Below are 72089 nucleotides of genomic sequence, written 5' to 3'. Positions count from 1 at the left end.
GGTATACTTAACAAATTAAAAATTGCATACATTTAAGTTGTACAGTGTTATGTTTTGATAGAACTATACCTAATGATAAGTTTACCACAATCAAGCTAGCTAACGAAGCCCCATGTACATTGTTACTGATCTCTAAACATCTTCCTCTTACTTGATGTACGTGAGGAATATTATATATCTTATATAGCCACATCCTATATAGCTACATCCTTAGGAACATCAACATGTAGTGCCATTCAGCTTTTGAATTTTTGCCAGTCCAACAAGGATAAAGTGCTGTCTCAATATGGAATTTATTTCCCTTATATAGAGGTTAGTGTTTTGAGTTTTTTCCCCAAGGTTTTCAGTTTTGTTTTTTTTTTTTAATCATTTATCTTGTATTCAATTCCTGACAACGGACATAGATTAATCACTGGGTTCATCATGAAAAAGCAAAATTTGTGATACCTTAAATTGAAGGATTTTATGATTTAATGATATTTCCAAGTATTTTAGGAAACTTAGAAAATGTCTTGTAAGATGGAAGTGCTTCTCTGTTTTCCTCTCAAAAGAGAGATCCTAACCTTTAAATGGCAAGGTTTCAGCTGTCAAAATATATGCTGAGATGTCGGTTCCACATTAACCTGGAATGAAAATAATTGCCATTGATTCAAGAGCAACAGCAGAAAGTGTAGGCTGCCCTTCTAGAACCTTTGACTTTCTACAGAAAAAAAAAAGGCTTTGAGGAGCTTAAATGTGAAAATGACGATGTTATTGACACTTCACTTTTGAAAGAAATAGAAAAAAGCTTTAAAAATATATTCATAAAATGTTTTTAAAACTTTTAAACAATCTGTTCCTTTATTATTTTTATCTCATAATAAAAAGTATTAGCATTTAATTATTATTTCCTAAAAATAATAAGCTGGTAAGCTAATATTTCAGACATTGTATATGCAACATAGAGAATGAACTTCACTTTTAACTTTTACAGGTTATATGCATACATTTTGACTCATCAACACAGCTCACTGTTGATTAGCATAACAAATTTTATATTTTCTGTGGCTTTATTATGAAATAGTATATGAATAAAAAGTCTATAAATACTTTTAATAATTCATATCCTATTTAAATAATAGTAAGTTAGTGAATTAAGCAACTTGGTCATGTAGATTTAAATACATCAGTGATTTGAAAACACTAATGTCAACTCCCTTTTTTGTGGCCAATAATAACTTTGTTATGTTTAGATGGCATGATTAGTTTTCTATACAAAACTTCTTAAAAGTTTCAAATTATAAACAGTGCTGCGATGAACATTGGGGTGCATGTGTCTCTTTCAGATCTGGTTTCCTCAGTGTGTATGCCCAGAAGTGGGATTGCTGGGTCATATGGCAGTTCTATTTCCAGTTTTTTAAGAAATCTCCACACTGTTTTCCATAGTGGCTGTACTAGTTTGCATTCCCACCAACAGTGTAAGAGGGTTCCCTTTTCTCCACAGCCTCTCCAGCATTTATTGCTTGTAGACTTTTGGATAGCAGCCATCCTGACTGGCGTGTAATGGTACCTCATTGTGGTTTTGATTTGCATTTCTCTAATAATGAGTGATGTTGAGCATCTTTTCATGTGTTTGTTAGCCATCTGTATGTCTTCTTTGGAGAAATGTCTAAAAAGAATTCATTTGAATCAGTCCTAATGAGATGGATGAAACTGGAGCCCATTATACAGAGTGAAGTAAGCCAGAAAGATAAAGAACATTACAGCATACTAACACATATATATGGAATTTAGAAAGATGGTAACGATAACCCTATATGCAAAACAGAAAAAGAGACACACAAATACAGAACAGACTTTTGAACTCTGTGGGAGAAGGTAAGGGTGGGATGTTTCAAAAGAACAGCATCTATACTATCTATGGTGAAACAGATCACCAGCCCAGGTGGGATGCATAAGACAAGTGCTCGGGCCTGGTGCACTGGGAAGACCCAGAGGGGTCGGGTAGAGAGGGAGGTGGGAGGGGGGATCGGGATGGGGAATACGTGTAAATCTATGGCTGATTCATATCAATGTATGACAAAACCCACTGAAATGTTGTGAAGTAATTAGCCTCCAACTAATAAAAAAAAAATAGAGAAAATAAATAAATAAATAAATGTAGATTAAAAAAAAAGTTTCAAATTATGCCTGATTAATAGCATGGTTATTGAACTTTAATAATTATAATTTAATTTTAATAATCTTTGTGCAAAATTGAAGAATCTGGTAAATATAAAAGTACAAAACCTTAGAGTATTTTTTCCATAATTATCCTCTACTTGAATACAAGTTTATTTTCACAAAGCTATTGGCAGAGAGAACATATATGATTTTATATTTCTGGTACCTAGGATAATTCCTAAGACTAATAGATGTTAAATAAATAGTTGTTACAGTAATGAAAAATATAAAGGCACATGGGAAAATGTTTTGATTCATTTATAATGTAATTATATACTAAAAGTTTTAAAAATTCTAGCAGTGAAGAACAGTAATAAATAAAATGGAGAATAGAACACAACAGAGAAATCAGTTATACCAAAAGTTGACTATTTGCACAGATCAACAGTGCTGCAAACCTCTTGCTACACTGATTAAAAAAAAAAAAAAAAGAATATTTTAAAAATTCAGATATGGAAAATAGGCCATCATTACTAACTTTACAAAAGTGAGAGAAAACGTATAAAGGACAATATTAACAACTGAATGCCACCAAATTCAATAACCTTGTGAAATGGACAAATACTAAAAAGACAGAAACTTCCCAAATTGACAGTACAACAAATAGAAAATCTGAACAGACCTATATGTAGAGAAACTGAACTCAAAATAACAACTTATTTTATAAAATAACAACTCCTATGAAGAACTCCTATGAAGAACAATCTAGTCCCTAATGACTTCACTTGTGAATTCTGCCAATTATGTAATATCAAATGAACAATTCACAAACTCTACCAAACAAAGAGAAGCAAAGGAGACACTTCTCAATACATTAGATAAGGCCAATATTATCCTAATATCAAACTAGAAGCATCATAAAAGAAAAAGATACAAACTAATAAATCTTATGAATATATATGTAGAAATCCTCAACATAATTCCAAAAAGCCAAATTCAGGAGCATCAAAAAAAGAATTGTACACAATGTCCAGGTGGGATTTATTCAAAGTATACTCTTTAGGTTAGTACCTAAGACTAATTAATGTAATATACCATATCAATGGTAAAATAAAATCTAAAAGCATGTGATTATCTTAACAAAAACAGAAAAAGCATCTGACAAACTTGGTTGCCCTCTTATAATAAAAATCTTTCAACAAAATAGAACTGAACTTTCTTAACATGATAAACTTAATTTTATAAGTTTATAAACTTTATAAACTTTACCTTCTTAACCTGATATTTTAAAAAATGTACAATTAACATTGTACTTAATGGTGAAATACTGAATGCTTTCCACATAGTATTGGGAACAAGAAAATACAGATGTTATCACCTCTATTCAATATATACTATATGGCAAGTCAAGGTACAGAAGTAAAAGAAGACAGAAAAGTATATCAGTGTGGTAAAAAGTAAATTTATATTTATTTGAAGATGGCATAATATTTTATGTATAAAAATCTAGGCAACCCCACCTAAATCTATGGAGAACTCAAAAAGTCAAGGGGAGCAAAGTTGCAGGATATAGTTCAGTTCAGTTCAGTCACTCAGTCACTCAGTCGTGTCCGACTCTTTGTGACCCCATGGATGGTAGCACGCCAGGCCTTCCTGTCCATCTCCAACTCCTGGAATTTACTCAAACTCATGTCTATTGAGTCAGTGATGCCATCCAACCATCTCATCCTCTGTCGTCCCCTTCTCTTCCCACCTTCAATCTTTCTCAGCATCAGGGTCTTTTCAAATGAGTCAGTTCTTCATATCAGGTGGCCCAAAGTAATGGAGCTTCAGCTTCAGCTCCAGTCCTTCCAATGAATATTCAGGACTGATTTCCTTTAGGATTGACTGGTTTGTTCTCCTTGCCTCCAAGGGACTCAAGAGTCTTCTCCAACATCACAGTTCAAAAGCATCAATTCTGTGCTCAGCTTTCTTTATATCCCAACTCTTACATCCATACCTGACTACTGGAAACACCATAGCTTTGACTAGATGGACTTTTGTTGGCAAAGAAATGTCTCTGCTTTTTAATATGCTGTCTAGGTTTGTCATAACATTCCTTCCAAGGAGTAAGCATCTTTTAGTTTCATGGCTGCAGTCACCATCTGCAGGATACAAGATCAGTATCAAAGAATATGTATTTCTACATGTTAGGAATGAACAATCTAAAAGAGAATGAAGTGTAAATGAAAATGTAATTTCATTTATAATACATAAATATAAGATAATTAGAAATAATTTAAATAATTGAAAGAGTTCTACATTGAACACTACAAAACTTTATTCAAAGAAACTTTTAAAGATCTAAAAAAAAAAAGGTAAGACAGTCTGTGTTCATGGATCTTCCACTCTTCATGAAAGTTAACTCAAAACCATTCATAGGCCTAAATGTAAAAATGCAAAACTATAAGACTGCTAAAGATATTACAGGAGAAAACCTCGACAATCTTAGTTTTTTATAAGAATTTTTTAGATGCGATAGTAAAGCCACGATCTATGAAAGAAATGATTAGTGAGCTGACTTTCATTACAACTAAAAATGTTCTGTGAAACACATGGATGAAAAAATGAGGTGATAAGCCACAGACAGAGAAATCTTTACAAAAGACATCTAACTAAGGGCTGTTATCCAATAAATGGTTCCCAAATGGCACTAGTTTAAAGAATCCACCTGCCAATGCAAGAGATAGGTATTTGATCCCTGGATCAGGAAGATCCCCTGAAGGAGGAAATGGCAACACCCTCCGGTATTCTTGCCAGGAGAATCTCAATGGACAGAGGAACCAGGTAGGCTATAGTCAGGCCACAAAGAGTGGGGTCAAAAAGAGTCAGCCATGACTGAGCATACACACAAATACATCCAATATATAAAAGAATTCAAAAAATCCAACAATAAGAAAATGAAAACAAGCTGATCAAAATGTGGACAGAAAATGAAAACAGACACCTTACCAAAGAAGAAACACATCTGGCAAATAAGCATAGAGAAAGATGTTACAATCATATGTCATCAGATAAATTAAAACAATGAGATCCTACTACAGACCTATTAGAATGGCCAAAATCCAGAACACAGGCAACACCAAATGTGGGCAAGAATGTGGATCAACAGAAACTCTTGGTTGTTGCTGATAGGAAGCCAAAATAGTATGGCCACTTTGGAAGAGAGTTTGGAGGTTTCTTTAAAACAGGAAACATATTCTCACCACAGCCAGTAATTATATACTTTGATATTTACCAACAGGTATTTATTATTTATTTTCTTGGGCTCCAAAATCACTGCAGATGGTAACTGCAGCCATGAAATTAAAAGACACTTGCTCCTTGGAAAAAAGCTATGACAAACCTAGACAGCATATTAAAAAGCAGAGACACAACTTTGCCGACAAAGATCCATCTACTCAAAGCTTTGGTTTTTCCAGTAGTCCTGTATGGATGTGAGAGTTGGACCATAAAAAAGGCTGAGTGCTGAAGAAGTGATGCTTTTGAACTGTGGTGTTAGAGAAGACATTTGAGAGTCCCTTGGACTGCAAGGAGATCAAACAAATCCATCCTAAAGGAAATCAATCCTCAACATTCATTGGAAGGACTGATGCTGAACCTGAAGCTCCAAAACTTTGGCAACACTATGCAAAAAGCTGGCTCATTAGAAAAGATCTTGATGCCCGGAAAGATTGAATGCAGGAAGGGAAGGAGATGACAGAGGATGAGATGGTTGGATGGCATCACTGACACGATGGACATGAATTTGAGTAGACTCCGGGAGTTGGTGATGGACAGGGAAGCCTGGCGTGCTGCAGTCCATGGGGTTGCAAGGAGTTGGACATGACTGAGCAACTGAACTGACTGAAACATAAAGACAAATTAAATGAGTCATTTCATGTTCAATGATTGGAAGACTGAAAATTTTTAAATTGGCAAATATCCTTAAATTGCTATACAGAATCCTAGAGATTCAAAGCAACCCTAGTCATCTTCACAGCAGGTATATTGTGGTGTGTGTGTGTGTGTGTGTGTGTGTGTTGCAAAGTGGCAAAGAAAATTGAAGATGCAGTTGAAAATGAGAACAAAGATAGAAGTTTATATTAGCCATTTCTAAGACTTATTTCACAACCAAAATTATTAGCAGACTAGCAGAATATTGGTAGGATAGCTAAATTGACTTATGGAAAATAATTTAGTGCAGAAACAGACCCACCTATGTATATTGTCACCCAATTTGTGAAAATGAACCACTGCAACACAGTGAAAAATAATATTCTTTCCAGTTAAAGTTATTGGCTTTTCACAGGCAAAGATGAAAAAAATGAGTCCCATTATCTAGATTCCTACCTTACACTACATACAGAAATCAATTCCAGAGGGCCTGCAGACTTAACGTGAAAGGTAAGTTAACAAATCTCCTACAATACAGGGAAAATATCTTCCTGAACTTTGCATACACCAAAGACTAACTCTTAATTAAAAATTTATGAATTTTACTTTATTGAAATCATCAGATATTATTAAGAGGGGAAAAGGGAAAGCCAGAGAATGGGAGATGATAATCCCATTGCATCAAATGACATAGACTTGTGTCCACAATATATAATGAAAGAGTAAAATCTGGACTGTGGCTAAAAGACTGAAAACTAACTTGTATTGAAAAAAGAGAAAAAGCAACCCTGCCATTAATCACAATGGGAGGAGGACAGGCACAGATAAAGCCAGCTACAAAATTAACTGAAGGGTTTGTTTTTCCCAAGGTCATGTGGCAACTGTGAAATCCCATAATAATTTCTATTTTTAATGATTATTACTTTTCTATAGAACCACTTTTCCACTTCCATATTTTACTGGTGTTCAGTTCAGTCCTCAGTCGTGTCCGACTTTGCGACCCCATGAATCACGCCAGGCCTCCCTGTCCATCACCAACTCCTGGAGTTTACTCAAACCCATGTCCATTGAGTCGGTGATACCATCCAACCATCTCATCCTCTGTCGTCCCCTTCTCCTCCTGCCCCCAATCTGTCCCAGCATCAGGGTCTTTTCCAATGAGTCAACTCTTCGCATGAGGTGGCCAAAGTATTGGAGTTTCAGCTTCAGCATCAGTCCTTCCAGTGAACACCCAGGACTGATCTCCTTTAAGATGGACTGGTTGGATCTCCTTGTAGTCCAAGCGACTCTCAAGAGTCTTCTCCAACACTGGTGTTACCTAATCCCTAAACTGCGCTGGCCTTGTGGCAAGACTCCTGCTCCTCTTAGATTCTCCTAAGACTTGTTTGGTGACAAGCCAGACCTCCAACAAGATGATTCCCTAATCTCTCTCGTGAAGTGGCATTTTCTGGTTCTCTTGGAGTTCTCCCCCTTGCTTGCATCAGGTCAGTAAATCTGACTTTGTCAGCCTTCAGCTTTTTTTTTTTTTTTTCCTGATGAGCCTTTGCATTTTTCAGGCTTTAGAATATTGTAGCCTCTAATAATCATAATCATAAGGAAGACTTCCCTGATGGTCCAGTGGTGTCCCATGAACCAAATGGGGCACAGGTTCGACCCCTGGTAGGGGAATTATGGCATGCCATGCAAGGCCAAATGAGCTTCCCTGGTGGCTCAGATGGTAAAAAATCTGCCTGCAATGCAGGAGACGTGGGTTCGGTCCCTTGTTCGGGAAGATCCCCTGGAGAAGGGAATGGCTACCCACTCCAGTATTCTTGCCTGGAGAATTTCACTGATAGAGGAGCCTGGCGGGCTACAGTTAATGGGATCACAAAAGAAATGGACATGATTGAGAGCTTTACATGCACATAATCATAGGAGGAGGATTAGGAGAAAGATGAAGAAGGAGAGAATAAGGAGAAAGAGAAGTTATAATGAAGCAAATGGACATAAGAAAGTATAAATTAATTCCACAGTAAGATATAGTATACCGTTCCTAGAATAGTTGTCTAAAAAGTGAAAAGTACCAAAAGCTGAAGAATATATGGAACCACTAGGTCTTCTATACTCTGTTGATTTGAATGTAAATTCTTACAACCATTTTGGAAAGTTTATTAGCAGTGTCTATCAAAGCAGAAGACAGGTTACGCTATGACCAAACAATTCTATTCCATAGTATACACCTAAAAGGACTCTATATGTGTGTGTAAAACACATACATGTAAAATGTTTTTTTCTGACAGCATTATTCATAAAAGCCTCAAACTGGAACAAGCAAAATATCCTTCAACAGATTTGATAAGTACACTTTAAAATAGTCACATAATGGGAAACTGTAGAGCAAAATATGAATGAACTCACACTACTTGCAACATTATTAATGGATCTCCCTAATATTTTACTGGATAAGAAAGAACAGAAATAAAGGAAAATTCAATGTGTATTTTCATTTATATAAAGATTGATAACAGATTAAGCATTGTATGATGATGAGAATTTGATAGAGTGATTGTGAGTGGCAAGCACAACGTAGGTTTCTGACAATAACCCATAATTTGATTATAATGTTATCATAATGATGTGTTTATTTGCATGGTGACAACTCTTCTAAGCTATATATTTAATATTTCTGCATTTCAAAATAGTTTTCCTGCATTTTATAACTAAAAATAAAACTCAAGATTTAAAAGTTGTTAAATGGCAACCATATTTGAATAAATAATTGAAATACTTTAAAGTTTCATAAATGTGGGCAATTTTGTTGTTTTCTTGTCATTCTAAAGTTTCACTCTAATAGCCACTGCACTATGGTAGCTATTAACATTGGTAATCATAATGCAGAAAAAACAGAGGCCAGCATGAATTTTTCGTAACTTTCATCCACAAAGCAAGTGAATAGTATTTATTTTGGGGGGCTTTCCACATGCCTCAGTAGTCAAAGAATATACCTGCCAAGGCAGGAGTTGCCCAAGACCTGGGTTCGGTGCAGAAGATCCCCTGGAGGAGCAAACAACAACCCACTTCACTATTCTTGCCTGGAGAATCCCACGCACAGAGGAGCCTAGCAGGTGGGTTACGGTTCATAGGGTCGCAGAGGTAGACAAGACTTAGCACACAGGCACCACATAGTCAATTACCTAACAGTGTAAGAGGAGATTACATATATAGTGAATTGCTATAACCCACTGCATCTGGAAATTATAGGCAGAATTAAAAAAAAAAAAAAAAAAGCTTCAAACCTTATCACTATAGCCATTAAATGTTTGTGTATCTGAAATTCAAATTTAAAAATAATAAAATGTGTGCCTGTATTTCAGTTCAGTTCAGTCACTCAGTCGTGTCTGACTCTTTGTGACCCCATAGACTGCACCATACCAGTCTTCCCTGTCTATTACCAACTCCTGGCGCCTGCTCAGACTCATGTCCATCGAGTTGGTGATGCCATCCAACCATCTCGTCCTCTGTCATCCCCTTCTCACTGCCTTCAATCTTTCCTAGCATCATGGTCTTTTCTAATGAGCTGACTCTGCATAGGGTGGTCAAAGTGTTGGAGTTTCAACTTCAGCATCAGTCCTTCTAATGAATATTCGGACTGATTTCCTTTAGGATGAACTGGTTGGATCTCCTTGCAGTCCAAGGGACTCAAGAGTCTTCTCCAACACCACAGTTCAAAAGCATCAAGTCTTCGGTGCTCAGCTTTCTTTATGGTCCGACTATCACATCCACACATAACTACTGGAAAAACCATAGCTTTGACTATACCTTTGTCAGTAATCTATTTAGTTTTATTTAAATGACAGTAAATAATAGAATGAGAAAAAGTGACTTCTAACTTATAAAATTAAGGTATTAAAATAACTGCAATGTTTCAGCAAACTTTTTTTGGTGGTGATATGAAAATAAATTTATTTTTATAGTTTACAATACTGAAAAATAATCCAGATGTGTTTTTCTCTTTATTCTTAATAAAAACAAAGCTTTTATACCAGCCAACATTTCCTGGAGTAACATATTCAATATCAAAATTTTTTCTTTAAGAACATTTATATTGATCACTTTATTCAAATAAACCATCAGTCCAACAAGTGTATATTCTTATTTTTCCAGTTTTACAGATGAAAAATATGAAGCCTTGTAAAGTAATGACATTTTACCAGATCCTACTTCTGTAATGTTGGATCCTGGATTTCTACCTGAGCAGTATAATCTCAGAATCTGTGCATTTAATTTCCAGATGTAGTTGCCTTTTTTCCTGAAATCTGTAATATTCCAAATTTACTGTAATTAAGTCAGAGGAAAGTAATATATTTATTTTTTTTAAATCCCATCTAAGAAATATCATCTACTACAATATCCTTTACTACATAGTAAGAAATAATGATTTATGGTTCTCATGACATTTAGTTCATTATCAAATAAAACTGAACAATACTAAGCATTGCTTTAGGCAAGTGATGTTCTTTTTCTTTATGCTGATAATAACATTAAACCCAATTTTTCAACATCATTGCTCAAGATTCTTTTTGAAAAATCTACTTTTAAATTTTAGTATAAGCTAATTGTGATAGAAACTTTACATATTGTATATATAAAATATTTAAAAATATAAAAGCAAATTACATTGGAAAAAAGTAATGGCTGTCAATTAGGTAAATTTTCTGTATGGTCAGTTTACATTGAACATTTCTACTTTTCATATATATAGTAGACAATTAGAGTTATTGTTCAAGTCATCATTAAGTTTTGTGTGGACAATTCACCTATTCTTTTTGAGCCTCAGTTTCTTCATTTGTTTATTTAAAATAATATTTTTGTATATATCATTTATATATTCTAATACTTATAATGGAATATGTATATGCATTAATATTTTAAGCATACAATTTGAATTTTATGTATATTAACATAGGCGTATTACTGTATTTAATTATCATAAGCAGCTGAGAGAATTAAGTCTTCCAAGGCCATATATAATCTTATTGATAGGTAAATTTTGAATTGTTCAAGATCAAGAAATGCCTATCATCCTAGAAAAGGCACTGGCATTCTCTAAGGCTCAATGGAAATCAGCTACAGTTTGATGCTTAAAATGATAATTTCTGGCCAAACTGTAGGGATCGGTCAAGTTCAAGGCTTAGAGCCCATCACTTCTCCAACTTTTGATCATGCCAAGGTGTATCTAAGAATTTCAGAGTGGCCATTTCTGCCTAAAAACTTCTGATGAATAAAGATGCATTTGCAAAGCTTGTACCCCCAAACTGTGGTTATGTATGGGAAGGGCCTCTTTAATCAGCTACATAACAGACTAAGCTGGTACCTAGGAGTAAAAGCTAGCGCTTCCCTAATCATGCAGCATATGTACCTATCAATCCAAGAGTCAATGTTCTATCTAGATCCAGAAGAGGAGAACAAAGTATGAGATGTTTGGGATTTTATTAACAATTTGGAAAGAATAACCAAGAGACAGAGAAGACTCTTGAGAATACCTTGGACTTCAAGGAGATTAAACCAGTCAGTCCTAAAGGAAATCAACCCTGAATATTCATTGGAAGGACTGATGCTGAAGCTGAAGCTCCAATACTTTGGCCACCTGATGGCAAGAGCTGGTTCACTATAAAAGACCCTGATGCTGGGAAAGATTAAAAGCAGGAGGAGAAGGGGACAACAGAGGACAAGATGGCTGAATGGCATCACTGACTCAATGGACATGAGTTTGAGCAAACTCTGAGAGATAGTGAAGAACAGGGAAGCCTGGTGTGCTGCAGTCCATGGGGTCACAAAAAGTTAGACACGACTTAGCAACTGGACAACAACAACCAAGAGATACATACCATGGAAAGAGGGGAGTGATGAACCTATTTCCTGATATAATTTTGAGGCAAAAAGACAGCCTGGGCTTCTCTCCTTTAGCACAACTGAAAGATTTGCCCCATCATTCTGATGTCTTAATTATAAAAATTGGGTGAACAATAGGAGGGGGCACAGATGAACCACAGGAGGAGAATAAGGGGAACCCTAACATTTTACTTCTTGGAGTGGATAGAATGGTTAGAATAACTGAAGGGCTAGCAGAGGAACACTTGACCTCTTTGAACATTTCCCTGAAATCACAGCATAAACTGGTGATTCAGATAGGATATTAATAATTCATCCAACCTGACACTGGAATATTCTTCACAGTTCAGGAATCAACGCCAGGCTCTTCTATACATGATATGATGGGAATCCAAAGTTTTGTTTATTTCTAGGAATATATTTTCCTAATAATCTCTGATTTTGTTTATTACTCCATTGAATATTACAAAACTTACTCAGTTCAGTTCAGTTCATTTCAGTCACTCAGTCGTGTCCGACTCTTTGCGACCCCATGAATCGCAGCACGCCAGGCCTCCCTGTCCATCACCAGCTCCTGGAGTTTACTCAAACTCATGCCCATTGGGTCGGTGATGGTCTCCAAAATCACTGCAGATGGTGACTGCAGCCATGAAATTAAAAGACAAAACTTACTAAGTAGGTCCAAAGAAAGTTTATTTAATATATATATATACATCACATAGTTCATATTCTCAAGTGTACACAATGTGAGAGAGGGAAGAAAAATAATTTAGGGTTATATTACTGCAGCTTTGTGCCTCACTAGAGTTTTTGCTCTGACACAAAAATCACCAGTTTCTTATTTACAAAATAAAAACAAGCTTTACCAAAGAAGGTGAAAAGTAGACATAATGTATATAATTTAGCAACCTACATTAGTGTTTAACATTTGGTAAGTGGCTTTCATCTGTGATTATTACTGCATATATGGTAGTATTGGATGAATATATATGAAATGAATGAATAAAATTATGAATATCTCAAATAATACATATTTCAAATAAAAATAACACATGAAAGAGATAGGAAATTTGAAGTTCCTAACTCAATCACATTGTTTCATCATTAAAAAAATTATTCTCAATTATTTTAATATTTCTGTTAATAGATTGAAAGTGGTTATAGCACCTAATTTTAAATCTAATTTCATATATGCATTTTAAAGTGCAATTAATGTCATAGAATATCTAATATGATTAAACTGGAGCAGTATCTCAACTCACTCAACTATTATACTACATTAGGGATTTAATAGAAACAATCTCACCTTGTGTATTTAATGTGTAATTAACAATAATTATTCACACACACACACATACCACTCCACCCCTCCCCACTTCCCACAGCAGTTCAGCAGTTCATACCAGATAGCTTTAAACCTTCTCCATTATTACAGTTGTTTAGGAAATTATTATTCAGATATCAATCCTCTCTCACACAGTCAATTTTTAATAAACCTTTTTTGGATTTTTCTTTGTTTTTTTTTTTTTTTTTTTTTTTTTTTGCATTTTAGGAAACTTTAGTAAGGAGTTACTATTCCACCTGGTTAGAATTTTATAGTTAGCAACACTAACTTATCTAGTATCATGCCCTTCTGTGCTTTTGTTTGCTTTTCCAGGATAGCAAAAAGTTGCCAAATGCTAGCTTTGTTATTGGTGAAAAAGGATTACAAATGTTTTGAAATCACAGAACTATTTAATTGTTACAATAATGCCTAATGGAATCAGCTATTTAATATATAGTTAAGTTTATTATCTTATTTTTAAACTATATGACTGACATTAAGAGCAGTTTGTAGTCTATATTCTCAATATATTTTAAAAATTAAATAGCATAAGATTAAAATGAGTCTTCCTAGTTCACATGGATCTGTGCTTTGGGGTTAAAAATATATATCACCTCCAAATTTCTTGCTACATCTCAAAGACCACATCGCTAGAGAGGAATAGAAGCTCTCCTTACATTCTTTAATCACTTTAGAATTACTTTCCTAAACTTTTTAATGTTTGATAATTACAAATTCACTTGTACAAAAGAATAAGGAACTCCCATGTGTCCTTTAACATCTCACAGAAGTAAAGTACAATATCAGTGTCATAACAGGTGATTAACATTGAAGATGCAGAGCATTTCCATCTTCACGAGGATCCTTCCCATTGCTCTTTTATAGCCATAGTAGCACGTCCTTCCAGCCCTCTATTCCATTATCCTCTGGCAACCACTAATCCGTTCTCCACATTTGCAATTTTATCATTTTCAGGTTACATAGATGGAATTATCCAGCATGTTATATTTAGGGATTGACTTTTTCACTAAGCATAATTCCCTGGAGATTCTAGGTTGCTGCATGTGTCAATAGCATGTTCCTTTTTATTACTGAGTAGTATTTCATCCTAGAAATGGACCATAGCCTGCTTAATGATTCACCCACTGAAGGTCATCTCAATATTTCCAGTTTCTTAAACTGGAAATAAATTTTAATTCTATTAAATATTAAGCTACTTTAAACACCCGGGTACAGGTTTTTGTGTAAACACAATCATTAATTTCTATGGGATAAATCACTGTGCTGTGCTGTGCTGTGTTCAACTCTTTGCAACTCCATGGACTGCAGCCTGACAGGCTACTCTCTCCATAGGATTTCTCCAGGCAAGAATACTGGAGTGGGTTGCCACGCTGTCTTCTATAGGAAGTTGCCAACCCATGGATTGAACCAAGATCTCCTACATTGCAGGTGGATTCTTTACCTTCTGAGCTACCAGGGAAGCCCATGTATACTAGAATGGATAGCCTATGCCTTCTCTAGGGGATCTTCCCAATCCAGGAATAGAACTGGGGTTTCCTGCATTGCAGGTGGATTCTTGACCAACTGAGTTACAAGGGAAGGCTTGTATCACAGCCTTGTCTAACTCAATGAAATTATGAGCCATGCCATGTAGGACCACTTAAGATGGATGGGTCATGGTGGAGAGTTCTGACAAAACATGGTCCATTGAAGAAGGGAATGGTAAACTACTTCAGTATTCTTGCCTTGAGAACGCCATAAAAAGGCAAAAAGATATAACACTGAAAGATGAACTCCCCAGGTTGGTAGGTTCTCAATAAGCTACTGGAGACGAGGGGAGAAATAGCTCAGGAAAGAATGAAGACGGTGAGCCAAAGCAAAAACAAAGGATATGTGATGTAAGTAAACCTGATGCTATAAAGAACAATATTACATAGGAACCTAGAATGTTAGGTCCATGAACCAGGGTAAATTGGAAGTGGTCAAACAGGAGATGACAAGAGTGAATATCAACATTTTAGGAAATCAGTGAACTAAAATTGACTGGAATGGGAGAATTTAACTCAGATGACCATTATATCTACTACTGTGGGCAGGAATCCCTCAGAAAAAAATGGAGTAGCCCTCAGTAAACAAGAGACCAAAAGGCTGTACTTGGGTGCAATCACAAAAACGACAGAATGATCTGTTTTTTTCCAAGGCAAACCATTCAATAGCACAGTAATCCAGGTCTATGACCCAACCACTAATTCCAAAGAAGCTGAAGCTGAATGGTTCTGTGAAGACCTACAAGACCTTTAAGAACCAACACCAAAAAATCAAAATGATGTCCTTTTCATCAGAGGGGACTGGAATTATTGCAAAAGCAGGAGGTCAAGAGATACCTGGAGTAACAGGCAAGATTGGCCTTGGAGTACAAAATGAAGCAGGACAAAGGTTAACAAAGTTTTGCCAAGAGAACACACTGATCATGACAAACACCCTCTTCCAACAACACAACAGAGGACTCTACACATGGACATCACAAGATGGTCAATACTGAAATCAGATTGATCATATTCTTTGTGTCAGAAGGTGGAGAAACTCTACACAGTCAGCAAAAATATGACCAGGAGCTGACTGTGGCTCAGATCATGAACTCCTTATAGAAAATTCAGGCTTAAACTGAAGAAACTAGGGAAAACCACCAGACCATTCAGGTATGACCTAAATCAAATCCCTTACAATTATGCAGTGGAAGTGACAAATAGATTCAAGGGACTAGATATGATAGATAGAGTGCCTGAAGAACTATAGACAGAGGCTCATAACATTGTACAGGAGGCAGTGATCAAAGCCATCCACAAGAAGAAGAAAGGCAAAAAGGGGAAATGGTTGTCTGAGGAGGTCTTACAAATAACTGAGAAAAGAAGAGAAGCCAAAGGTAAATGAGAAAAGGAAAGATATACCCATCTGAATTCAGAGTTCCAAATAATAGCAAAGAGAGATATGAAAGACTTCCTAAGTGACTAATGCAAGGGGAAAAAAATAGAGAAAAACATAAGAATGGGAAAGACTAGAGATCTCTTCAAGAAAAATAGATATCAAGGGAATATCTCATACAAAGATGGGCACAATAAAGGGCTGAAATGTCATGGAAGGTAGTAATAAGAGGTGGCAAGAATACACAGAAGAACTATACAAAAAAGATCTTAATGACCCACATAATCACAATGGTGTGATCACTCACCTAGAGCCAGACATTCTGGAGTGCAAAGTCAAGTGGACTTTAGGAAGCATTGCTACAAACAAAGATAGTTGCAGTGATGGAATTCTGGCTGAACTATTTCAAATCCTAAAAGATGATTCTGTGAAAATGCTGCACTCAATTTGCCAGCAAATTTGGAAATAGCAGTGACCACAAGACTGGAAAAGGTCAGTTTTCACTCCAATCCCAAAGAAAAGCAATGCCAAAGAAAGTTCAAACTACCGCACAGTGGCACACATCTCACACACTAGCAAAGTAATGCTCTAAATTCTGCAAGCCAGGCTTCAAAAGTACATGAACCATAAACTTCCAGATGTTCAATCTGGATTTAAAAAATGCAGAGGAACCATAGATCAAATTGTCAACATCCACTGGATCATTCAAAAAAACAAGAGAATTTCAGCAAAACATCTAATTCTGCTTCATTGATTAAGCTAAAGCCTTTGACTGTGCAGATCACATCAAACTCTGGATGATTCTGAAACAGATGGGGAAACCAGACTATCTTATCTCCCTCTGAGAAATCTATATGCAGGTCAAGAAGCAATAGTCAGAACCGGACATGGAACAACAGACTGGTTCCAAATTGGGAAAGAAGTACTTCAAGGCTGTATATTGTCACCCTGCTTTTTTAACTTATATGCAGAGTACATCATGTGAAATGCCAGGCTGGATGAAGAATAGGCTGGAATCAAGGTTTCAGGGAGAAATATCAGTTACCTCAGATATGCAGATGAAACCACCCTTATGGCAGAAAGTGAAGAGGAACTGAAGAGCTTCTTGATGAAAGTAAAAGAGGAGAGTCAAAGAGCTGGCTTAAAACTCATCATTCTAAAAATTAAGATCATGGCATCCAGTCCCATCACTTCATTGTAAATAGATGGGGAAACAATGGAAACAGTGACAGACTTTATTTTTTCGGGGGCTCCAAAATCAATGAAGATGGTGACTGCAGCCATGAAATTAAAAGATGTTTGCTGCTTGGAAGAAAAGCTATGACAAACCTAGACAACATATTAAAAAGCAGAGACATTACTTTACCAACAAAGATCCATATAGTCAAAGCTATGGTTTTTCTAGTATTCATGTATGGATGTGAGAGTTGGACTATAAAGAAAGCTGATGACTGAAGAATAGATGCGATTGAACTGTGATGTTGGAGAAGACTCTTGAGAATCCCTTGGACTGTAAGGAGATCAAACAAGTCAATCATAAAGGAAATCAGTCCTGAATATTCATTGGAAGGACTGATACTGAAGCTCTAATACTTTGGTCACCTGATGTGAAGAACTGACTCATTAGAAAAGACCCTGCTGCTTGGAAAGATTGAAGGCAGGTGGAGAAGGGGACAACAGGATGAAATGATTGGAGAGCATCACCAACTTGATGGACATGAGCTTGAGCAAGCTCCAGGAGTTGGTGATGGGCAGGGAAGCCTGGAGTACTGGAGTCCATGGGATTGCAAAAAGTTGTACGTGGATGTACAGCTAAACTGAACTGATGGGATAAATGTTTAGGAGTCTACTTGCTAATTTAATAAAGAAGAAAATAATTTAAAAATCTACCAGGTAGTCTTTTATATGATTATTCTGAGGAACAGAAAGTCAACTTCTTTTTTGTCACTGATGTTCTCTGTCTTTTTGCCTGTATTTAACATATTTCAAAGATGTGTCACTCATGATTCAAGTTAGAATAAAACATTTGTTTGGTTATGACAAAAGAGAATGTAATTCATAATTTTATCTTCATTTAAGTGAGACAATTTTCTTTTTGATTAAATAATGCTGTACTGACACCAGAAACTTGGTTCAATGACATATAATTTCTTAATATAGCTAGTAACTGATAGATTTTAACTCTAAGGACTATTAGTTAACTGTCACTTTGACAGAGCTTTAATGTTTTATTTTATAATCTACTTTTATCCTAGTTAACAATTTATGCCTAATCCACAATATAAGGTTAAATTTTTAGCACTTTTTATCAAGAATGGAGTCAGTAGCTGCACATATGTTATTTATTTGCTTTTATATAGACAGTTTATTTGGAAAAATAAGCAAATATGTCTCAAGTCAACATTATGGTTTGAGAAATACCTAGGGTATTATGAGAATGCTGTGGCAACAGTGAAGGTAAAGAATAGGACGAAGTGCCGGGCTATGTGCTCAGTTGTGTCCAACTCTGCAACAACATGGACTGTAGCACACCAGGCTCCCCTGTTCATGGAATTCCCCAGGCAAGAATACTGGAGTGGGTTGCCATTTCCTTCTCAAGGGGGTTTTTCTGAATAGGATGAAGAGAAAACATGAATAAGGTAGAAGTTCTTATCAACCCAGTTGTGGAACCATGACAAACTGACTTTGTTTCAGCTGATCCTGTATACATGTACACTACATGGACATTCCCACGTGAGTTTATTATATGACATGGAACAGGTAAAGCAACAGAAAAGAGATGTAAATATGTTATATATAATGTCACAGGATATTGTGACATTTTAGAAGAGGTAACTTTTACAGGACGGGAAGTCTAAGGTCAGATTTGTCAAAGAAGTCTCCTTACAATTGGAAACAACTCAGCTAAGTGTTGAAGGATAAGGATGAGAAAACCCAGTGAAGAGATTAAAAGGTCTCCAGAAAGAAGGAAAAAAAAAATTGAGACAAGGAAGAGAATGCATACATTGCAAACTTCAGTGGTTCGATAATATCAAAGCAAACATGTGACATTGAGGTGAGAGATCATGGTGAAGAGAGTGGATAGGGCTGATACATCCTGAAAAAGGCTCATGCTATGCCCAAAGAGGATTTTAAGAAACATGATGACAAATCAGATTTATTTTGTACATAAAACAAAGTGTGAAAGTCAGATGGGGTAAGTAAAGCTAAATACCAGGAATCCCATTGTGTATGGTTCATAATAATTAAACTAGAAACCTAAAATAATAATATAAGACAAGGTATGAGATATGAAAAAATAACATTTAAGGTTAAAAATGACAGAAGAAATATTTAATAAAGGGAACCCATCAGACTTGATGCTGAGAAGAGGGAAGGAAATTTTTAGATATCTTTTTTGACTTAAGTTCATGACTTGAGTGATTGGGTGGATGATGGTAAAGTTTCAAATTTGGGATAAAAAATAGGATTGAAATAAGAGAAGACATGAACCCTGTCACTCACAATTGGCTTTGTTCTCCTTGTCTATTGGAACCCTCAGCAAAGTAAGGCCTTGGGGATTATTATTGCTGTAAAATAGTGCAGACGTTTTCTGCATTTTTATGTGGCACTAACTACACTCCAATTAGACATTTAAAATAAAGAAACTAAGCCCTCACTACATTATATTTCTGGACGTACATCTACGATAGCTCAGAGTTGGGCACGGTTGAGTGACTGAACTGAACTGAACTATGATAGACCAGTTGTTCTTCAAGTTGCTAAGCTGTGTTCAATTCTTTTTGACCCCATGGACTGCAGCACACCCAACTTTCTTGTCCATCACCAACTCCCAGAGTTTCCTCAAACTCATGTCCATTGAGTCAGTGATGCCATCCAACCATCTCATCCTCTGTTGTCTTCTTCTCCTCCTGCCTTCAATCTTTTCTGGCATCAGGGTCTTTTCCAACAAGTCAACTCTTTCATATCAACTGACCAAAGTATTGGAGCTTCAGCATTAGTCCTTCCAATGACTATTCAGGTTTGATTCACTTTAGGACTGACTGGTTTGATCTATTTGCTGTCCAAGGGACTCTCAAGAGTCTTCACCAGCTGTTAGAAAGCAATGATTCTTTGGAGCTCAGCCTTCTTTATGATCCAACTCTCACATCTGTCCATGACAACTGGAAAAACCATAGCTTTGACTAGATGGACTTTTGTCAGCAAAGTAATGTCTCTGCTTTCTAAAATACTGTAGGTTTATCATAGCTTTTCTTATTTTATTATTTTTATTTTAGAAAAGATCACATTTACTACTGCATCCAAATATTAAGTGACTTTAATAACTATAGGTATTTCAATGTATTTAAATGAAACATTTTAAAGCTTTATGTGAAGATATCTATATTGTCTTTAGGTTTGTCATAGCTTTTCTTCCAAGGAAAGCTTGAACATCTGGAAGTCCTCAGTTCACGTATTGCTGAAGCCTGGCTTGGAGAATTTTGATCATTACTTTACTAGCGTGTGAGATGAGTGCAATTGTGTGGTAGTTTAAGCATTCTTTAGGATTGTCTACTTAGGGATTGGAATGAAAACGGACATTTTCCAGTCCTGTGGCCACTGTTGAGTTTTCCGAATTTGATGGCATATTGAGTGCAGCACTTTCACAGCATCATCTTTCAGGATTGGAAATAGCTCAACTGGAATTCCATCACATCCACTAGCTCTGTTTGTAGTGATGCTTCCTAAGGCCCACTTGACTTCACATTCCAGGATGTCTGGCTCTAGGTGAGTGTTGAAAGACTATAACTGTTACTTAATAGATACTGACCTCCTGGGTTAACAAATACCATTATACATGTATACAGTTATACAAATACTATTTTATACATGCAGTACTTACATCATAGCAGTATGGTTTTCCAATACCTCTCAATTAAAGTTTTTAATAATCCAGGGGAAAAGGTTTATGCTTTACTGTGATAAAGTATGTCTAGCTGAAGTTAGGAGGATGTCCATTAAAATAAAGCATGATACTATAATCACTGTAGAAACTAGAAAAGCCAAAAGAACCAATTAGAAAGCTAGAATTGATTCAATATGTAACATCCAGAGAAATAACTATGAGAATCTTTAAATCTTTAGACATAACATACTCATGACTACAAAGAAAATAATATAAAAAATCTATCTTTAAAATTATAATTTTATGTTTCTTACAATTCCTAATAATAAAAACAAGGAAAATTCTAAAGGTACACAAAGAATTTAAATATTATTTAGAAGGATATTATGGGAAGATTAACTTAGATTTTAACACATTCAAGTTGGTTCATCACTGCAAATATAAGTGCAATGACATCATTTACATATCATTTTTTCCATACGTGAAACTGTGTTATTAAAGTACAGAGAGTATGAAGCACAAATTTTTAAATAAATCAGATAGCTCTTTGATGTATTTATGATACATAAATATATACCCATCTATGTTTATAAATATATTTAAAATCTGCTTATATGTTAATGCAAACATTTATTATATATGGATATAAATTATTTTTATTCATATATAACCATAGCACAAAAATAAAACATAAACAGAAAAATGATTACTAAAGAACTAAAAAGTGTATCAGATTCAATTCTTACTAACTCCTGAATGCTAGTTATGTGAATATAAAATTATTTCCTATTGCACCATATGTCAAGAATTATAAGTATTTTTATATGTGAATATTAAATGTGATTTCTTAGACAAAAATGCTATGTTTACAAATAAAACACTTCAGTTGATTGATAATGTTTTGTTATTGCAAATATAGTTGATTCCTAATATTGTAAGTAGACATTAGGTCATAGCTGAAATTTCTCTCCTTTGATTAATTGTTTTATTTTTATTACATCCTGTTATGAGTAAGCACACATAGATTATGAGGTGTCACAACACTATTTTTAAAAGATAAATCATTTAAAATGATCGTTTTAATTAAAAATGCAAAATTCAATGAATAATTATATCAAATGTAGCAACTGTTACTGAAAATAATATCTGCATTTTGTTGCAAGATTTTATCTTGCCAGATATATTTCTAATATATTCATGATTCAGATTTATTTTTCAAAATCCTACCTGACAGCATCATTCTCGTACTTTAAATAAAAGGAAATTATGGACCTATTAAAGGGACTTATTTGTATTTATAAAGCTTTCAATATTATTCTCTTTATTTAAATGTTTTGCTTGACTGCTTCAGCTTTTAAAAGTGTATGCTTCATCTGAAGTCACTTTTGGTCATAGATCCTGTAATTTAAATATTTATCTCCAAGAGCATTCAGAAAGTGCCTTGAACAACAAGAAATAAAGTTACTTTTTAGTCAGAGAAACACTAGCTTCAAGAGTGCTTTTTTGGGGGGGGGAAGGGTAAGATTGAACAGTGGCAACATGCATTGAAAGTGAATTCGCTCAGTCGTGTTCGACTCTCTGCAACCCCATGGACTCTAGCATACCAGGCTCCTCTGTTTATGGGATTTTCCAGGCAAGGGTATTGGAGTGGGTTGCCATTTCCTTCTCCAGAGGTGCATTGAATAGTTACTGAATCATTGTCTCCCTAGGCAACCCTAGGTAATCACTCCCAGAGGGCTTTATTAAGTTGAATTGAGGGGCTGAAAAAGACTCAGCCTCATTTTTTATATCTTCTTAATCCCCAGCTTCCTTTTTCCTAGCAAATATTTCTCTAAACACGTGTCCATCATTTTTTAGGTGGCAATTAAGAGACATTAAACAGATATTCCAGGTTTCTCTCCTAGTTCTGTTGGTAAAGAATCCGCCTGCAATGCAGGAATCTGCCTGCAGTGCAGGAGACCTGGGTTCTATTCCTGGGTCCGGAAGATCCCTTGGAGAAGGAAATGGCATCCCACACCAGTATTCTTGCCTGGAAAATCCTACGGACAGAGGAGCCTGGCAGGCTACAGTCCATGGTGTCACGAGTCGGACAGGATTTAGCGACTAAACCACCAAACAGATAAAGATAATAACACCTAAGTTTAATGATAATGAAATTTAGTGAAACTATGAGTGAGTTTCTCAGTGGTCACTAAATCACATTTAATAAACTTGCAATCTATGTGTGGAGTGAATCTATCAAAGTTCTTGAGATGAAATACCCCTTTGCTCTTCCAATTGATTTGCTCTGCCCAACTCTTTTTAAATATAGCATATCTTTAAATAAGTGATTTTGTACTTATTAGTGTTTTAAAAGTAAAGCTAAAAGGCACAGAATGCTGTTTTGTAATTTGAAATGAAGGCATAGTATGAAGTTATGATAGAAAATGTTGGTAAACACGAAGATTTATTTCTGTTAAAGTAGACGTCATCATCCCTGCTGTAGTAAAGACCATCCCAGCAGACATGCACTGCCAGCCTTGTCCTGGGCTCCTGGCATGACAGCCTCCACCGAGCAGGGTCTGGCTGTAAACTAACTGCATCACACTAATTGCAAATGTGCTGTGTTGTGTTGTGCAGAGAGAGGCTGATGACACGTTTTAGCACCGTATCTCATACAGCCTGCATCTGAAGGACCTACTCATTGTGCACCCTAGAGCGACTGAGGCTTAGATGCTCAATGTTCTGACCAACGCAGCTTAGGCGATTCTCTGGTGTTGTCCAAGCTCTCTGCATGGTGGCTCTGCTGACCACTCATGTATTTTCTGCATATTAATTCACCATCCTTATTGTGAAACTCGCTTGGATTCTAAATCTATTTTATGGTCACAATATGTTAAAACGGAAAGTTTTCAACCAAGAAAAGGCTGAATGATTAGATCCTTTAAACATAAGCTCAACATTTGTGTATATCTGATTTTAATCACCTACTTCTTTGAAGAACAGTTTATCACTAATGATGAATGCACTAGATCCTGTGGCACTTGGCCTAGATCCTTGCTGGCTGAAGGCTCCCAAGAGTGTCTCTCATAGGGAATAGTCCTCAGCACTAGCATGGGTACCTTATTCTGACACACAAATATTTTCAATATTGTCTATGAATGCCATAAAAAATAAAAAAGATACAGCCATGAAACAATATAAACCGGGGAAAAGACAATCTCTTCACCATGTGGTGCTGGGAAAGTTGGACACTGGCATGTAAATCAAGGAAATTGGAACACACTTTCACACCAGGCACACAAATAAACTCAAAATGGCTTACAGATTTAAACATAAGACATGACATCATAAAACTCTGAGAAGAGAGCACAGGCAAAACATCCTCTGACATAAATTGTAACAATGCTTTCTTAGGTCAGTCTCCAAAGGCAACAGAAATAAAATAAAAAATAAACAAATGGGACCTACTCAAACTTATAAGCTTTTGTACAGCAAAGGAAGCCATAAAAAACAAGATTACATATGGAATAGGAGAAAATATTTGCAAATGATGTGATTGACAACAGGTTAATCTACTAAATATAAAAATAGCTCATACAATCAACAATAACAACAAAACCCAACTCAGTCAAAAAATGGCAGAAGACCTTAGAGATATATCTCCAAATAAGACATACAGATGGCCAGTAAGCACATGAAAAGATGCTCAATGTCACTAATTATTAGAGAAATGAAAAAGTAAAACTGCAGTGGGGTACCACCTCACACTGGCCAGAATGGTCATCATTATAAATTCTACAAATAACAAATACTGGAGAGGGTGTGGAGAAAAGGAAATCTTTCTATACTGTTGGTGGAAGTGTAGTTTGGTGTAACTATGGTGAAAACAGTATAGAGATTCCTTGGAAAACTAAAAATGGAAATAACATATGATCTAGCAATCCCACTCCTGGACATGTATCTGGACAAAACTATAATTGAAAAAGATACATACACCCCTATTTTCATTGTAGCACTATTCACAATAGCCAACACATGGAAATGACCTAAATGTTCATTGACAGATGAATGAATAAAGAAGATGTAGTGTATACAATAGAATACAGCCATAAAACAAAATAATGTCATTTGTAGCAACGTGGATACAACTAGAGATTATCACACTAAGTGAAGTAAGTCAGAAAGAGAAAGACAAATACCATTTGATATCACTTATAATGAGTCGCTCAGTCATGTCTGACTCTTTGCGACCCCATTAACCTTACAGTCTCTGGAATTCTCCTGGCCTGAATACTGGAGTGGATAGCCTTTCTCCTCTCCAAGGGATCTTCCTAACCCAGTAACTGAACTGGAGTCTCCTGCCCAGCAGGCAGATTCTTTACCTGCTGAGCTACTAGGGAAGCCATGCCACTTATATGTGGAGTCTAAATTATGGCAGGAATGAACCTATCTATGAAACAGAAACAGAATCATGGACATAGCAAACATACTCACGGTTGCCAAGGGAGAGGGAGAGTGGTATGGAGTGGGTGTTTGGAGTTAGCACATGAAAACTATTACACTTAACACTGATAAACAACAAGGTCTTACTGTACAGCACAGGGAATTATATTCAATATCCTAGGATAAACCATAATAGAAAGGAATATATAAAAAGAACGTGTATATGTATATAACTGAGTCACTTTGCTATACAGCAGAGATTAATATGACATTGTAAATCAATAGTTCAGTTGAGTTCAGTTCAGTCGCTCAGTCGTGTCTGACTCTTTGCGACCCCATGAATTATAGCACGCCAGGCCTCCCTGTCCATCACCAACTCCCGGAGTTTACTCAAACTCATGCCCATCGAGTTGGTGATGCCATCCAGCCATCTCATCCTCTGTCGTCCCCTTCTCCTCCTGCCCCCAATCCCTCCCAGCATCAGGGTCTTTGCCAATGAGTCAACTCTTCGCATCAGGTGGCCAAACTTTGGAGTTGCAGCTTCAGCATCAGTTCTTCCAATGAACACCCAGGACTGATCTCCTTTAGGATGGACTGGTTGGATCTCCTTGCAGTCCAAGGGACTCTCAAGAGTCTTCTCCAACACCACAGTTCAAAATCATCCATTTTTCGGCACTCAGCTTTCTTCACTGTCCAACTCTCACATCCATACATGACCACTGGAAAAACCATAGCCTTGACCAGACAGACCTTTGTTGGCAAAGTAATGTCTCTGCTTTTTAATATGCTATCTAGATTGGCCATAACTTTCCTTCCAAGGAGTAAGTGTCTTTTAATTTCATGGCTGTAGTCACCATCTGCAGTGATTTTGGAGCCCCCCAAAAAAAATCTGACACTGTTTCCACTGTCTCCCCATCTATTTCCCATAAGGTGATGGGACCAGATGCCATGATCTTAGTTTTCTGAGTGTTAAGCTTTAAGCCAACTTTTTCACTCTCCTCTTTCACTTTCATCAAGAGGCTTTTTAGTTCCTCTTCACTTTCTGCCATAAGGGTGGTGTCATCTGCATATCTGAGGTTATTAATAGTACTTCAAGTTAAAAAAAGATACAGACCTGGTGATAAGGTTTTCTATCTTTCCATTATTCTTGCTTTTATTTGCAATCATTTCTAATACTATTGGGGACTTCTGAGGTGGTGTTAATGGTTAATAACCTGCCTGCCAATGCAGAAGACTTAAGAGACGTGGGTTTGATCCCAGGGTCGGGAAGATCCCCTGGAGGAGGGCATGGCAACCCACTCTATTATCTTGCCTGGAGAATCCCATGGAGAGAGGAGCCCGGCAGGCTACAGTCCATAGGGTTGCAAAGAGTCAGACAGCACTGAAGCGACTTACACACCCGCGCTAATACTATTGGCCCTTTCTCTCCAAAGCAGAATACACAAAACACAGTTCCTCAGTCTTTAGGGCATTCAAGTCACCTGCTGGGGATCTAAATCCACCAACAGGTAAAAGGGAAGGGAGAAAACTTCATAGGTTTCCTTTGATGACTTTAAATAAAAGAAAATAAAGAAGGAAGCTTAGGTTGGAATCCATTTTGTAGACAGAGATTGGGTGGATGTCTCTAGCTTTCAGACATGGTAGACGTTAACAGGTAGAACTGGAAGGGGAGTGGGGTTGTTAGAAGACTTTTCTCAGCAGCAATATTATTCTTATCAGATCAAGTCTATACCATGATTGTATCATTGTAATTGAAGCTTAGTCTTAAACCTCCTTCTTTATTTCTCCCAAAATTTCTGCAACTGCTCAATCCTTTTAATCATTTTGTGCTTGATCGGCACAAGTCACCTCTGTCCCCTAAAATTAAGAACTGATATCAATCTATCCCTCTTCCCTCTCTTCCCCACTGGTAACCATAAGGATACAAATGAACTTATTTACAAAACACACAAACTCACAGACTTAGAGAATGGATAAATAGTGAGTGATTCCTATTCCATTTCTACCTCTTACTTCCTGGTCTTTTGAATCTTACCTGTGGGAGAAATAGAACTGGTTGGACACTGATTCAGAGCATATACAGTCTTCTAGAAACCTTTGCCCCAGCCCTACACGTTTTTGCCAAATATCTGGCACTGCTGCTGTTTCCAAAAGGTCATTCACCACTACATCAAGTCAGTTACTTCAGAATGATGGGAACCGTGGTAAAATCAGTTAAGTACATGATCATGGATCCTTTGCTGCACTTATTTTCCTGTGAAGTGAGTTCTTTCATCAGAAATGAATTCTGATATATGGAATGCCAGGATAGAGTATTCTGTAAGTTCAAAGATGATAGTTTTATCAGAAGCAATGCATACAGGAAAGGCAAATCCATATCCAACATAAGTGTTATTCCAGTAAGAAGAAAATGTTGCACCTTTCATGATGGGCATGGTGAGCCTGTGCCAGGCAGCTGGTTAGTCATGCCAGATTGGTTCCATATGAGGGCTTAGCACTGTTTTTGTTGCTCTCAGGCTGGTTGACCTTTGTGAGCTGAAGTCCATGCTGTTGAGCTCATGAGTAACCTACCTCCCTGCCATCAGGGCCACCTGTTCAGGAGCTCTGGATAATGACAAGGGTGGCTCGGGGAAGTAACTGCTATCACAGAACTGATCAACTATGTATTTGATCATCAAAATCTTCCTCTGCTTAGATCACCCACTGATAGGCATTCATATGGAACACAAATATCTTCACATTTTTTGCCATTCAGAGATGCCAAACTATATACATTTTCCCTAAATATTTCTGTCACCAATTTTTCAATCATATTCCTTTAAAATCCCTGACATTTCAGCCATTCCATTGGCCGCAGCCCATGAATCAGTGGACAATCACATTTCTGGCCATTTCTCCTGCAGAACAATGTGGCTAATCAAGTGCCCTGCTTTGAGATTTCCCTTCAACATGTTCTACATGAATGTTACAAAAGAGGGTTGTGATGCTACAGATGTCAACTTCATTTCCACAGAACCATCTGCAAACCAGGCTTGTGTCTCTTCTGTTCTGTTAACTGATCTTAGTTCCTGCCCATGAGACCATAACTGCAAGCTGGGAGGGAGAAGATGGTGCAGTAGTAGAGATCATGGGCATTTGGGCCACTCTTTATGTAACTTACTCGTATCTTCAGGTTTTTTTCAGCTCTGTTACATATATGCCACTTCAGCTTGATGATGGAATGTTTGCTGTGCACATGCAATTTTATCACCTGGCAGTTCAGATAATGCCCAGTTCCTGATGAGAGGATCAGGTCACATGGAAACATAGGGGCTCATCAATCAGCATGCAGTCTCTAAGGCTCAATTTCAGGCCAAGAGCTGTTTCTCAAAAGGAGGATACATATCTGCAGAGGATGGCAGGAATTTGCAGTAAAATCCTAAGGTTTGCATTACTCTCCAGCTGAGGGGCTGGAAACAGAATCCACACAGTATTTCTGTGTTCTGCTGACACTACTGGGTCTGTCGGACCATATTCCTGTTGTGGTGAGCAGCTTGCACGGCAGCTTGGACCTGCTGAAGAGCCCTCTCTTGTTCTGGGCCCCACTCAAAACCAGCAGCTTTTCTCTTCACTTGGTGAAAGGGCTGGAGTAACATACCCAAATGGACTACATTGCCTCCAAAGACCCAAGAGGCCCAGGAGGCACTGTGCCTCATTTTTGGTTGTAGGGTGGCCCAGATGCCACAGCTGCTAGGGACACTAGCATTTCCAATCTTTCTAAGTCTTTGAATCCCTTCCTCTACATTAAACCAAGATGGGTTGGGCATTTCCAGCTTGCACACTGTGGGACTCCTTGTTTCAGCCACACAGCTAAACAAACTGCTAGAGCCTTTCCTGACTTCTTGAGTTGAAACATTGAACATAGAATCTCTGTGTAGTGAGCCTGTGTTATTCATTATATCCAACTCTACATTTCTTTTTTTAAATTTTTTTTCCATTTATTTTTATTAGTTGGAGGCTAATTACTTTACAATATTGTAGTGGTTTTTGTCATACATTGACATGAATCAGCCATGGATTTACATGTATTCCCCATCCCAATCCCCCTCTACCTCCCTCTCTACTCAATCCCTCTGGGTCTAATATTAGTGTCCTGTACCCTAATTATCCATTCACACATATGGTCTTTGATTTTTGTCTGTGTAAGTTAGAAGCCAACTAGTTCTTGTGAAGTGTAACATGTCTACTCATAAGTCTTACAGTGTACCTCAGCTTTAGAAAACTGTAGTGACTTGGGTCCAACTCTTGATCTTGATGCAAAGTGGGATGCTGGCCATGAGTTCTGAGAAGAATCAGCAGCGTCTTGTATGGCAATTGTCCCAGAAGAGGCCAATAGAATCTGTTCCCTTCCCCCTTAGACAGAAATGGAAAGAAACATATGACCGTGTGTAGAGAGGTCAATACACTGGGGGTAGGGAACCCACTTCTGTAGATGGGGGAACTACTTCTGCTGGGGATGAAGGAACTTCTTCCACTGACAGAGAAAATTCATGAGAACTCAAAGGTCAATGTCCCCAGTTTCACCAGGGACCTCCCATTTAGTTCTATGTCAACATACAAGATCCCATTCTAGGAACTGCTTTTCCATTTCTACCCCAATTAGTGTGGCTGCTGGATATTTCTTTAATTACTTTCCACATGAATCAGCAGAAGTCACCTTCTATTCCTTACAAGTAAGATATATCTGATATCTTGTTTTATTTCTATATTTGATATAGATTGATATAGATATATCAATACCAGGTTCATAATATTCTAAACTGTTCTATAAGTGGAAATGTTACAAAATTCATCATGTAAATAGAACACAGTTTCTTACTTATGCACTATTTTTCTTTTTCTAATTAAGAAGTAGTATGTGTCTGGAATATTGGCTTAAATTTAATCAGTAGCCATTTGTTTTTTGACAATTCTGAACAAATAAGATCTCAAAAAAAGCTCTAAGAGCTACAACTATGCATACCCTGCAGTAATCAATTTCTCCACATGTTTAATACTATGTAGGCAGCCACAGAACTCCTAATATGTGATGGAAAACTGTGTGTGCCTTGAAAAAACATGCTCAGCATAATTAAGGACATTGGCAAAATATTTGAATATTCATGATTTTTTTTTAGCATCAGTACCAATGATACAGATGCTACCTCATAATTTACTTTGGCCATATTGTGGATTGTATAGAAAGGGAAATCTTGCATTTAGGTCAAATGTGCAAAATGAATTACAAAATACAGGTATTGCTAGCTACAAAGCCTTAACCATATGTTTTAGAAGAGCAGCTTCCCCAGATGTCAAACTGTAAACTACCATGCATTCATTTCTTCAAAAACCACTGGATGAGTGACTATCATGTGCCAGGCACCACACTACCCATTGGAAATAGAGCAGTGAACAAAGGAGTTACAATCTGTCATGCAACTCATATTCTAGTAAGGTGTGACAGATAATATAAAACAGATTTCATAATAGATAAGAGTGGTGATTATGTATATATAGAATAGTTAGTCTATCTATTAGCCTGTCTATGATAAAACAAAAATATCAGTAAAGTTGTTCCTGTACAGGTGAGATTAAAGGAGATAAATAAAGTCAGAAATGGAGCTATATGGAGATCTTGGAAAAGGGCTTTATGTAGACATAGAATGTATGATATTTTGAATCAGGAAAAAAATAATGTATATAAGGAAAGATTTACTGTGGCTAAAATACAATAAATTAAGGAAAATGTAATAGGAGATGAAAGTAGTCAAATGGGGATTCATATGCTTCAGGTGTCGTGGGCCATGGATAGAACTTAGGTTTTATTTTGATTACTGCATGCTCAGTTGCTCAGTTATGTCTGATTTTTTGTGAACCTTTTAACTGTAGTCTGCCAGGCTTCTCTGTCCATGGGATTTTTAAGGCAAGAATACTGAAGTGGGTTGCCATTTCCTTCTTCAGGAGATCTTCCCTACCCAGGAATTGCACCTGCATCTCCTGAATTGCAGGTAGATTCTTTACCTACTGATCCATCAGGGAAGTCGATGATTACTGAGCAAGTCATTAACTGAATTTATGAGTTATGTTCTGTAGTGCACATCACGAAGGAATAGATTTCTAGTGCTCTGAATTTCTTTCATAATGGCCACTATGTTGCCCTTTATCTTAATGGCCTGTTTACTAATTTATTACTTTTTCTTAAGTCCCACTAAGAATATATGAGGATGTTGGTTATCCCTCATTCTCTATAATATTTAATGTTTCAACCTTTGTCAATTTTAGTCATTCTTTGATGGGAGTAATTGCATATCATTATGATTTTAATTCATATTTCCTTGTTGACGAGAGGGGCTGAGCAAGTTTTTGTGTGTTTGTTGGCTATTTGTGTATCTTTATTGTGAAGTGTATATCCAAGGTTTTTTTCCCATTCTCTTATTTATTATTATTGATTGTTGCTGCTGTTCAGTTGCTAAGTTGTATCCAACTCTTTGCACCCGCAAAAAGTGCAGCACACCAGGCTTCCCTGTCCCTCACTGTCTCCCTGAGTTTGCTCAAACTCATGTCCACTGAGTCAGTGATGCCATCCAGTCATCTCATCCCCTGCTGCCCCCTCCTCCTCTTGCTCACAATGTTTCCCAACATCAGTCTTTTCCAATGCATTGGCTTTTCACATCAAGTGGCCAAAGTATTGATTGTAAAGGTTAATTATATATTTTAGATACATATCTCTAATATCTGTATTCATCTAACCTATTATATTATACACATATTAATATGTGGGAATTCTGCTAGATTTCAGTGTATCATATTTAATTATTTATGTTTAATACTTTAGTATTTCTTCATAAAGTCTTTGCCTACATTCAGGATGCAAAGATATTTATATTTTCTTTTAGAAATCTTATATTTTCAGCTTTATGTTGATGCATATCTTGAATTAATTTCTGTGGCTGGTATAATGTAGAAACTGCAGTGCAGTTTTTTCTAAAGTTATCTAGTTTTTTTCAGCTCCATTAGTTGCAAAGACTTTTAATTCTCCATTGAATCGGTTTCCTATTTTTGTTAAGTTTAATACGAAGTGTTTTTGGTGCTTTTGTAAATGGAATTGTTGGTACCATTTAACTGAAAATCAATAGCTTACTTGAAATTCCAGAGCTGTGGACATCTATTTCCACTTAGCTGGTAAAAATATGTCATGCACAGCTACCCACAAAGACAGGAGAGCTACAACATGCACTTTTTGTTTTTTTCAGAAATGCTCACTCTGAATCAAATTGTGATTTTTACTTTAAAGAATATGAGAGTAACGTGTAGTAGATAGATGACTTTCAAGATGTGGCACCATCTCTCAAAGTCACTTTCAATTCCTGTTTTCTTCCTGAGACCACTCAATCGGAGTAATTTTCCACCATGCCCCTCTCTCTTATGGCACTAATATAACACCAAAATCCCATTCTTGAAGAAATGCTTTGCTAGTTCTCTTTAAAGGAAAAGCATCTTACTGTAATAAATATACTAATTCACATAATGTCCACTGTAACTTAAACATTTTTAAACACAGAATTGAACTAGTTTGTTATGTACATTAATGTTAATATCTTTATAATTATTTTGATCATATGCTCAAGTAAGTAATTATTCTTCATTACTTGCATCAGAGTTATATCCTAATCATGATCCTATCTTCAGGTATTTCATGTCCTGTACTTTTAATTTAAAGGTGGATTTTTAACCAAACTATCATAATTTTATTTCTCTATCCTCTTTGATAATTCCTTCACATATTGACCATGGGCTTAGACATGTGACTTGCTTTGGCCAGTGGGACAAAACAACTTTAATTCAGGTAGCATCTTCAAAAAAGCACTTGCATACTTTAATTTCTTCACTTGCTCCTCTGCCTTTTCTATGAAAATATACTCAGGTTAGCCTAGTGATGAAATACCTGAAACGTTAGTAGAGCCAAGTTTCCCCAAGTTGAAGCCATATCATCCCAGCCAAACGAGAACAAATTCTTCAGCTGACTGCAGATGTGTAGGCAAACAGATAAGATTAAACAAACCTGGCTTTTATCATCAGAAATATTTAAATGTCTGGTTGTTGTCTGAAGCACAACATTAAGCACACAATTTTTGATGCAGAAAAAAAGAAAAACCTGATTGACTTTTCTCAGAAGGCAAATGAAGTCATTATTCAAAAACCCAAAAGCCATTAATATTCATTTATGAACATAGGTGTAAAATGTAAAAAACAATCTATATAAAGTTGAATTCAGCAGTCAAGTAATGCAAGGATGGCTTGCTATAACACATTAAAACAGAAGGAAATTACATAACTGATTCAATACATGCCAATGAAAATATTTAATTAAACTGAATTTTCAATCATTAAAACAAATACCACTTAGAAATATAAGTGAATTTGTCAAAGCCTGCTGAAAACATTAATTAACAGCCTCAATGAAGTCAGGAGGAAAAACAAAAGTGCTCCCTGGAATTGTTCTGATTAAATGCCATACTAGGGATTATAGCTAATCCATTCAGATGAAAATAAATGCACAGTGGAATAAATAATATGTGAGTCAATAAAGAAAGTAAAAAGGTCCTTATTTGAAAATATAAAATTTTGTCACAAAAATCTAACTCTTTGTGATCCCATGGACCATGAACCATGCCAGGTTCCTCTGTTCCTGGGATTCTCCAGGCAAGATTACTGGAGTGGGTAGCCATTTCATTCTCTAGGGGATTTTTCTGACCCAGGGATCACACCAGTTCTCCTGCATTGCAGGCAGATTCTTTACTCACTGAGGTACCAAGGAAGCCCCACAAAAATCTGAATGAATGTATAAAGTTTAGTAATTAATAAAATAAAATTTCATCTGTTAGTTGCTTGAAAATCAGCATGAAATAATATATGATGCTATGATACATCCTTAACACTCAAAGATTATTCACAACAGAAGGAATAATCATAACAACCTTCACATTCTAATTCAACATTGACTCATCACAATGACATCAGCCCTATCACAGGTGTACAGTTCTAAGCCACTTTGGTTGTTGCATGTGGACACATTTTGTAGAAAAACAGGCATTTAGAGGTTGAAAAGTGAAGTGAAGTTCAGTCATGTCTGACCTTTACGACCCCATGGACTATAGCCTGCCAGGCTCCTCTGTCCATGGAATTCTCCAGGCCAGAATACTGGAATGGGTAGCCGTTCCCTGGGGGCTCAGATGGTAAAGAATCCTCTTGCAGTGTGGTAGACCTGGGTTCGATCCCTGGGTTGGGAAGATCCCTGGAGAAGGGAACAGCTAACCACTATAGTATTCTGGCCTGGAGAATTCCATGGACAGATGAGCCTGGCAGGATATATAGTCCATGGGATAGCAAAGAGTTGGACATGACTGAGTGACTTTCACTTCACTTCACTTTCTGTTTGGAGACTGAAGTGGTGGTATTTACAAGTTCACCAGAGAAGATCATTTTCAACCATTTGACAAGTAGTCAACCAAATTTTTTTAAAGCTAGTAAAAATGTATCAGTTCCTACCATCTGAATGTCAACATCGACCTATAATAGTTAATAATTGTTGAGTGCTTGTTATGTGGTAATGATATTCTAAGCATTTTGTAATTATTAACTAATTTAATTATTATAATAAGCTTATGAGTAGACATTATTATTTCTATTTTATAAAGAAGCAATCAATTTTTCAGTGATTCTTTTTTCCAAGGTTAAACATAAAGTTAGGATTTATACAGACATATTCTGGATGAGCCCAGTTTCTTTACTTTTGACTTTGACATTTTATATAAACTTAAAATTTTAAAGTTGAAAAGTCTATGAGGAAAATTATACTACTTTATCTAAATGTTTTTAGATGCATAAAATATATTGTTATTATGGGATATACTTGTTAGTATTTTAAAGACTTTAGTTATATATAAAGACAAACCTAGAGAGCATAATAAAAAGCAGAGACATCATTTTGCTGACAAAGGATGGAATAGTCAAAGCTATGGTTTTTCCAGTAGTCATGTCTGGATGTGAGAGTGGACCAAAAAGAATGCTGAGCACTGAATAATTGATGTTTTCAAACTATGGTGCTGGAGAAGACTCTTGAGAGCCCCTTGGACAGCAAGGAGATCAAACCAGTCAATCCTGTAGGTAGTCAATCCTGAATATTAATTGGAAGAGCGGATGCTGAAGCTTCAATACTTTGGTCACCTGATTTGAAGAGCTGACTCACTGGAAAAGGCCTTGATGCTGGGAAAGTTTGAGGGAAAGAGGAGGAGGGGGCAACAGAGGATGACATGGTTGAATGGCATCACTGACTCTATGGACATGAATTTGAGCAAATTCTGAGATATATTAAAGGACAAGGAAGCCTGGTATACTGCAGTCCATGGAGTCACAAAGAGTCGGACATGACTTAGTGACTGAACAGCAATAACAAAAACAAACTAAATGGACTCTTAACAAAACTTTTACAAGCTACCTGAATGAATAATGAAAAAATATATAGCCAGGATAACTTTTGAGATGGAGGAGAAAATGATAGAATTTGATCCATTGAAGAATATGATAAAGTTATAACATTTAAATCTAGTAATACCAACACAGGGATACATACTTCCACCAGTGACAGTTGATTCATTTTTAAAGCAGCATTACAAATCAGTTGGTTATTTGGGACTATTCCTTAAATCACTAAGTGTTGCTGAAAGAACTATTTGTCCATATTTAAAAAAGAAATTAAGCTATTTTCCTACTTCACACCAAACCTTACTAAACTTTGTAGTTATATTGAAGAAACACTAAAATTACAAAAAATAATATGGGAATATCTTCTGACTATGACATAAGCAAGGATTTCTTAGGCATATCACAATCCCCCCAGACTTCCAAATTTAATATATTCACAGTAATAATTATTCAGCATGACAAAAGGTACTATAAAGAAAATTAAAGAACAAGACACAGTTCAGAGCAACTGCTTTTAATGTCTACCACCAATAAAGGAATATCTAGAATACTAAGTCCTCTTAAAATGATCAAAGCAAGCATCCCCTCTAAGATAGAAACAAGACAAAGATACTACTCTTGCCACTTTTATTCAACGTAGTTTTGGAAATCATAGCCCCAGCAATCAAAGAAGAGAAAGAAATAAAACAAATCCAAATTGGAAAGGAAGACATAAAATTGTTACTATTTGCACATGACATGACACTATACTCAGAAAATCCTAAGACACCACCAGGAAACTACTGGAGCTCATCAATGAATTCAGGATACAAAAAAGTTTCAGGATACAAAATTAACATACAAAATCAGTTGCATTTTCATACCCTAACAGCAAAATATTGGAATGAGAAATTAAGGAAATAATCCCATTTACTATCATATCAAAAAGAAAAAAATATCTAGGAATAAGTCTGCCTAAGAAGGCAAAGGAGCTGTACTCTGAAAACTAATCAGTGCTGATCAAAGAAATTGAAAATGACACAAAACAGATGGAAAGATATACCAGTTTCTTCGATTGGAAGAATGAATATTGTTACCACATTAGCAGGCAATCTGCATATTCAGTGCAATTCCTGTCAAATTACTAGTGGCATTTATCACAGAACTAGAACAATTTTTTTTTTTTTCTTAATGTGTATAGAAATACAAAAGGCCCTGAAGAGCCAGAGCAATCTTGATAAAGGAGAAGGAAGCTGGAGGAATGAGTCTCCCTGACTTCAGATTATACTAACAAAGCTATAGTTATTAAAACAATATGGTACTGGCACAAAACTAGACACTAGGAAGCTAAGAAATAAACCCATGCACTTATGGTCAATTAATCTATAACAAAGGAAGCAAGAGTATACAGTGGAGAAAAGACAGTTTTGTCAGTATGTGGTGCTGGGAAAACTGGGCAGTTAAGTGCAAAAGAATTAAATGAATGAAATCAGGTAACAACATAAACAAAAATAAACTCAAAATGGACTAAAGACCTAAATGTAAGGCCAGATACTATAAAACTCCCAGAAAAAAACACAGAACAGTCTTTGACATAAATTGCAACAGTATTTTTTTGGATCTATTTCCTGAGTACTAGAAGCAAAAATAAACAAATTGAACTTAATCAGACTTAAAAGCTTTTATACAGCAAACAAAACCATAACACAACAAAAAGACAACCTATGGAATGGGAGAAAATATTTGTAAATGATACAACTGACAATGGATTCATATTCAAAATGTACAATAGTTCATAAAATTCAATATCAAAAAAGCAAACAACCCAATCAAAAAATGGGCAGTAGACCTAAATATACATTTATTCAAAGAATACATACAGATCAAAATCAAATCTACAATGAGTTTTTACCTCACTCTGGTCAGAATGACTATCATCAGAAAGTCTATAAATAGCATGCTGGGGAGGGTGTGGAGAAAAAGAACTCTCTTACCCTGCTGATGGGAATGCAAATTGTTACAACCACTAGGCAGCGTGGTATGGAGGTTTCTTAAAAAACTAAAACTACTGTCACCATATGATCTCACTCCTGCGCAAATATTTGGAGAAAACTATAATTCAAAAAGATACATTTACCCCAGTGTTCACCGCAGTACTATTTACAATAGCCAAGACATGGAAGGAACTTACATGTCCACTGAAAGAGGAATGGATAGGAACATGATACAAATATACAGACGAGGATGCATGCACAAATTGGAAATTTACTCAGTCATAAAAAAAATGAAATAGCACAATTTTCAGCAACATGGATGGACCTAGAGACTATCATACTAAATGAAGTAAGTCAGAGTCAAATATCATATGGTATCACTTAAATGTGGAATCTAAAAATGATACAGATAAACTTATTAAAAAATAGAGGAATAAAATACAGAAATAGACCCATAGACATATAAATAGAAAACAGACATTGTTATCAAAGGGGAACAGGGGAGAGAGATAAATTAAGAGTTTGGGCCTCCATGTCCTGGCTATTATAAACAGTGCTGCAATGAACAGATCTGGTTTCCTCAGTGTGTATGCCCAGAAGTGGGATTGCTGGGTCATATGGCAGTTCTATTTCCAGTTTTTTAAGAAATCTCCACACTGTTCTCCACAGCGGCTGTACTAGTTTGCATTCCCACCAACAGTGTAAGAGGGTTCCCTTTTCTCCACACCCTCTCCAGCATTTATTGCTTGTAGACTTTTGGGTAGCAGCCATCCTGACTGGCGTGTAATGGTACCTCATTGTGCTTTTGATTTGCATTTCTCTTATAATGAGTGATGTTGAGCATCTTTTCATGTGTTTGTTAGCCATCTGTATGTCTTCTTTGGAGAAATGTCTGTTTAGATCTTTGGCCCATTTTTTTGATTGGGTCATTTATTTTTCTGGAATTGAGCTGCAGGAGTTGCTTGTATATTTTTGAGATTAATCCTTTGTCTGTTTCTTCATTTGCTATTATTTTCTCCCAATCTGAGGGCTGTCTTTTCACCTTACTTATAGTTTCCTTTGTAGTGCAAAAGCTTTTAAGTTTCATTAGGTCCCATTTGTTTAGTTTTGCTTTTATTTCCAATATTCTGGGAGGTGGGTCATAGAGGATCTTGCTGTGATTTATGTAGGAGAGTGTTTTGCCTATGTTCTCCTCTAGGAGTTTTATAGTTTCTGGTCTTACATTTAGATCTTTAATCCATTTTGAGTTTATTTTTGTGTATGGTGTTAGAAAGTGTTCTAGTTTCATTCTTTTACAAGTGGTTGACCAGTTATCCCAGCACCACTTGTTAAAGAGGTTGTCTTTTTTCCATTGTATATCCTTGCTTCCTTTGTCAAAGATAAGGTGTCCATAGGTCCGTGGATTTATCTCTGGGCTTTCTATTCTGTTCCATTGATCTATATTTCTGTCTTTGTGCCAGTACCATACTGTCTTGATGACTGTGGCTTTGTAGTAGAGTCTGAAGTCAGGCAGGTTGATTCCTCCAGTTCCATTCTTCTTTCTCAAGATTACTTTGGCTATTCGAGGTTTTTTATATTTCCATAGACAAAAAAAAATAAATAAATAAATAAAAATTAAAAAAAAAAAACAAAAAAAAAATAAAGTGATTACTGAATATATGTTCTTATTGCACTTTGTTAATAGTTTTTGGGTTGTTTTTGTAGGGTTTTTTTGTTCCTTTCTTCTTTTGTTCTCTTCTCTTGTGATTTGATGACTATCTTTATTGCTATGTTTGGATTCCTTGTGTGTGTGTGTGTCTAGTATAGATTCTTGGATTGTATAAACTGCCCCTTCTCTTCCGTCTCCTCCTGATATTTCCTTATATTTTTTACAATAAAGGTGAAGCCAAGGCAAACTCAAAAAAAAAAAAAAAAGAGTTTGGGCCTAACAGATATACACCACTATATATAAAATGCATAAATAACAAAAGACCTACTATATAACACAGGGAGCTGTATTCACTATCTTTTAATAACTTAAAACAGAGAAAGAGAATACAAATATATATTTCTGTGTGTGTGTGTATATGTGCATAACTGATACACTTTGCTATACATCTGAAGCTAACAAAAAACTGTAAATCAATTGTGGTGGTGGTTTAGTTGCTAAGTCGTGTCTCACTCTCCCGACCTCATGGACTGTAGATCGCCAGGCTCCTCTGTCCATGGGATTCTCCAGGCAAGAATATTGGAGTGGGTTGCCATTTCCTTCTCCAGGGGATCTTCCCAACCCAGGAATCGAACCCAAATCTCCTGTACTGCAGGCAGATTCTTTACCAACTGAGCTATGAAGAAAGCCCTCATAGCTCAACTATACTTCAATTAAAAAAAAACAAAAACAGATTAGCATATAGCTGATTTAGAATTATATCTTGCAAACAATGTAATATAAGTTAAATAATAACAAAAAGATTCACCTCACTTAGTAATCAGACAAATGTAAATTTAAGAAGCAAAAATTGCCATTTAACAACTCTTATATAGGCGGTATTAAAATCCAACTATAAGATGAGGAACAAAAGAAACTGATAGTACTATGAACAAGTACAACCGCTTTCAAAAATAATTGGATAAAGGCTAAAAATCTTTAAGGGAGAACACAATTACAGGGAAGAAAACAAAGACATAGGCACCATGTGTTTTTCTATAACATTGAAAACATGCAAGAGGGTTCTACTCATTGCATGGGTGTAGAAATATGTATTAAACTCATAAACACATACACAGAAGGACAAACGTAAATTTAGCGTTGGTGCCTTACACTGAGGAAGCTGGAGATAAATGCCACTTGCAGGACACCACCAGCCTAACACCATCTATAATACTGATAAGAAAATCTATTAATATGATGGGTATGAATACATTTGTTATCTTGATCTTTAAACACTTATTCAATGTTAAAATCTTTAAATATAAGCACAGTTTTTTTTAAAGTAGCCATTAATTTTTTGACTGAACAAAAATAATTGAGCCCCTCATTTGTCTCAGTTAGACTTTAAGTTCACTTTGCCCAAAGGGCAGTGTGTATGGTTCAGGCCAGTAGGGAAGATGGGTGGAGAAGGGTAAGAAGATACGCTGTAAAAACATAAAAATATATTATATGTTAGGTGCTAAGTGGAAAAATGTATAAAACAGAGATAGGGAGGCAGAGCTTAATAAAGAATATTAAGCCTGTTCAGAGAGAGCCTTTGTGGTAAAAATGTCATTTTTATAAATGAAGGAGTGACTGAGGGGAAAGCTTGGGGGAGATGGTTTGGATAAAGAGAACAGCAAATGCATGGGTTCTGAAGAGGAAATATTTGTCATTTTCAAGAAACAGGAATCTGAAAAAGTCCACTGTGGCAGAAATGATTATATGCCACGTCTTAGAAATCATTTCCAAAATTTAAACTTGTCATTAATAATGAAAAAACACACCACATTTAAAGTTATTTAAAAAATAATAATAGAAACATAGAACATGCAGCTTATTGTAACCACAGGAATTTCATTTTGTGAAACAATTTGGTATTTTATTTTCCCCCAAACAAATAAGAAGGGTCTTACTATGTTTTCACTGTATTTTTATGTGATATATAAGAAAAAGGCTTTACCAAAAATTTACTGTTTAAGGTCAGTATGTTAGCTGTCAATTCAAACTTTGTTGTAAAAATATAACTAGTAGATGCTAAAAAAGCACTAATGAAATTTCACCCCAAATCAGTTTGTATGCATGTATTTTAATGAAATTAAGCAGCGTTGAATTTTGCTTCTCTTTTCCATGTAAATGTATTCAAATTCATATTTGTGCTGCAGAATTTGAAGTGTGTTTCAAGTACATTCAGAAGTGTCAAGAATGACATATAGGAGAGACAACATTGAGATGTAAACAAACAGAACTCTTTTGATCTCTTAGGGATTTGGAAAGCTGCAAATTTTGATGCAAGTCAAAACTATAATTTGAACACTGAGAAACAAAGATGGGATGAAATAAAACAGAAGATTTAAAACCTAAAGGAACAACAGCAGGACATCAAAGTAGTTTATAGACAAAACTAAATTAGCATGATGCCAAGGCAGAAAAATTCTTTCCCTTAAATATTTCTTCTCTATTAAAAAAAAAAAAAGAATAGAAACTCTTTATCAGAAACAAAGACATTTCTTAAAATTATATATTATATAAACATTATAATACATACAAAATATAAGTTCCATCTAGTCATTTTATATATACATATATACATATGTATTTATATATATTTATATGTATTATGGGTTTCCCTGATGGCTCAGATAGTAACAAGTTTTTCTGCACTGTGGGAGAACTGGGTTTGATCCCTGGGTTAGGAAGAGCCCCTGGAGAAGGAAATGGCTACCCACTCCAGTATTCTTGCCTAGAGAATGCCATGGACAGAGGAGTCTGGAAGGCTACAGTCCATGGGGTTGGCAAGAGTCAGATATGACTTAGCAACTTCACTTTGTGTATTATATGTATACAAATGTACAGACAGATCATGGTAGATAAACAGAGATGAATATGACAATGATAGAGACAGAGAGAAAGAGAGAGAAAGAAGAAGGAAGAAAGGAAGAGAAAAAGAAAGGAAGGAAAAAAGAAATTTTAAACACTATTTGCCCCTATTGTCTGTATTCTATATCCTTTGACTGATAATTTTGGAGCACAGTCCTTGGTGTTAGATAGACCTGTGTTTGATTCTTGACTCTATATTGATTAGAAATAATTTATTTGTATTGTATTCTTGTGCCGGCCAAACAAATTAGCAGAAATTTTGAAACAAACAGAAATCTAGTGTCTCAGATTTCTGAAGGACAGACATCTGAAGACAGTATCACTAGCCACAAAGTGTCTTCAGGGCCATGTTCTTTCCAAAGGCCCTAGGGGACAATCCAATCCCTGCATCTTGCAGGTTCTGTTGGCTGCATGCAATCTGGCTTCTGGGTGTATCATTTTCATTTCTTTGTCTCTTGTTTTTCATCTTACTTTCTCTTTTAGCAAATTCCTTCTGCCTATCATAGGACATTGCAAATGCATTTAGGACCTGCCTGGATAATCTAAAATAACCTTTCCATCTCAAGATCCTTGATTTAATCATATTTTCAAAGCTCTTTTCCTTATGATGTATTTATAGGTATCAGAAATTGGGACCAGATATCTTTATGGGGCCATTATTCTGACAAAATTGTAAAACAAGACAAAAAAAGGCACAACACATTTCAAACGAAAATTAAGAAAGGAAACTTTGAATCTCCTATGAATACAAAGGAAGGCTGGCTCCCGATTAAGTGATTTGGAGGCCAGTGGTGTCATCAGAGTGGCAGCTTTGTGCAGAGGTGATTTTTCCATTCTGTTTTGCCAGGTAAGAGAATTTCATCCTCAGGTTTCCTTCCTCAGAAAATAAATAAATAAGTAAGTAAAACTAAAAACAGCAAGTATGTGGCAACAGTTACCAACCATATAGCATAGCCATGTCAGTCAACTCCAATCTCTTTGGCTTAAATCAGGAAATACACCTAGATCAGAACAAAACATTATGATCAATGGAAACTTGGTTTACATCACTAGGATTTCACCCGTGATCAGAGTTACCATATAATTAATCATTCCTAAATCACAGCCCAAATAGGACAGATTAATTTGGCTCAAAGTAAAAGTGGCTCAGATGATAACGAATCTGCAAAGCAGGAGACCTGGGTTGGATCCCTGGGTCTGGAAGATCCACTGGAGAAGGGAATGGCTACTCACCCAGTGTTCTAGCTTGGGAAATCCCATGGACAGAGGAGCCTGGTGAGCTACAGTCCACGGAGTCGCAAAGAGCTGGACACAACTAAGCGACTAATACACACACATAGAAATCCTCTGTGTTTTCCACTGGAGAAGGGAAAGAATGATGCTAGGATGTAATCATTAGAGCAGGGGTCCCCAACTCCTGGGCCCCCGACTGCTTCCAGTCCATGGCCTGTTAGGAACCGTGGTGCACAATAGGAGGTGAGTGCAGGCCAGTGAGCGAACCTTCTTCTGTATTTACAGCCACTCCCCAAGGCTTGCATCACCACCTGAGCTCTGCCTCCTGGCGGTGTAATGAATATAATGTGCTTGAATGATCATGAAACCACCCCCAGCCCACCACCCTGGTCCATGGAAACATTGTCTGCCATGAAACCGGCTCCTGGTGCCAAAAGTTTGGGGACTACTGTATTAGACTAACTGAGGAATCTAATCATTTAACCACTAAACGTTACTTTCCTCTTCCACAGAGTGGTGTGCTAAGTCATTGACCCATGTGTATGTGTATGCTTGCTCAGTCCTGTCCGACTCTTTGTGACCTCATGAACTGTGGCTTGCCAAGTTCCTTTGTCCAGGGAATTTTCAAGGCAGCAATATTAGAGTGGCTAGCCATTTCCTCCTTCAGAGGATCTTCCCGGTCATAGATCGAACCCATGTCTCTTGGGTCTCCTGCATTGGCAGGCAGATTCTTTATGACTGACCCTTAACTAGCCATTGACCAATCCTTATTGGTAATTAATCTGTCAGCTAGAGCATTATTACTGTTTTACATGAGGACAACTGTTCCTGGAAATAATTGATAAAGGTTCCTCAACAAACTGATAAGAAACATGCTTTATATAAAGTTAAAATAGGCAATATTGTATATTAGATGTATGTTACCGTTCAATATTAATAAACATCTGAAATTAAATGTACTTTTCTGACTAAAAAAGAGCTGGAGTCTTGTCCAGCTGACCAGTTGACTTGGAATGGCTTGTGACTACCTTTCCAGGTAGCTTTTGGAAGTGTATGCTTAATTCAGTAAACTGAGCTTCTAGAGATATCTTCAGGCTAGAAATAAAAATATAATTTTCCAGCTTGATTTCAGAAGCAATATTCAACAAGTCTTGTGCCTTTCATATCTGTGCAGAATCTGAAGTGCACTCAAGCCATTCCTAAGGCATAGACAATGATATACAGATATAAACAAAGACAGTGGATTTTTTTGGTCACTTAGGACAATGAGTAATGATTATTAAACTTTATTTTTAAACAAGGATTTCTTTTACTAGTTCCACAATTTTTCTTAAATATGAAATAAAATATTAATATAATTAAACTGTTAAATAATATAATCTTAATTTATTTTTTTTAAAAAAGTGTTTAATGCCTCTTGTGTGCTACACAATGGCCTTAATGCCAGAGAAAGAGCAGGTTTTCTTATCTGGGAATAGATAGCCAATTTAGCTCAAGTGGCCCCCTTCTCCCCCCCCTGCAAATGCTAATAATAAATAACTGAATATAAAATTACAGGGAACAATATTCATTGGACTTGGAAATGAGGATTTTGACACATTTATATTATACCAACATTAGGAAACTGTCAACAGATTAAATGAAAGCAGCAAGGATGAGTTCATTTTTCCCCTTCCTGAAACATCATAGTTTGATGAAAAGTAACAGTAATAACATTTGCTGGTTACATTTTAAGTACTTAAATATTAACTGATGCAACAGGCTCTATGGTTGTAATATTGTCATCCCTACTTTCACAATGCAAAAATTGGGGTACAGAGAGGCTAAAGAACTAGCCCTTGTTCAGGGTCAGGAACAGGATGAGCTTCAAATACAAACTCAAAAATCTGAATCCTACTCTTCACTAGATTACTGCGGTATATGCTTTCCCGTGTAAGTCAGAGTTTGAGCAAGGAAGCAGGATGATTAAGAGTGATACAGAAGAAGAGACAATATAAGAAGTGATTACACTTCAGGTGACTGTGAAAGCTGTAAAAAAAAAAAAATACTCTGTTGAAGACTGTTACATCTGGGCCTGATGCTGGGCCTAGTGTCTCTACAGGTCAGTAGAAGTCATTAGATGAAATGAAAATTTGGATGTGAAGAAGAGGGGTATGATGAGCCCATGAGAACACAATGGAATCCATATCATTGTCCCTCTGCCTCCAACCTTGACTATGCGGGGACCAGCAGAAGGAGCTGGCACCCTTTACTGTGGAGCTCCTCGTGTTTCTGGCTTAAGCCTCAAGGCAGCTGAAGCAGGAGATCCACAGGGCTGGGGGGCCAGAAGCTTCCCCAAGCCTGCCAGACAAGTCTGCTGCTCCGTGACAACATGTGCGAGTCACAGCACTGCCTGGCATCCAACATCAATCTTGAAAATGTAACTGTTGCTACTTCACCTACTTCTCTTAAATTTCATGCAAATATCCTTGTGGCCCATGCTAACCTAGAACTATGCAAAAAAGGGAACTTATGAGATATGTAGTCCAACCTTAGCTAAGTGATAATGGTACAAAGTCATCATACCACGTATAAGACAGACAGATTCTGGAGCAAACCCAACGATAAGACTTAATTTGAAGAAATATGCATAAACTTACTGGAAATGTTTGGAGCATTTTCTTTGGAATCCCTTCACCAAAGCAGCATGTTAGAATTTGAAATCTACTACCTTGGGAGGCTATAGGCAAGAGCAACGTACTACCTTTGGGAAGAAAATAGTTACAGAGTGACTCAATCCCACCACCCCGTCGGGAGGGGTTCTTTTATTGTTTGCCAGGGTCTTGGAATAAGACCAGAAAACAACTATGTGGTCATATCCAAATTTGGAAGTTAGTCAAAATGAAAATTTCATTAAGAAAAATGACCCCTACATTGAGTAGCTTTACTAAACAGATAATATTGTGAGGGAAATGTTCCATAGCACTGAGAGTTAAGATCATAGAACTGGTAGTTGGTTGGCCAGACTTCAATTTTAAATATGAAAGGACTAGACTAACATTACCAAGGACGTTTAGGAAAGTGAAAATTACCATCAGTTTTGAAGCAAATTAAAATTTCTTTGTTTTAACCAGTTTTAAAATAAATCAATTTTAAAATGAATCATTCCAGAAATGCAAGAGGCACAAGGACAGAAGAAGATTTAAAAAGCTAGTTTATGGCTAGGAACTTTCAAGGAGCATTTGGAAGGGTCTTACAAATATGGAGTATTATTTAAAAATTGTCACTTTTTCCTGAACCTCCAGAAACATTTACCACACTGCACTTCCAGTTTTCTCCAAACCTACCCACTGCCTTCTATTCTGTGCTTGTTGCTAAGCTGCAAAGTCAAAGTCAATTTTTTTCTGGCAACATACCTGTTCTATGTGGTAATTTTGTGTCAGTTACATGCTGGTGAATATCAAACCACCACAACACTTAGTGACTTAAAACAAAGAGTTACTATTTGCCATATTTCTTTGTGTTGGTTGGTCTCATCTGGGCAGTTTTTCTACTGCACGTGTTACTGGCTGGGCTCATTCACATGTTTGCCTTCATCTGGGAGATCACCTAAATGGGCTGTTAGCTGAAACATCTGGCTTCTACTCCAAATGGTCTCACAACAGAATAACCAAGACTTCTTTGTGTCCAAAATCTAAAAAGCAAAAACAGAGACTGGTGGTCTTTCTTAACGCCCACTGTCAAACAGCCACTTCCACCACATTTTACTAGTTAATGAAATTCACAATAAAATTCATGGAAAGTTGAAACTGACTCATCTTCTTGAAAGGAAAAAGCAGCACATACCTACAGAGACGGGAAGTACAGTTGGCAAGCATTTCTATAGGATAGAGTCAACAATGCTTTTCCTAAAGGACCAGATGGTAAACATTTTAGGTTTGCAGGCATCTGGTTTCTATCACTCACAACTATTTAATGCTGTTTTTATGATGCAAAAGCAGTCATAGATAACACATAGATGAACGGATGTGTCTGTGTCCCAGTAAAACTTTGTTCACAGGTGGTGTGCCTCTGGCTGTGGATACCTACCGTGATACTCTCCATGAAAGGAAGAGTTCTCATGTTTAAGTAATTTATCTTCAAGAAATATGGATATATAGAAATGTTTATATGTTTGTTTATAGGAATGAGAAAGCAGAATAATCCTAACTAGTTATGAACAAGCACAACTTATGTAAAACCATATAATGTTATATATTTAGATTTTTAAATGAATATCCTCCCCACCCATACTCTAGGGTCAGAATACAAGTCCACACCCAACTGATGTTGGACATGGATATAATAATCATTTGAATTAAAAGGATGAATTTGGGGGTGACACTGTGTCCAGTTTGAGCAGAGATTTAAAAGACGACTCATGTTTCTCTTTCCTTTGGGAAATCTAAAAGGCAGTGGTTTCTCCAACTGAGTTCTACAGTGAGGAGACATGAGGAACAGAATGTACAAGAACTGACATACAGCCTGGGGCTGAGTCTCAGTTCAGTTCAGTTCAGTTCCGTCGCTCAGTCGTGTCCGACTCTTTGCGACCCCATGAATCGCAGCATGCCAGGCCTCCCTGTCCATCACCAACTCCCGGAGATTACTCAAACTCAAACTCATGTCCATCGAGTTGGTGATGCCCCACGCCCTAGGTCGGGGCGGCGGCGGAGAGGAGCAACCCCTTGTCCGAGGTGAGAAGCAGCTTCTGCGCTTTGCTGGAGCAGCTGTGAAGAGATACCCCACATCCAAGGCAAGAGGAACCCAGTAAGACGGCATCAGAGGGCTGAGTCTAGCCAAGTGTAAATGGTCCACAAACCTCAGCACCAAAAAGAAATGTTTGTGCCTGTAAGCTACTGAATTTTTAGAAGCCTATTAGACAAAGTTTTTAGAAAAGGTCTTATAAATATGCAAGGGACCTATTAAAATTTCTGTTTTGGATTATATATTGATTGAAAGCAAATTATGACTGAAAATTAGATTTGAAAACCTATTTATAATTTTTTGTATTATGATGGCCATCGTGGCTGTCACTGGTTAGGAGAGATAATATGTGCTTCATATAATTTTTTGAATATTTTCTTTCTAGATTATTCTAAATTAAGCATTGCTTCACTGATTAAAAAATAATTTCAATACCTCTACTTTTCCTTTCTAATTCTCACCTTAAAATTTACCTGAGAAAGCTAAGGAAGATAGTGAAACTATAGCAGAAGCATCAAGGCATAGCAGAATAAAAATCCTCTATATAATAATACTGATGAATATTATAGTTATATAAATATTATGCCACATAAAATTCAATAAATCACTCTAAAGTATTAAATAATAATATTCTCTTTGGGATCTTCTAATAAATTGAAGGAATACTGTTTGAAAAGCATATGCTTTGCTATTAAAGGTCTAATTTTTATTGTTCCTATAGGAAGCACCTTATTTATTTTGGACAAAAAGGTTTATCAGCACTAAATCAGGTTTATACCAATTGTATTCTTTCAAATTAAAAGTCTGACAGACATCTACGACATGATACAGCTTTGGTTTCCTTAGTTTTGTATATATCCACATGTGCTAACATTGCCATCCCACCATAAGGAATTAGATGTAACCATAAGACATAACTCCAAGCTTCTGAGTATGTAATAATGTTCAGATACTAATAAGCATCAAAACCTTGGCGTATTTGCATCATTCTCCACAATTAATAGATAATTAATGGTTTCAAAGAAAAGTAACTATGTCCAAGTAAATCCAAGTAGAGATTCGAAACCAGCTATGTCTGATTCTGTAGTGCATGCTTCTAGTAATGTAATACTTAGTTTCTAAAATATTGCTTAATTGTACAAGGTAAAATATATGATAAAGTTTTTTGACTTGTTTAAAGCAAAAACTAATGGAAAATTTGACATGCATTATGAATATTCTGTTACAGTGACTGCTTTGATGGCTCTAATTAATAGTCTCTCTGCTTCCACATCTCTTGTCTGGTACCTTTGAAGTCCCTACACACTCTGATTCTGGAATGAACTTGGAATTTAGTTGGGCCAATAGAATACTATGTATATGATGCTGTGATGTTTCTGAGTCTAGACCTCAAGATGTTCTGTTTTTCTGCTTGAAGTAGCTCTCTCTGTCATGGTCAACTTGCCTCTGCCGTGAGAACCTTGCCTCTGCCATCCTTGCCCAAGGATGCTTGGGCTGCCTTATTGAGGATGAGTCAACACATGGAGGAGAGCCAAAACCTCCCTCAAAACAGTCAGCCAACCTTTAATAGCATAGCTACCTAACCCCATCTCTTCAGGAAAATGGGAACCATCAAGGGTGCATTCCACCCAAAGATGGGCACAGTAAAGGATAAAAATGGTAGAGACCTAGTAGACGCTGAAGAGATCAAGAAGAGAGAGGAAGAAAATTGGGAAGAACTGTATAAAATAGATCTTAATGAGCCAGATTACCATGATGGTGTCACCCAGAGCCAGACATTTCAAAGTGCAAAGTCAAGTGGAGCTTAAGAAGCATTGCTGTTAATAAAGCTAGTGGATGTGATGGAATTCCAGCAGAGCTATTCAGATCTCTAAAGGATGATGCCATCAAGGTTTTGCATTCATTATGTCAGCAAATCTGGAAGACCCAGCAGTGGCCACAGGACTGGAAAAGATCAATCCTCATCCCAGTCCCCAAAAAGGGTAGTGCCAAAGAATGTGCTAACCACTGGACAATTGCACTCATCTCCCATGCTACTAAGGTGATGCTTAAAAAATTGTATGCTAGGCTTCAGCATTATGTTAACCAAGAATTTCCAGATGTCCAAGCTGGGTTTAGAAAAGGAAGAGGAACTAGAGATCAAATTGCCAACTTTCACTGGATTATAGAGAAAGCAAAAGAATTTCAGAAAAAACATCTATCTCTGTTTCATCAACTACACTAAAGCCTTTGTCTGTTCGATCATGACAAACTGTGGTAAGCTCTTTGAAAGATGGGAGCACCAAACCATCTTACCTGTTTCCTGAGAAACCTGTATGCAGGTCAAGAAGCTACAGTTAGAACCTTGTATGGAACACCTGATTGGCTCAAGATCTAGAAAAGAGTATGACAGGGCTGTCTGCTGTCACCCTGTTTGTTTAACCTATACACTGAGCACATCATAAGAAATACCTGCCTGGAAGAGTTACAATCTGGAATCAGGATAGGTTGGAGAAACATCAACAACCTCTAATATGTGGATGATACCACTATTCTAATGGCAGAAAGTGAAGAGGAACTAAAGAGCCTCTTGATGAGGGTGAAGGAGGAGAGTGAAAGAGCCTGCTTAAGAATAAATATTAAAGAAAGCAAGATCATGAGAAAGCAAGATCATGGCATCCAGCCCCATCACTGCATGGCAAATAGAAGGGTAAAAGGTGGAAGTAGTGACAGCTTTCCTCTTCTTGGCTCCAAAATCACTGCAGACAGTGACTGCAGCCATGAAATCAGAAGAGGATTGCTTCTTGGCAGGAAAGCAATGACAAAACTAGACAATGTGTTGAAAAGCAGGGACATTACTCTTCTGACAAAGGTCCATATAGTTAAGACTATAGTCTTCCCAGTAGTCACGTATAGTTGTGAGAGCTAGACCATAAAGAAGGCAGAATGCCAAAGAATTGATGCCTTTGAACTGTGGTGCTAGAGAAGATTCCTGAAAATCCCCTGGACAGCAAGGAGATCTAACCAGTCAATCTTAAGGGAGATCAACCCTAAATATTCACTGGAATATTCACTGGAAGGAATGATGCTGAAGCTGAAGCTCCAGTATTTTGATCATCTGATGTGGATGGAAAAGTCTCACTGGAAAAGTCTCTGATGCTGGAGAAGATTTCAGGCAGAAGGAGAAAAGGGTGTCAGAGGATGAGATGGCTAGACGGCATCACCAATGCAATGAACATGAACTTGAGCAAACTCCAGGAGATGGTGAGGGACAGGATGACCTGGTGAGCTGCAGTCTATGGGGTCACAAAGAGTCAGACATGACTGGGTGACTCAACAACAACAACCACCACCACCTACTCCACCCTCCCACAGCTGTGGGAGCAGAGTGTCAAAACCAGATGATCTCTAATTGGGATTTATATCATAATTTGTGATGTTGAACTTCCTTTCTTATGCTTGTTAATCATCTGTATATCTTTATACAAAAAGCTATAGGATAATCTGCTTTGTTTTGTTTTGTTTTTTCTTAAGATTGCTTTGGCAATTTGTGGCTTATTTTAAAATTATTTGCTCTAATTCTGTGGAAAATGCCATGTGCTTATATATATATATATATAGGGATGTGCATTACATCTGTAGATTGCTTTGGGCAGTATGGCCATTTTAGCTATGTTAATTCTTCTAATCCAAGAGCATGGGATATCTTTCCATTTACTTGTATCAACAATGAGATAGTACCTCACACCTGTCAGAATGGGTATCATCAAAACATAGACAAATAACAAATGTTGAACAGGGTGTAGAAAAAAGGGAACCCTTGTACACCATCAGTGGGAATGTAAATTGATGCAGCCACTGTGGAAAACTGTATGGAGATTCCTCAAAAAAAACTAAAAACATAATTATTATGTGTGTGTGCTAAGTCCCTTCAGTTGTGTCCAATTCTGTGCAATCCTATGGACTGTAGCCTGCCAGCCTCCTCTGTCCATGGGATTTCCCAGGCAAGAATACTGGAGTGAGTTGTCATGCCCTCCTCCAGGGGATCTTCTTGACCTGGGGATTGAACTTCCGTCTCTTTTATCTCCTGCCTTGGCAGACAGGTTCTTCACCACTAGCACCAGCTGGATTCAGCAATTCCACTTCTGGGTATATACCCAGAAAATATGAGGGCACTATTTCAAAAACATACATGCTTACGGATATTATTTGCAATAGCTGAGACATGGAAGCAATCCAAGTACCCATCCACAGATGATTGTATTAAAATGTTACACACACCAGAATATCGCTCAGCCAGAGAAAGAAGGAAGTTCTACCATTTGCAGCAACGTGGATGGATGGACCTAAAAAATATTATGCTTAATTAAATAAGTCCAAGGAAGGCAAAATTGTATGATATCACTTATACGTGGAATCTAAATCTCGCTCTCTCTCTCTCTCTCTATATATATATATATGTAATATATATATGTAATGAGTATATATGTAAAACAGAAAGACTCACAATTATAGAAAGAAAAAACATGTGGTTACCAGAGAGGAGAGGGAAGGAAGAAGGGATAAATTAGGGGTATGGGATTAACAGATATAAATTACAATGTATAAAATAGTATGTGACAAGGATATGCTGAATAGCACAAGGAATTATAGCCATTATCCTGTAATAACTTAAAATGAAGTATAATCTACAAAAATACTGAGTCACTACAGTTCAGTTCACTCAGTAGTGTCTGACTCTTTGCAACCCCATGAACTGCACCATGCCAGGCCTCCCTGTCCATCACCAACTCCCAGAGTTTATCCAAACTCATGTCCATTGAGTCAGTGATGCCATCTAACCATCTCATCCTCTGCCGCCCCCTTCTCCTCCTGCCCTTAACCTTTCCCAGCTTCAGGATCTTTTCAAATGAGTCACTACACTCCATAGCTAAAACTAATACAATATTGAAAGTCAACTGTATTTCAATGAAAAAAAAAAAAAAAATCAGATGAATTGTCTTGCCGAGTCCAGTCTAAATGAAAACCTACTAGCATTGGAGTGACAAGATCAAGATGGCAAAGTAAGTTGTTCCTGATTTTTAGTTCCCTTCACCAAAAGATCAGCTAGCAAGTATCCATAGCCAAACATCAGGATGGGGAATACATGCAAATCTATGGCTGATTCATATCAATGTATGACAAAACCCATTGAAATGTTGTGAAGTAATTAGCCTCCAACTAATAAAAATAAAATAAAATAAATTAAAAAAAAAAAAAGAAAGAAAGAAAATCACAGGAGTGAAGCTGAGGCACCCCCTTGATCCAGAGACTGAGAGAGGCAAGAAGAATGGCATTAGAAGCACAAGAGGCAGGCAGAGTGCCAAACCAAGTGTTTCTCCAGTCGGAAATAGAGACGCTCAGCACCCCAGCACTGTGGGTCACTTCTTAGGAGGCCCACTCAGGTCTTGCCCTATGCCAATAGAGGGTGGATTTGAGGGGATTGACCACTGGACTTCAGATTGGGATGGAGGAGGAGGAGGAGGCTAGGACCAGCATGTGGACCTCAGCAGGCTGCTTTTCTCTGTTCAGCTGCTCCAGAGTGGACATCCCAGGCAGCACTCTGCAGGACTGTGGAGCTGAGCTGGTGAATCAACCTGGCCAAGCATTTCGAGATATAGTTATGCCTGATTTGCGTCCACAATCAAAGAACCATAGAAGCCCTAGAGCCTTTTCTATCACCTTGCCTGGGCAAGATAGCAAATTTGCAGTCCTGCCTACTGCTGAGTATAGTCCTAAGTTTTACCCAATCACAGAGCCTAACCAAAGGACCTGAGAAGCGGCCTAGCTCATCCAGCAACCATGGCTAAAGTGGCACAAGAGCAGAGAACCCAACCAGTGGATCTATTCATGTGCAGAGCCAAGATGGTGGCCCTGTTTGGCCAGAGAGCCCAGTGAGAAGATGTGGCTGATTCAAAACTCAACCAACAAGCCAAACCGGCTTTGAAGCCAGTTCTGCAGCCCCAACAGGACAGAGAAGCAAATTCAAAGCCCAATCCACTGGGTAATGTATAGCCGCCAGTACAGTCTGGCTTGGGAACTTGCTGGAGCAACTGGGAGCACCATGTACCATCCTACAGCCCCATTTAAAGCAGTGTCAGAGCAGTTCTGCTTGTTTTGGGTCGCCAGCCAATCAGCCAAACCAATTTAGAACCTGTTCCACCCGCTCAGGCAAGGTTTGTGGCCCAGCCTCGTGTTGAGTGTTGCTTTCAGTACCATTCAACCAGGAAACCTGACTAAAGCACACGGGAAGCTTGCTGCAACGCCCCAGCAGAGAGCCCTTTCAGCAGTTCTGCTCCTCTGCAGAGCCCAGCTGATGGTCCGACCCGGCCAAGGAGTTCAGTGGGCAGATATGCCTGATTTGATTCCAGAGCCAACAAGCCCTACAAGCTATGATGCCTGATTACCTAGCCCATGATTGCAATCAAATTCAAAGGCCCAGCTAAGGCTAAATATAGCTTCCAGCCCTGTCTAACAAGGAGGCCTAACGACAGTATATAGAAAGCTGTGAATTTTTTTTCTATATCTCTGCCAACAATGGCACACCCAAGTGGGAAATTCTATCCATCTACATTGGGCCTAGCTGGCCCAAGAGCTTCATGGAAATTCTGCCTGATTTGGATCCCAAGATATTCAGACATAATAGTCATGGAGCCTCTTTCATAGCCCCACTCAGGTAGGAAAGCGAATTCACAGCCCTGTCCAGCCCTGAGCGTAGCATCTATCTCATCCAACTAGGAAGCCTGAGTAGAGAATCCACACGTCTGCAGAGACTATCATAGCCACTCTTGAGCAGGAAACCCAGCCAGCAGTCCTATCCAAGAGCTCTTAGCAAGGAGCATGTACCCAGACTCATAGCTCAGGCAGTGATATCACCAAATAGAGACCCCAGTAGCAAGTTGTACCTGCCCACGGCTGCTACCAGCAGACTCAACCAAAAAGTCTACCAACTGGTAGACTGTCTCTGCTGAAAGCAAACTGTAGAGTGTGGAAGAGGAGACTGCTTACCCAAATGCATACATACCAAGGCAAAGAATCATGAGTCATGAAAGACTGGGTAAATATGACACCACAGAAGAAAAATAAGTTCCAATAACTGACCCTAAAGAAATGAAGATTTATGAACTCTCTGACAAAGAATTTAGAATAATCCTCTTAAATAAGTTGTAAGTTAATCAAAGACAAACACAATTAAGAAAACAATGCATGGTTAAAACGAGAAGTTAAATAAAGAAACAGAAACCATTAAAAAAGAAACCTTAGAGTTTAAGAAGTCAATAATTAAACTGAAGAAGTCAACAGAGAGAGCAACTCAACCAAGAAGAAGAAAAACCAGTGAACTCAAAAATGAATCATTTGAAATTATTAAGTCAGAGAAGTAAACAAACAAACAGAAGAACAAGAAAAGAAAAAAGAAAAATGTGAAGTTTACTGAACTTATGGGACACAAATAAAGGAAACAACGTACACAGTATGGGATTCTCAAAAGGGAAAGAGATAAAGAGATGGGCAGAAAGTATATTTAAAGCAATAATAGCTGAAAACTTCCGAAACCTAGGGAGAGAAGTGGACACTGAGATTCATGAAGCTCCAAAGACTCCAAATAGGTTAAACCAAAGGGGTTACACCAAGATACATTATAATTAAATTGTCAAGAGTCACAGGGAAAGAGAGGGCATCACGCTAAGTAAAATAAATCAGACAAAGACTCATACTGCATGATCACATTTATATGTGGAATCTGAAAAAAAAATAAATAAATAAAAAAGGGAACAGATTGGTGATATCCAGAGGGGAGAGATATGGGACGGAATAAATGGGTGAAGGTGAGCAGATTCCCAGCAAAATCAATACATTCTGAAGATATAATGTATAGTATGGTGAACTATGTATATAACCTATGTGTGTGCTAAGTAACTTCAGTCGTTACTTCATTCCGACTCTTTGCAATCCCATGGACTATAGGCCACCAGGCTCCTCTGTCCGTGGGATTCTCCAGGCAAGAATACTGGAGTGGGTTGCTGTGTCCTCCTCCAGAGGATTTGGAGGTTCAATCCCAACCCAGGGACTGAACTTGGTCTCTTATTTCTCCTGCGTTGGCAGGTGGCTTCTTTACTACTAGTGCCACCTCAGAAGCCTTATATAATGTGTAGTATGATGAACTCCAGGAGACAGTGAAAGAGAAGGAAGCCCAGCGTGCTGCAGTCTATGGGACTGCAGAGTCAGACACGACTTAGCAACTTAACAAAATGGTAAACTAGAGTTAGCAACACTGCACTGTATATTTGAAAGTTGCTAACAGAGAGGACCTTAAAAATTCTCACCACAAAAAGCAATAATTTTAAGTATGTGAGGTGATGGATATTAACACTGCAGCAATCATTTTCCAATGTACACATATTTCAAATCATTATGTTATGCACTAAATTATATCTGAGTAAAACTGGAAAAAAGTCCTCATGAATCATGAGCTTGGTAAACAATTGTTTGAAGTCACTTTTTTGGGAGAAGGATACTAATGAAAAGGATGTGCTCAAGAGGAAAATTCTGGAAATGAATTTTCCTACTAACAAATATTGAAAATTATTCTTTTAAGAAATGGTCACAAATTCAAAGTATATTTACAAAACTGTTTTATTTCTGATATTATTTTGTACTTTTTTATCTATCAAAGGACATAAAAACCTTGGGACTGCTACAGAATGTATGTATATGTTTGTGTGTTTTGAGAATGCATAAAATTATTAAAGAAAGAAAGATGCAAGATTTTGTAAAATTACATATGGCCATGAAATAGACTTAAAACATAAAACCTTCTGAAGTCTTCTGGGAATTTCAAATAATATAATTTTTATTTATTTTCCAAAAGCTATATATTAAAGAAGGGAGCTACTCTTGAATATACACACACACACAAACACACACACACACACACACTTTAAGTAATATTATTATTTTTATTAAAAAGAGTTTCACATATTTCAATTACTTATGTCTGGCATATATGTAAGTATGCAATAAAATGCATATTGCTTTGGATTCTGACTTTAGCTTTTATTCTTTCTTTACTTGTTATTTTCTTGGTCAGACTTGCCGATTTTTTACTTTGGGCCAATCCCCTACTGTAAGGAAAGCTGTTGGTTTCAAACTGCAACCCTTAGATGCAATACAGCTGAGATCAGCTGAGTATATCCAGGATTACCTGACTTCAAACACAGAATTTATGATCTTACAATAGCAATTTTTAAAATATTTTTTAAGCCACTAAGTTTAATGCTTTTTTTTTTTTTTAAAGAACAACAATAGCTAATTAATGAAAACAGTTCAGACTTATCAACTAAAATTTTTGGTAAAGATTTATTTACAAGCAAATAAGCTTCCCTCTTTAAAATTATTTTTACAGTTTTTACACTTTCAGTTAATGTTACCGTCATCCACTAAGACTTCTTGAATTTACTGGTATTTACCCTTGCAACTCTCATCTATCATAACTGCAAGTCCTATTTGCTCTATACTTGGTATATGTGAAATACAATTTTACCTCTCAGGATCTGAAATGCTGCCACATGTCATATCTAATCTCTTAGAAATCCATTTTTTCTTCAAAACACATGCATAATCTTATTACTCTTCACAGCTCCCCATACTGTTAAACTCTTCAAGGGACTGTCATCTCCTGCCTGTATTGTTGATATAGATTGCAGTGGTTCTCCATGCTTCTACAACTGATACTCAATATTCTATTCATAGGAAAGTTGCAAAAATGATACTTTATATCATAAGTCAGATTATGTCTATTTCTCAAAATGCTCCTTGGCTTCCCACATCATGTTATAGGTAACAGAAGCATATTCATCACACACACACACACACACACATAGGAATTATGTCTCTGTAATTAATAAGCTAAGGCTAAACTACATTTATAATCAGGCACACAGTTGTGGATTATATTACTATATACTATATATACTACTAGAATATATGATTAGTTGGAATATAAATTTCAAACTCATACCCAATTAGTATGCATCTGTGTTTATATGTGTTTATTCACTGTATAGTCTTCCTTTTATATGGAAATGCTATATGTAAATCAGATCAAAATGGATTTATTCTGGTTGACAGGAGGTAAATGTAATGGAATATAATAAAATTCTCCTTCCTCTCATTCACCAGAAACTTCTGATATAATTCTATTGAGCCCTTAGTCTTCTGAGAAACACCTTAGAGATCCACTAATTTAAAGAACAATAAATAAATATAATATGTGATGAATACATCTGATAGAGAATAAAATTATAGCATCTAGTGTTCAAAAGACATAATTCTAAGGTGCATTAAAAGTCATAGTACCAGTGTTTGCATTACCCCATCATCACTGCAGTGGAGAACAAAAGAATCCTTACAAATTTGCTTTTTAAATTATTCTCAAATACAAAATCACTTCACAAGTTTATTTTATCTTTATAAATACACTGGGCTGTGGAGGCTGAAGATAATGACCTACAATGGGATGCATCTTTGGCTTCTATCTTTCTAAAGAATGGCTCTGGTTCTTAACTTTTTGTAATAGCAAATCATTGGAAATATTTTAATAGCTGCATTTTTACAGTCTCTTCCACACCACTTTGCAAATACAGTCTCTTAGTATTAGGTTAAAATATTTTTTAAGCCACTAAGTTTAATTTTTTTTTTTTTTTTAGTATTAGGTTAAAAGAGGTGGAATGTAACAAGGGCGGGAACATGCCTGAATTAGCTGTGTGGTGACAGTTCTCTGATCATTTACACATCTTGGCCCAGGGAGTTAAAATTTAACAAGTGGAGTAGTAAATATAGAAGACTGCTTTGAAAAATGAAATCCCTGTAGAGCAGGATTTGTAAGAATCTGAAGGAAATTTACATTTCAACACATTGTTCATTTCTACTTCCTATGGAGGACTCTCACAGAACAATTGCACTTTTCAGAGTTCTTTGCTTTAGTTTGAGTCAATGGCAAAAGTCCCGCTGCTAAGCCACTTTATCAAAATATTTTGAAAGGACATTCACATAGTCCAAAGTCACTTTGTTAAATAACACCCTTTACAAATTGGTGTTGTGAGAAAAAATAAAAAACTCTGGATTTTGTTAATCATGATTCAATACCCTCAAAGGATTTCAGCATTTATTTATGTAATTTATAAGATCATTTAGGGACATTGTTTTTTCTTTCCTTAATATGGAAAACTGATAAATGATCTCTTTACATGCATTTCATCAGTTGTATGCTAAAATTCTGTGAGGAATTGTATATATGCAGATGTTCTGTGAAACTTGCAAAACATAGTCTTCAAGGTTAAAATTTTGTCAGTCTTTAAAAATTAGATTACCATATTCACTGAAGTAGACTATCACTTACCATTTACAAACCATGCCATTTCTTTATAGAAAAAAGATACCTGAACATTGTAAAGAGTTATTCTCTGTGCAAAATCTTATGCATATTAATTTATATGTAACAATCATTATGTTCAGTGATGTAAATTTCCTCTTGGTATGTTTAACATTCAGTTGTATTCTTTAACTATTTTCATGTCTCCCTTTACTTGCCAATAAAACATATATATGATTTGCATTAGGGCAATTACCTGTTTGAAGATGCCAAGTAAATGTACTAAATCTACTAAATGTATCATAGCATAGTCCTACCACCTTAGAATATTAGAATTGGAAGAATACAGAAAAGGTAACTAGACTACTTCCACAAATGTGAAATTATCTTCCAACATTTCAGATATTTATTCAGCTTCTATTTGAATCTTTTAAATAATGCATAAATATCTGGATGACGAGATTTTTATTACCTTTTTTAAATAACTGTGGTTATTTCCAAAAATCTTTTTTTTCATATTAGAGTGAAAACTTTCTGTGCTTTTCACTATTGCTCCTAGATGTCTCTAGAATCATGTAATTCTTCAAATGTGATAAAAATCTGTCTTCAAAGAGGATTGTACAAAACGTTTGTGACATCTTAATTCATAATAGATAAACTCTCGAAACAGCCCAAATGCCCACAAAAAATAAATGGATGAATGATATGTGTGTTATTTATATAACGAGTAACAAGTCAGCAATAGAGTAAATGAACTACTCATAAAATGAATGCTATAAATGATTTCAAACACATTGTGTTGAATAATAGAAACAGGATACAGAAGTATATAATGTAAAGTACCTTGGATATGAAATATAAAAACTTCATATCCTTATGTTGATAGAAGTAAGAAAATGGTTGCCTCAGGGACTGGCGAAAAATGCCTAGAAAGGACACAAATAAAAACTTTCTAGAAATCTACTTGTTTCAGGTCAATAATAATCATTCAAATGCTGTGTGAGATATTAAAAAATCATCAATGATCTTCAGTAAAATATAATGAGCAGTAAATATTTAACAATGTCTCAAAGTCATGAGTGTTTAAGGAAATATGCTGCAGTTGGAAGTTGGCAATATTTCATCACACTTGATTCTTAGTCCAAACTACCTCATTTATGCACACAAACAACAAAAAAACTTGGATGAAAAATTTACTTTCAGCACGTCACTTAAAATAATCAAATGCATCATGGTGATTGGTTTCTCACAATCTGAATCTGAGACTAATAGCTTTGTATCAACATTAAAATTAAAATTTTTCCAATATTAACTCATATACCTCCAAAAGGAATATATTTTCCCCTTAACTCAGCTATTCTTAAAATGACTCAAAGAGATTAGATTCTAATCAAATGCAGTATTTTATTTTTCTGAAATGTCTCATCTAAGTACCAGGCAAGCACAATATAATTTGGAATTATTTGTAAACGGACGCTTTATGCCATCTGTTAAGTACAACATTCTATAATTGGAAACAAAGAGTTTGGGGGCATAGCTGCTTTTTCCAATGTAAGTTTGAATGTTTAGAAGGAGCAATTTAAAATTTATGAAAATAACCCCCCAAAACATATTGTGAGACCTCTTGTCCTTCATGAAGTGGTTTTCATCTTTGGGCAAGGAAGGCTTACAACTGCAACTGCAGTATTTAAGATGTTTTAATGCAAATGCTGTGGAAAATTCTGAGAGATGAGAATACCAGACCACCTGACCTGCCTCTTGAGAAACGTGTATGCAGGTCATGAAGCAACAGTTAGAACTGGACATGGAACAACAGACTGGTTCCAAATAGGAAAAGGAGTATGTCAAGGTTGTATATTGTCACCCTGCTTATTTAACTTATATGCAGAGTACATCATGAGAAAAGCTGGGCTGGAAGAAGCACAAGCTGGAATCAAGATTGCCGGGAGAAATATCAATAACCTCAGATATGCAGATGACACCACCCTTATGGCAGAGAGTGAAGATGAACTGAAAAGCCTCTTGAAAGTGAAAGAGGAGAGTGAAAAAGTTGGTTTAAAGCTTAACATTCAGAAAACTAAGATCATGGCATCTGGTCCCATCACTTCATGGGAAATAGATGGGGAAACAGTGGAAACAGTGTCAGACTTCATTTTTTGGGCTCCAAAGTCACTGCAGATGGTGATTGCAGCCATGAAATTAAAAGACACTTACTTCCTGGAGGGAAAGTTATGACCAACCTAGACAGCATATTAAAAAGCAGAGACATTACTTTGCCAACAAAGGTCTGTCTAGTCAAGGCTATGGTTTTTCCAGTGGTCATGTATGGATGTGAGAGTTGGACTGTGAAGAAAGCTGAGCGCTGAAAAATGGATGCTTTTGAACTGTGGTGTTGGAGAAGACTCTTGAGAGTCCCTTGGACTGCAAGGAGATCCAACCAGTTTATCCTAAAGGAGATCAGTCCTGGGTGTTCATTGGAAGGACTGATGCTGAAGCTGAAACTCCAGTACTTTGGCCACCTGATGAGAAGAGCTGACTCATTGAAAAAGACCCTGATGCTGGGAGGGACTGGGGGCAGGAGGAGAAGGGGACAACAGAGGATGAGATGGCTGGATGGCACCACCAACTCGATGGGCATGAGTTTGAGTAAACTTAGGGAGTTCGTGATGGACAAGGAGGCCTGTTCATGCTATGATTCATGGCATCGCAAAGAGTCGGACACAACTGGCGACTGAACTGAACTGACTGAATGCAAATATGTTATCAAGATACTGTTTATTTCAAGGCATTATGACATTTGATTTTAAAGTTATAGGCTTGTGTGTGCATTTTTTAGTTTTGCTGAGATTAGTAGTCATTTAAATATACAATATCTATTTCTACTTTAATGAATTTTCTTATTGTTTAAAGATATACTTTTTATGAAGTTTGTGTTAATTAAAGGGTGATTTTAAGCCAATCATATAGTGAGTATATCTTTATTATTAATAGTTCAAGAAGATAAATTAGAATTGGTAGGATTGATTTGCAGTTATTAACAGAAAATATTTCTAAATTATTTTCACTATATGACAGTGGTTCAAGTTAAGACTTTAGATAGAGTTTTAAAAGCTTTTACTTAAAAAGAGCAAAAAGTAAAAGAAATACTGTCCAGTGAACCAATCAATTGATGACTTTCAAAAACTCATATATAGCATTGAAACAGTGGCCAACGTATTCATTGATTGTTTATCATATTTGTAACATTTTAACTTACCTTTTTCAAACTCTAAAATTATACCATGTATGACTTTGAAACTTCTATGGTAATTGAGACATACAGAGATCATTATTCTAAAATCATCTTATTTTTCACATCACCCATAAAAGAAGGCCAATAGGAGAACTCAATATGTGGCTATATATAAGGAACATATTAATATTGTGCACACTGAATCACATCAGAAATTTTCTTAATGTAAAGGTGGATCCTATGCATAGTCTTTCATTTTAGATTTGCCCTGTTTATTGTTCAGTAGCTAAGCCATATCCGACTCTTGTGACCCCATGGGCTATACCACCAGGCTCTTCTGTCCACGTAATTCTCCAGGCAAGAATCCTAGAGTGGGTTGCCATTCCCTTCTCCAGGGGATCTTCCAGACCCAGGGATTCAACTTGAATTTCCAGCATGCAGACAGTGTCTGAGCCGCCAATAAAAGATGAAATTTATTTCCAAAGTTTTCAGAGAAATTATTGTAAAATTATGTATCTAACTTGAACAAGTTAAATGTTTCTCTTTAAAAATCTTTTTGTCCTTTTGCAAGAAAGTTACATGTACTAACCTTCTTTTGAAACGTACTAACTTTTTAGGCTTCTGTGTATATATACTTCTTGTGTACTTATGTAAGAACCATTTAAAGGTTTGTTATTAGTTTTAATATAAATAAGTTGTTTATATTGAGAAAATATAACCAAATTAGATCACCTTTGCATAAAACATGAAGATATATTAAAATTATTAATATGGTAAAACTAACCAAATTCTATAATACTTTACTAAATAATTATTTTCTAACTAAATCTTTACTATCATCAAGGACAACTCCATTAAACATTAAAGATACATTTTTATCTCAAAGTTATTTATGATGGTATAACTGGGATGGAATGATGCAAGTAAATTTTGTGGTATCCTTTGAGAAGTTTTAGCAATTTCTTGGGTTACTTTATACATATATCATACTCCTGAAATATAAACATAATTCAGCTTACTGAAGTAGTTGCCTGTGATCATATTTTGCAGTATAGAACTTGTTCTGGGTTTCTGTGGTAATATTATTGAATTACTGTTATTGACCAAGGGAAGCTTACACAGAAAATTAAAATTGTGAAATCTTATATGTATGTCAGCAAAACTAATTTGAAATTACATACAGAAAATTATAGGGCACAAACCAGATATCAAACAGAAATAAAAGCACTTAGAATATTTGAAAACACATAAATAGTAAAAAAAAAAAAAAAAGCGCATAAATTTAAAAGAAACATATCCAGAGTGTTTTATAAAGAATATAAGGCTAAATGTCTGTGGCAAAATGGAAAATTAAAAAAAAAAAGAATAGAAAGGAATTTGAACACTGTCTTAATTGTTTGTATCACAAACGTGTACAGGAGATCAATATTCTTAGGTTGCATTTAAAATGCTATTATTCACACTGCATGAAAAATAAAAGGAAAAATCATCCCTTTATAACAAATGATATCGTCATTTTTTTGGTGCCTTTCAGATCTTCTGATGTGAGATTCTGATGGACATAATAGGAAAGGTTCTAAACCACACTTGTGCCTGCCATCCTTCATTACAAAAGTACTAAATAGGTAAATCTCAATTTCTGCTCTGTCCTTCAAAGAACTAATCACACACACAAAATTTGGCACACTGTGTCTTTCAGAAGATGATATCTATTTGTTCTCAAAGGGTAAGCTTGAGTACTAAATGTTTTGGCAACTAAGAAAACATTCTATTACCCTTAAGCATTTTTATGTACAGAATTGAATATACACATGCAACATTAAAAGTATCATTTTATCATTTTAGACATTTTTATAAGCAATGTCAGAAATATTTTTATCAAATCTAAGATTAAGAACTCTTTAAAATGTTTTGGGTTTCTGCAATATGCATATGTTCTACTTTACATAATGAAAATTAATTTGTTTTTAGGTACACATTAGGATCCAATAAGGTGTGAACGTGTCAGTCACTCAGTCCTTTCAGACTCTTTGCAACCCTATGGACTGTAGCTCTTGAGGCTCCCCGTCCATGGAATTTTCCAGGCAAGAATACAGGGGGTAACCATTCCCTTCTCCAAGGGCTCTTCCAAACGCAGGGATCCAACCCAGGTCTCCTGCATTGCAGGCAGTTTCTTTACCATCTGCACCACCAGGGAAGCCCAGTTACATCTAAGTTCACAGCAATTAGTTATTAGTAATAGCTAATAAGCATGTAGCCATTATTCTGAGAGCATGCACCATTTTCCTTATTTTTAAGAATTGCTATTTGGTGTGAAAGATTAGCTTTAGATATTAGTTTACTATTTATATGCTTGAATATGACACAAGAGGTGCTAGAGAAATAAGAATGGAAGTCTGAAATTTTACAAATCATTGAGTAGCAGCAAAATTGAATAAAATGTTAAATAAATCAATTTGTGATTTACTAGTGGTTAAGGTTATCTGACAGTATAAATTGATGTGAATATCAGGATTAGATAACTTACATCACCATATAGATATAATTTGCACTTTTAAAACTGATATAGATGCTGGCTCCTTGGAAGAAAATCTATGACAAACCTAGACAGTGTATTAAAAAGCAGAGACATTACTTTGCCAACAAAGATACGTGTAGTCAAAGCTATGATTTTTTCAGTAGTCACATATGGATGTGAGAGTTGGACCATAAAGAATGCTGAGTGCCAAAGAATTGATGGTTTCAAACTGTGGTGTTGAGAAGACTCTTGAGAGTCCTTTGGACATCAAGGGAATCAAACCAGTCAACCTTAAAGGAAATCAACCCTGAATATTCATTGGAAGGAAGGACTGATGTTGAAGCTGTAACCTCAATACTTTGGCCACCTGTTGCGAAGAGTCAACTCATTGGAATAGACCCTGATTCTGGGAAAGACTGAGGGAAGGAGAAGAGGGCAGAGAGGATAAGATGTTTAGATAGCATCACTGACTCAACAGACATGAGTTTGAGCAAACTCAGGGAGATAGTTAAGGACAGGGAAGCCTGGTGTGCTGCAGTCTGTGGGGCTGCAAAATCTGACATGACTTAATGACTCAGCAACAACCAAAAGAGTTTTGTTAAATCTATTAATAAAGTTTTAAAAATCATTTTGTACCTTAAAAATTAGAAAAAACATGCAGTTGACAAATACATCCTATATTTCAGTCACTCAAAAAAAAAGCTTCAACCCTATAGTTGAAAAATTATTTTTATATATGATAATATGCTAAAACTGTTACTAGAATATATAGTATATTGATGTTACAGATGTCAGCATAAGTGGGGTCACCTTCAAGAGAAGATCAACATATAACCTACCTAATGATTTTATAAGTTTTTTGACTATGTTATATGTAAATAAATACTTCAAAATATTTTTACATTTAAAGTGAGGAATATATTTCTAACACAAACATATATTTGTATATACATGAACATGCATATAATAAAAGAACTTTAATATTATATAATATGGAAAGTATAATTTGTACTTTATTGTGTATTATATATCATATTTCAAATGGTGTATGTCAAAAATTATACAATTTCATTACATATTTACATATATCTTTCATTTGTACATTGTACTGATGTTAGCAAGCATTTGAATTTCATGTGAATAACATTTAATTAAAATCAAATTCATTTTCAATAACTAGATAAAGAACAGATAATCAGAGGTTGATTGAACGTGGAGTACAAGAGACAAATGTACAAATTTGTCTGAGCACTAGCCAGGTCAGAGTGGGTCTTAGCCAATGGTTGGTTATGTAGTCCCATTAGCAATTAACATTCCTAACACTGTGATGAAGATGAGTATAGCATAGTTTAGCCTGATGCAGTTCAACATTCAAATATTGTAATAATCCCACACTCATCAAGTCAACTATGCTTATTATTCAACTCCCTACAGTTTCTGACTTTAAAAGAGTATGCTAATTATCCTGCTTAGTTTTCTGGTCTGTCGAACAAATACATTTCTTAAGACAAAGAAATAAATTGATATGGGAATTTTATACATCAGTATTCTGAGCCTGCATGAAGTGAGAACCCTTGTGAGAAACAGGTCCTCTTTTATCCTAAATCATATTGAGAATTAGAGACGGTATAATCAAAGAGTAACTGAAGTAATTTTCCTGCAAAAACACTTTAGACATGATCTGTTAAACTTTTCACAGTACCAGCTCTCTGCATTAGTAACCTTGCCTTGCACTGTACTTAGCACTTCAGTATAATGTTATAAATAGAATAATGTAAAAATATCTGTGCAAAAAATAAACAAAAAGCCTCAATTATATACAGTTCAGGAAACAGGAGGAGGTCTCATGCCTTGGGGCAATAGCAGAGCCCAATAGGAAGATGAAAGCCTCTTTTGTGAGAAGGACTCAGCCAATAAAAAGCCATGGACTCTGTTCACATAGTCCTTTCAACTTCTTTTTCTTCTCCAAGTGGTGGAACATCAATTTACATTTTCTGCTATTCCCCATAAAACCCATCTTTGCTGGAGAGACATCTGGAAGTCTCTTTGTTTAGGTCAACATTGTGGTATGTTCTACAGGGGCCAGAGATCTCTGAAGGCTCTGGTCCTGGTGGACACTCAGGTGCAACACCTACATTGAGTGAATTGTCCCTCACTGCTTTCTCACTACCCTGGAGTTGATAGGTCCATGCAATTTTTTCTCCTGGAACAAAGCTCAGTTTTGGAACTCTCCAGGAATTACTGTGTCTGTTTTAAGGTTTTTCCTTTCTGGTTAAGGCCTTGTTCTCCATGTGAGAACTCACTGGACATTTCAGTCGGATTCTGAGAGCAGACTGTTTCAACTGAAGCTGGCTGTGAAGCCATCAGCCCATTCCTCTGGGAAAAGGGGCTGCTTCATTGAAACTGGGCCAGTTCAGCCACTGGCCCATTCCTGTGGACTAGGGTGTGCTTACTCAAAGCAGGATAAAAAGACCTTTGGCCTAGATCCTCTAGGACTGAGCTGTTTTTGTTTGTTTGTTTGTTTGTTTTACACTGGCCTGTTTTAGCTTGTGAGCTATTTGAATTGAACTGTTTGTGCTGTAAGCTATTTACATTGTTTGAAAATTATTTTCCTTTCTAGAGGAAAACCTCAGAAATGGTATCCAAATTATCTAAATATTTTGAAGGTGGTCCCCTTACAGAGGCTCTGGTTGGTTTTATGTTTAAAAATCATAGTCCTTCCTCATGTGTATTTCTAACTGGCTCAACCAAAGGGAATTTAGACTATTAGTTGCCATTAAAGGAAACTTTCAAAATGCCCAAACTGAATTTTCTTAACAGCAAGCAGGACTACAGTAGCTCAAAAATTTCCAGAACTGGAGCATATGCCTTTTTGAATTAGTGTTTTGAGGTTCCCAAATGTTACCAGGAGCCTAAAAGTGCCTCTCCGCAAAATAAGACTTTAGGATTAAATCGAACAAAACAATGATTGATAAAAGAATTTGACTCCTGGATCCTCAAGCTCTTCTTCCTTAGCCTCTCTGTGTCAGGCTTTGTCTCTGTTGCCACCTTGTCTCACTTCCTCAGCTCCTGTGGTCAGACTCCATATCCAGCCCCATAGGCCTCCTTCCCTTCTACGCCTTCTCTGCTCTCTCAGCTCCCCTATGCAGGCAGACCCCGTAGATACTGCAGGTTGGATGCAAATCACCACAATAAAGCAAATCTTGCAATAAAGTGTGTTACATGATTTTTTGGTTTCTCAGTGCATATAAAACGTATGTTTATAATATACTATGCCTACTAAGTGTGCAATAGCCTTATGTCTAGAAAGAGCCATATATGTAGACCTTAATTAGAAATACAAAAGAAAAATAAACAATTACAATATAACATCAAAGATCACTGATCACAGGTTGCAAATTAAACATGATAATAATAAGTTTGAAATGTTGTGAAAATTACCAAAATATGGCAGACACAAAGTGAGCAAATGTTATTAGCAAAATGATGCTGATAGAGCTGCTCACTGCAGGGTTACCACAAAGCTTCAACTTGGGGGGAAAAATGGAGTATCTGTAAAGCATAATAAAGTGAAGCACTATAAAATGTATGCATGTACTGATATACTATTTTCTCCAAAATCCTGTCTTTTCTATCATTGTCTCTGAATAGAGTGAGGAAGACACACAGACACACATGCATATACACATACAGAGAGAGAGAGAGGGAAAGAAGATGATCTAGAGATCAAGAGAACTAAATATGTCCCTCATGTTAGCTTCAGTCTTATCAGTCAGAATCAAATTTGCTGCTCAGACGCTTAAATAACAAATTTAAATAATACTGTCAGATTCAATTTGCTCTGCTAGTTGATCAAGAACCTAGTTAGTGGTCACCTTAGGTTATTATTATTCTTTAATTAACTGATATGGCGGTGCTTTCAACTCATTATCTTTGAAACTCAGATGAATGCCCTGAATGTATATATAGTTTCCTTTAAAGATTTAAACCTCCTTGTATAATATCTTCTCCAAAGACAAATATATTTTGATAATATATTTAATATCAAAATGTCATTTTCCTCATAGAAATCAAGAAGTCTTTGAAATATCTACAATTCCTAAAGACTACAAGGAACAATCAGGAGCTATAGAATATGATCCATTGCAGATAAAGCTACCTGAGAAATCTGAATTTTTCTCACTGTAGTGGAGAAGGTAGTCTACTCCCCAAATTGGTAATAATATTGAATTGCCATTTCTCATATATTTCTAGGTACCCTAATGTGAACATCTTCCTGGAAATGTCTCTCTGGTATAACACATTGCACGCCATACTAATCTATAATTTAATTTACTTTTAAGATACAATTTGCTTGTTTACTAGCTTAAAGTATGGATTTCATTCTGACCCTCTAAACAATGCAGAATACTCTCTATTTTGTGTGACTGCATAAGGTACTAAGGAACTATTTCAATCAGGTTGACTTTTTTTTGAAGTAACATTTTCCATTGTGCTAAAGTTCAACCGACATTGACCTCACTGAATGGCTGTTGGAAAATTGCCCTCGGAGCTTTATTTGGCACGGCTACCATCTTCGTAATGGACTGTTGTATTGTGAAAGTCACGCTCAGAGTGTTGATTCTGCTCCTAAGTGGCAGTTGAAGCATAACACACATTTAGTTACCTACCTGACAAGTTGTCTATTTAACAGAGAAAAAATGATCTGACTATGATTGATGGCACAGCTGCCCTTTCTCAGTGATGGGTAAAATCAGCTGAGTCAAACCAGATCTGGCTACAACGGAATGCCTGTCTGCAGCCCTGTTCCCTCATTTCTCTTCATTTGGATAAGAAAGCTTTCCTTTGAGTGCAAATTCCCACAGTCTCCAATCTACCAACCGCTGTGCTTATTGCTTTCTTCTTTCCACTTTGAAATTACTTTAGAGGCATTATTCTGCTCTGCTCCGCATTAGAGCAAAGCTTTTCATACATTTTTAGCTACATGCTCTCTAGGTCAAGGACAACAGTGCTGAAAATTAGAGTCCTTGGTCCAAAGTATTTAGTAAATTATTTACTTTTTGGCCATAAGCTTCCTCTGCTGACACTCTGACTTGAGGTATTTTTCCTGCATCACTGAAGTAAGTTGCCTTTAGATACCGACTTGATAATTGTTGTGACATACAGTAAAATTGAAATCAAGATCCAATGACTAATTTGTTCCACCCTGTTGCTCTCTTTTGCCTCCCTTTATTTATTTATTTTTTCATTTAGGGTTGATAGTTCAGTGTGTCCTTCAGTAGCAGAGACTAAAACGAAAAGACACATTGTAAAAATCAAAGCCACTCAGTGAAGTTTATACTCATTCCTCACAAGGACAATGTTCAGGGGCTAAGTGTCACTGCGGCAATGCAAACAACTGATTTGTAGGGATTAGAAACATATAATCCAAACAGCCACACTGGGTATAAATACTGGATATTAAAATAGGCACTCGTTGGTAAAAGAGGAAAATTTATACTGAAAAGTCATATATATCACAGCTCTGTTTCCTTTTGACTTCAATTCATTTAAATTCAAGTGCAACAATCAGAAGACCTGGAATTTATATCAGACTCCAGGGAAGTATACATTGTATTCAAGCACACACGCATAAAACTAGGCTCTGATGAGTCTGGAAAAGTAAGATGCAAGTAAAAACAACATGCACAGAATTTAAAATCAATTTTGGAAATGATATATAGTAATACCAAATAAAAAATCAGAAAAAAACCCATAAACTAAGAAGTTATGATACTGTTTCTTACATGGAATCCACAGCTTAGCTATACCAGAGAAGCATCCATGAAGGAATAGTTGTCAAAACATCCATATTTGCAAAAATCACAAACAAAATCAACATGAATGTCTTTTTGTGAACCTCACTAAAGTAGAATCTTTAAACATATTTCTAAACTGTGGTTTTAACTAGATTATTTATTTACAAATGAGAGATAATTAGAATACAATTCCTTATGTTTTCTTGCATAACTGGTGCAGAAAACCTGGCCAGAATAGCAGTCTCTGTAAACCAAAAACAGGATTACTAAGGGAGGAAGTGGAATTTATTGCTTTTGATTTATAAAAATGTCCCAAGCAATATTGCCATAGAGGGAAATTAATTTTTTCATTCAAAATGGAAAAGCTTTTTCTTTCTATGTACACTAGAATAAACAAAAATGCAGTTTGCCAGATGATAACAAGCATTACAGCGAAAAAATATAATAGAGAAAGGACTATTAAAATATATTAATGCTTTGTAAAAGTATAATTTGTTGTATTTTACTTGCTAAGTTGTGTCCAACTCTTGTGTGATTCCATGGACTGTATGTAGCCCACTGGGCTCCTCTGTCCACGTGATTCTCCAGGCAAGAATACTGGAGTGGATAGTGCTGCAATGAACACTGGGCTACATGTGTCTTTTAGAATTGTGGGTTTTTCAAGGTATATGTCCAGTAATGGGGAAGG

Source organism: Cervus elaphus, chromosome 14, assembly GCF_910594005.1.
Source record: "Cervus elaphus chromosome 14, mCerEla1.1, whole genome shotgun sequence".
NCBI classification, from domain to species: Eukaryota; Metazoa; Chordata; class Mammalia; order Artiodactyla; family Cervidae; genus Cervus; species Cervus elaphus.
This window is presented reverse-complemented; position numbering follows the sequence as displayed.